Below are 72089 nucleotides of genomic sequence, written 5' to 3' on the forward strand. Positions count from 1 at the left end.
AGTAAGAGCTATATTATACTACAAATCTACTTTGCTGAAATCTGCTCTGATAAGCATCTTAAAGAAGGTTACCTTAGTTGAAACACATAAAATAGTACCATGCCCTGCAATTGCTCAGAATTTTATTTCTGATCCAACCCACCCCTCCGCAAGAGATGGAGATTTGGGACAAAATGGGCTTGGAAAGCATAATGCATCATTAAAATGAATTCTGATGTTTTGACACTGGTTTGAAGAGCCTGATCCATTAGAGTCAATGGAAAAACTTCTACTGAATTCTTTAGGTGTCAGTTCAGGTCTTAAAAGAAGACAGACATGGTGTCACTAATGAAACTGCTAGATATATATGTGCTTTCACACTGGTAAGTGGTATGGAAGGGAAGGACACATAAGAGAAGATTTTAGTTATATGAAATAAATTGGAAGTTGCCTTAGACCAATTTCTCTATGGACAAGCATCACAACATTAAGAGGAATTAGTATCCTTGGCAACCATCTCACAAAGAAATTATATTGCATTTCCTGATATGACACATCTTCTAGAATATTATTGCCAAATTACTCATCCATATTGAATTGTTTCTCCCTACCTTGGAGATAAGATGCTAAGGTACTGCTGTCTGACAGAACTTGCACATGGTGGTGTTGTAGTATCTCTAACCAATCTAGATCTACACTGAAAAAACTTTTGTTGCAAATGGAAAAGTATTTGGATTGTTTTCTACTACCTTGCCTGTGAAAATTAATAGAGTATTGCAAGATTCATTCATGTCTCTCCAATAGTAGCCCGGAAAAGGATGTAGGACTATATGTTGGAATATAGGACTCCTTTGTTGAACCACCTTTAGTTCAGATGTTAAAAGATAAAGATGTAGTGTAATTTCCACTGAGTTATGCTAGTAGCTGTAGCTTGTTAGCTTCAACCAGGATATAAAATAAGATGAAGTATCGCTACAAAGAAATAGAAACTAGGAGGGAAAACAGAGGAAGTCCTGAAGAGAAAAATTCATTGAGTTACTCCTGATTTGTACAAATATATGTAAATTCAGAAATAGGCCCATAAAGTATATATGGCATATACCTTCTAATTTATAAGAAAATAAGCTTAGCAGAATCTCTTTGTATGGACTAATGAATGCTAAAAAGGCAAGTTAAAACATGATATCCACTGGGTTCTTCACAGAAATCCACAGATATTTAATGTATAAAATAATTGTTTTTAATATTTCTAATGGCACCCAAAGGTCTGCCAGATTTTTCCTAAAATAGGAAGACAATGTGATCCCTGCCCCAATAAATTTATAACTAATATTAGAAATGATATAATAATGTTATAATAAGATGAGGGAGGAGAAAGGGTAACTTGAATAAGCTTATGTGCTTACGCAGGAAGGGCTAATACAAGCATAATAGGCAGAATGTGGTTCTAGATTCAGACTAAAAAGTTTAGCAATGTTCCACAGTTAGCAATGGCTATTTTATTTCACAAGGATATTTTTGATATTTTATATTGGTGAGCTCATTTGCAATTTCACAATATCAGTGGTAAATTAGTATATAGCACCTATGCCAGATTCTATACTTCCTATGTTTCCTAGATCCTTTAGTTATGAATTACCTTTTTGCATGCATCTGGAATAAAAGTTTAATTAATTTACTGTAAAAAGGCACAAGTAATGAATCCTTTAATTAAAGAGATTCATTAGAATTCACAATCTTTGAACCTGAGATTTAAAATGTTGTAAATGTTACTTTTACTTTCTATTCATCACTTTAATAAAGTTTAAGAGGAATGATGCAGTGTTAAATTTTAAATGACAGAAATGCAATTCCAATATCTCTTTTATGTGAACATAGTATTTTAGCTCTTCACTTATATTTCCCGAGGGATATCTTATTAAAGATTAATAGCATTAATAAAAACATACAATATTTACCACTGGATTTTTAAAGACAATCTTTTATTGTACAAATCAGGAAACCAAACAAACAAACAAATTTAAGAAAAAATTGGGGGGAAAAAAGAAAAGAAAGAAAATTTCAGCAGCATACCAATCTGAAGTTACACAAGTTCAGATGTAGATATTCAAACTGATCATAAATCCAAATGTGCATTTCATCTATTATTATGAATAGCTCAGATACAGAAGTACGCATCCTGTCCACTTTTGCTTTAGTGCTGCAAAAATAGTTAAAGAGCGACTGAATATTCCCCTTATGTAATGGAGTCCCAAGTTAATGTGGAAACTAACATAGCTGGCTCTACATCACCCACTCCGAGTGCCCCTTCTGCCCCAGTAAATGGGGTGTGTCAGGGCAATACAGAGACATGGCTAGCATTAGCTGCAATCCAGCAATACTAGTGGAAAGCCAAAATTCTCCATGTTTTTGCTATTGACTGGTAAGGAGAGATTTGATATCCAGGAGATCATTATTTTACTACTGGGAGAAAAACAAATGGATGAAAACAAACCTCTTCTTTTGTAGATGTCTGGGGTTTTGGTGGTTTTTTTTTTAATAAGTTGTGCATAGTATTATTGCTGTTTTGTGTATGGTAAACAAATGACTAGGTATTCGGGGGAGACAGTTGGGAGATGCTCATGTAATCATCATGCCTGATTCTAAAATTGAGCAAGAGGAAAATCAAGTAAGAGAGGATAGAGCAATGGAGAAACGAGCAACAGAGGGTAGGAAAATGGACATTGAGAGGAAAGATAGTGCCAATACCAATGACACTAACAGTCAAGTAGGCGAAACTGGCAGTAGAATGACTGTACCTAATCAGGCAAGTAATCTAGGTGAAGCCAAGCAGAAACAACTAATGTGTGTTCGCCAATGCGAGGAGCCTGGGTAACAAAATGGAGGAACTAGGACTACTAGTGCAGGAAGTGAAACCAGATATTATAGAGATAACAGAAACATGGTGGGATAGTAGTCATGACTGGAGCACAGGTTTTGAAGGGTATGCATTGTAGAGTAGCATAGTGTGTTAATGATGAGGCACACTGTAAAGAAATTAGAAGTGATGGGTTAAATAAAACAGAATCTGTTTGTATCAGAATCATGCTGGGAAAGAAAGGTAACAGAGGATCTCCTGGAATAGGGCTTGGGGTCTGGTACAGATCCCCAGGATGCAAACTGGGCCTGGATAGAGACATCTTTAAAATTTTAATGAAATAAATAATACTGGGAATTATGTGATTATGTGAGACTTTAATTTCCCACATATAGACACATGCTACTAATAATGGTGGACCCCAAACATTCCTGGATGTGACAGCTGACAGATTTTTTCACCAAATAGTCACCAAACCAACCAGAAGTGATGCCATTTTAGATTTATTATTGGTAAGTAGTGAGGACCTCACAGAAGAACTGGTTCTAGAGGGCAACCTTGGTTTGAGTGCTCATGAGCTATTCAGTTTTAACTAAATGGAAGGATAAACAAAAATAGGTCTGTAATGAGGGTCCTTGATTTCAAAAGGGCAAACTTAAAAAAATTAAGGGAATTAGTTAGAGAAGTGTCAGAGTTGCAGAAACTATTTGAAACCTGCATCCCAAGCATGGCGCGGGGGGAATTCATAGGGAAGGGCTGCACACCAAACTGGATAAGCAAGCGTCTCAAAGAGGTGATTAAAAGAAAGCCTACAAGGAATGGAAGATGGGATGCATCATCAAGGAAAGCTACTTCGTGGAGGTCAGAAAGTGTAGGGATAAACAAAGAACTGCCAAAAGTCAAGCAGAGTTGGACCTTGCAAAGGAAATTAAAACTTATAGTAAAAGGTTTTATAGCCATATAAATAAAAAGAAAACAAAGAAAGAATAAGTGGGATTATAAAACGTTGAGAATGGGGTAGAGATTAAAGATAATCTAGGCATGACACAACACATAAATTAATACTTTACCTCAGTTTTTGATAAGGGTAATGAGGAGCTTAGGGATAGTGGCAGGGTGGCTAATGGAAATGAGAATATGGAAGCAGAAATTACCACATCCAAGGTGGAAGTCAAACTCAAACAACTTAATGGGACCAAATCGGGGGACCCAGATAATCTACATTATAGAATGTTAAAGTGACTGGCATATGAAGTTGCAAGCCCAATAACAAGGATTTTTAATAAATTTGTTAACTCAGGGGGTTGTACCCTATGACTGGAGAATTGCTAGTATAGTACCTATTTTTAAGAAAGGAAAAAAAGTGATCCTGGAAACTACAGGCTCGTTAGTTTGACCTAAATTGCATGCAAAGCATTGGAACAAATTTTGAAAGAAAAATTTAAGGACATAGAGGTAAACTGTAATTGGGATATAATACAACATGGTTTTACAAACAGTAGATCATGTCAGACCAACTTAGCCCTTTCTTTGAGAAGATAACTGATTTTTTAGATAAAGGAAATGTAGTACATCTAATCATCTAGATTTCAGTAAAGCCTTAGATACAGTTCCATACTGTTAAATTGGTTAAATTGGAGATGGGGATTAATATGAGAATTGAAAGGTGAATAAGGAACTGGATAAAGGGGACACTACAATGGGTCATGCTGAAAGGTGGAAATGTCAGGCTAGAGGGCGGTAACTAATAGAGTTGCTCAGGGATAAGTCTTGGGACTCATCTTATTTAATATTTTTGTTCATGACCTTGGCATAAAAAGTGGGAATGTGCTAATAAAATTGGTGGATGACACAAAGTTGGGAGGTATTGCCAATATGAAGGAGGACTGGAATATCATACAAGAAGTTCTGGAGGATCTTGAAAACTGGAGAAATAGAAATGGGATGAAATTTAATAGTGCTAAGTGCAAGGCCATGCACTTAGGGGCTAACAACAAGAATTTTTGCTATAAGCTGGGGATGTATCAGCTGGAAGCAACAGAGGAGGAGAAATACCTGAGTGTATTGTTCAATCATAGCATGGCTATAAGCTGCCAATATAATGAGGCCCTGAAAAAGGCTAATGCAATCCTAGGCTGCATCAGGTGAAGTATTTACAGTAGAGACAGGGAAGTGTTAGTACCATTACACAAGGCACTGGCGAGATCTCATCTGGAATACTGTGTGCAATTCTGGTCTCCCATGTTTAAGAAAGATTAATTCAAACAGGAACAGGTGCAGAGATGGGCTACGAGGATGATCAGAGGAATAGAAAACCTACCTTACAACAGGAGATACAAGGAGCTTGGCTTGCTTAGACTAACCAAATAAAGGCTAAGGGGAGATATGATTGCTCTCTATACATACATCTGAGGGATAAACACTAGAGAGGGAGAGGAGTTATTTAAGTTAAGTGCCAGTGTTGACACAAGAATAAATGGATATAAACTGGCCATCGATAAATGTTGGTTTGAAATTAGACTAAGGTTTCTAATCATCAGCAGAATGAAGTTCTGGAACAGTCTTCCAAAGGGAAAAATGGGGGCCAAAAACCTAACTGTCTTTAAGACTGATCTTGATAAATTTATGGAAGGGATGGTAGGATGTGATTAACTACTCTGGTATGTGGCTCATCTGCAACTGCTAGTACCAAAAATCCTCAATGGTCAGAAATGGGGAGTGCTCTGAGTTACTGCAGAGAATTTTTTTTGCAGGTGTATGGCTCACGGGTCTTGCCAACGTGCTCAGGGTTCAACTGAGCTCCATATTTGAAATCAGGGAAGAATTTTCACCCAGGTCAGATTGACAGAGGGCCTAGGTTTTTGTCAGCTTCCTCTGCAGGAATAGGTCACTAGCTCATTTAAACTAGAGTAAATGGTGGATTCTCTGTAACTTGAAGTCTTTAAATCATGATTTCAGGTCTTCTGTAACTCAACCAGAGGTTCTGCGTCTATTATAAGAAAGGATGGATGAGTTTCTGTGGCCTGTGATGTGCAGAAGGTCAGACTAGGTGATCATGATGGTCCTTTCTGGCCTAAAAGTCTATGAGCTATGACACTAAAAGAGAAGAAATTCTGACAACTTGCAGAACTTTAGCAAGCAGCTGTGTTTAGACCTTCAGGCTTGTCACCATTTCTCTTAAACAAACTTTTCACAACTTCTATGACTGTGGGTCTTAACTCATTCCAAACACATTACAAATCCTACTCTGAAGAGTTACTCAGTAAAAACATCAGCATGAGTTCATGGTCATTGTCTCCCAATGATTTCCATATTAGATGTGCTCATTTTCCAATAAAAATATGTTTTCCTACATGCCAGCCCAACAAACTCAGCCTAGAGCCTAAGAATCAAGCTGAATTAATGTTTCTCTTACATCATCATACAATAATAAAAGTTCTGGAGGCCATATGATACCATCATTGACACCCATGCAACCCCATTGCCTTCAACTCATTAACTTAGTGTAACTGACTGGGACTTAGTAAACAATTTTGTTGATGTTGCACAATAATAAATAGAATCCAGGTCACTCTGTTACTCTCCTGCAGTTGAGCTGGCACTGCAGGGCTAACAATGAGAGAGAGAGAGAAATCATAGAAATGTAGGACTGGAAGGGACCCTGATATGCTCTCTAGTCCCGTTTTCTGCACAGAGACAGGACTAAGTAATGTCTAGGTCATCCCTGACAGGTGTTTGTCTATCCTGTTCTTAAAAACCTTCAGTGATGACCATTCCACAATCTCCCTAGGTATGTTTGTGTATGTATGTATGTATATATATATATACACACACACCCATACATACATACACACACACGTAGGCTAAAATAATGACTCTGTGTACACAAAAAGAACAGACCATTGGAGAGGACCATTAGAGCAGAACACAGCGTTGGTTCTATCAGTAGAGTAAATCAGGTCTAGCACTCAAATGTCTACTGTAAACACTTCAATGTGTCCAGAGTTTCACAGGTACAAGCATTATTTTCACTTTCATACCTATAAAACACCTTAATATGCCTGGCTTTCAAATCTACTCATATGTCTCTGCTCCCACTGAAGTCAAGTTTGTTAATTTCCACCGAGATTGTTAGGATACCAAAAAAGCATCTATAATGGCTGTAAGTTTATCCCTCATGCTGAATATAACTTGCAGCAATAAAATTATGTTCCAACTGTTGTACTTTTACAACTAGTAGCTGAAAGCCTGTGCTGTCATACAGGTGCAATTTGCAGTCATGTGGGTAAACAAGCTGAAAATGTGAGCTCCTGTTTCCCTGAGCTGAGCTGCAGCTTCCTAAGTAAGAACTGGCAAATTTTACTCTGAAACATTTACTCTCAGGATAAAGAGGCTGAGTGGGGGTGTCAGGAATAGCTCAGTTTACTGTCTGGGCACTTTAGAAGAGCAAGAGGATTTTATCAAATAATAATTCTGAAATTATTATTTCAGAAATATAATTAAGAATTAATAATTCTTTCAGAAAAATAATTTTAAAAAGAAGTAAATTCAAAATTGTGGGGAGTGGGGGGAAAGACTACTCCATTTGTAAGCGGCAATGTGGAATGATTTGGTAAACTAAAAGACCTCCTGGAATAATGAGTGCCTATCACTTGTGGGATTTGGTATGCTTGGCATATTAAAATTGAGTCTGAAAAGTCAAAAAGTTACCATTTTGTATGACAATGTTACTAAATTATACACCCTGAATGAGGCTTTATGAATGATCACTACACACCAACATAAAATAAAATAACTAACCCTATTCATGACTGAAATCTATTTAATAACCAGCTTGGGTAATATTCTCCTCACAACACATGTCTAAATTAGCACTCAGTGGTCTGGATCCAGTAAAGTACTTAAGCAAGTGCTTAATTTCAAGCATCTTAAGAAGTCACAGGACTACTCCTGTGCCTAAAGTTAAGCACACACTTATGTGCTTTTCTGGATCAAGGCCCGCGGCAGAGACATTTTATTGAAAACTTGATACTACAGTCCTCAAACACAGCTAATATAAACCTCTTGCCAGTTTTGTCTGCATGGAAATGGCAGGAAAAGACCTTTTGTTTGCATTGAACTTGTACACAAATTATAATAAAAGACAAACTTTAGGAGAGTAGAAAATGAAGTACCAAATTTCTGGGTTTTTAAAATTAGCATTATAACCTCAGAAATTCAGCCAAATAATTCCCCTTCAAGTATTATGTAATGTCCATAACTTCACAGTCCATTTCAAATTGCATTTTTCTACAAAGAGATCTGTATCTCAATGAGTTTCATAGGTTGCCAGGCTATTTGTTTGGATTGATGGCAAAGAAGACATTCATGTATAATCAGGGTAACTTGCTAGTACATTGCTGCTTCTGAAGATCATTTGTAATTTATGCAATTTGTTCCCTCTCTTTTAATGGCAACATTTTTCATTCAAAGTTGTGCTTCCCTCAGCTGCAAAACTGAGAGTCATTCATTTAATGTATGTAGATGGAAAACAGAAAGAAGGTTAGATGAATTGCAAAGCAGTATACTGTTCAAGGAAAAATATATATTACACATTTTCTGGGCAAAATACTCTTGGACCATATGAAAAGATACTTTAAAAATATTATTTGGGTCTACCATTATGGCAAAAACAAACAAACAACCCCTTAAAAATATTCCTCTGGTGTATGTACTATACTAACTTGAGGAAAAAATGCCATTGCTTTTCAAATAATTACATGGTCCAATACCCAGACCATTTCTTTTAGCAATAATTTTTGTCTGGTAACAGCAACCAAACAACTGTTATGCCATACAAAAATACATTAAGGTTGCACAAATAAAGCACTCAAAACTCATGCAGTGCATATGCAATCTTAAAGCTCTGATTTTGTATGCATGCGTTTGTATGGAAGTTATTGTGAGAGGGAGCCAAATAGTCACTGCAGAAGCCAGCAGCAGAACATGCTGCCAAGTAGGATTAAGATTTAAACACCCTTTATCTAAATAATACAAATAGTCAACAAACAGCCAACAGTCTGCAATGCACAGATTCCAGATATGTAACTAGAATCCCTTCCCGCCTGTAGTCCATTCCTAGGCTTTCCCTTTCCCTCAGATTGACTTGGAAAAAAATCATTTTAATCTTATCTGGGACAATCGCTAAAATGCATTAAAAATAACAACACTGCATGATATCAATACCAATATTAGGCTTTTTACTAAATTGTTAACAATTTAATAGCATGGGGTGGATTACCTATCCTCTCCATGAAAAAAACTTGTGAGTGGAGGTGATGGCGGCTGCTTGGGTGCCTGACTATGCATTGCTATACCTCAACATTAGGGATATACAGAGGATGGAAATCACACTTCACAAAGGATTTCAGGATTTGGTTTCATTTCAAATCAGAAAGAAAACTGAAAAATTTTAAATAGTCCATGAAAGAAGTACCCCTTTTTTTGTTCCACTTTTCCAAAATTCTCTTCAATTGGTAAATACTTTACTGATAATGAGCAGCAAAATCAGTGTAGTATCATAGGGGCAGACTTATCCATGAATACAAGCTAGAGAAAGAAAACTTAGAACATTTTTTTCCAAGTACAGGTGAACAAATTTTTAATTATTCTTAGCAGAAAATTTCAGCTCTCAATGGCCCCAGGAACAGGACAAAACTTCAGCTACATAAAGTTAAGAAAGCATTTTAGGAAACATTTCTTCAACACCAAGCATGTGAGTCTTCTATTTTCACCCCTTTTAAAATGGAATAAACTAAATACTTATTGAAGATGATACAGGGGAAATCTCTCTCTCCATTTAGAACTGAGTTCACCTGTGTGCCTGAAATGATTTCACATTGTAGTGATGCAGAACAGGCAGGATGTTGTTACAAACCTAGGTCTGTCATTTTTTCCCCATGGATTGACTTTCAGGAATGCAGTGCCCTGACAATGATTAGTGACCTTTTGAAAGAAAGGTATACAAGTTCCTTCTTTGGGAATTGGGGTGGGGTGGAGTGGGGGTTTAGGGAGGAGGCATGGTTCTCTCTTGTTGGCACATGCAGTTAAATCCCAGAGTGACTAGGAAAATGTAAAGGCATAAAAACTGTCAAAAAGAAAACATCATGCTTCAACTATTGAAGCTTACACACTAAACTATTTAGAAGAGTTTTCTGTAATAGTTTAAATTTGTAAACTATGAGAAAGTAAAATCTTGAACTAATGCTAAAATACAATTTAAAAGCTCATGCAATGAGTGAAAAGCCTCTAAATTAAAACTTAGTAAATCTATTAGTCTCTGTTTGCAGATTAGCTGTGCATAGTGTCTATTTTTGTCCCAGAAGATTTCGATTTCATCATTTTCAATTTTTGCTTGTTTGTTTTGTTTTTAATATGCATGACTTTTGACATTTTGTGATCGTGGCATTTGCATGTATGCTGAATATGATGGTAAACAAACTTCATTAAAGGCCAAAAGTTAAAACCTGGATTTAACTGGAGTCTACAAAGCTGGTACTCAGCAACATCTTTGCAGTCATGAAGCAAGTGACCAAACTGGTGTATTCTTCCTGGGAGTTTTAATTCACTAGCATGTTATGAGGTTACTCCTCAATCAGACCCTGCTTCTGGCACTGTTTCTCCTTCCACCTCACCCCTGAAGAAGAATCTGAGCTGAACTGCAAAAGGAAACTGGTTCCTCAAAGTGTTGGAGAGAAAGCAAAGGACAGGGAAAGTCTATAACTGGGGACCAACTGCACTCGAGGGTGTTATCTCCTTCTGGCACCTGAGACAGTCACACTTATATTTCAATAGCAAAAACCACAAGGAGTCCTTGTAGCACCTTAAAGACTAACACATTTATTTAAGCATAAGCTTTCATGAGCTAAAACCCACTTCATCGGATGAAGTGGGTTGGGGTTTTAGCAGAATAACACGGCTACCCCTCTGAAACCTGTCACCATTCCAATAGCAGTTAATGTTACCTGAATAAGCAATAACTCTTGCAGATCACCTTCTGTGGCTGCTGTTGCTGGAAACCCAAGCAATAAAGGTACAGAAGATGTAAGACTGAAGCACAAACAGTGGAGGGCATGCAACTTCTCTATGTCTGGGGTTCCCTACCCCACTGATCTCTAAGATCCATAGAGTTGGAAACCATGCTTCCTCCCAAATCTGTATCCTCCAAAATGATCCTACTTGCAATTAGCATGACCAGAAACTCCACAAAGTGCCTTCTATCTCACATCTTGTTCCATGGGGAAGGTAGGCAGTATTTGAGTACTTTGATTTATTAAAGTATCTATCTATCTTAGCATTTTCTAGAACACCATAGTACATAAATGTTTCTCGGGGGTATTCAATCTGCGTAGCAAGGTCCCTAGAGGATAGGATGGAGTTTTCTTTGTTTTTCTCTTCCTTGCTCTGCTTGGTTTTTTTTAATCTATACCTCCCTATAGTTTACATATTAGTTTGATTATGGTGGGAGAGTTTTAATCAAAGAAAAAGGTGTTGCAGCTTTCCCTAAAGTTGGTTAGACTGGATTAGTATATTCTTCTTGGATGCTTGTTCCACAGCAAAACTCCCTCAAGCTGAAAATGTTTTAGCTGAATTGTCAAGATGGATGCCAAAATCACTAAGAATGATGTGGATCCTAGCAGCAGACCAATTAATCCTTTAAAAACGTTTTCAGTTTCCTCATCACGAGGTCTATAGACAATTAGGGCTTTTAGGTTACCTCTGTCCTTCACTTTACAAACCATATGAATACACACAAAGAGCTTGGTTTTTGGGGTGACATGCCCTTTGCATTCAAGGTTGGAAGTAAGCAACATGTTGTTCTGTCTCTTCTTCTCATGTATTTGACTTGTTCTTGGATCCTCACTGCTTTCTATTACATTTAACAACGTGTGGGGATTAGCTGGGCTAGAAGAAAGTCATTACATTAAACTCGGTGTTGTTGATGCAGGCAAGGTCAAGTGTCTCATTCAAAATTAGAACATTGAAGATACTGGTTTTCTTGATGGCTAACCTAGTATTCATCCACAGAGTCTGAAGTTGGTATTCCCTGACACCCTGTTTGTTGGTGACCTGGAAGTGATATTGGATAGGCTTTGCGTGCCTGATCAGATAGCTATAATTGTGGTGTGGTCTTTTTAGGAGGCATCTTTTCTCTTACAACTGGGATTTTGCGGACAGAGGGGGTGTTGTATTTAGAATCCAGGACCAAAGAGGTTGCTGAATTTCCTATTCTCCAAATTCCCAGGGCCCAGAATTGGTTTTCTTTGTATTCAGCAGTGAGTTGACAGGGTGCTCTGTGAGAGGGTGGATCTGCTATAGAAGAGCACAACTCCTTTTTTGAAGAAGTAGTTGAATTGATAATGTACAGGAGCATGTACAGGTAGGTGGCATGACAGAGCAGAGCTTAGAGCTCTTTCAATTAAGGGGAAGAAGAGCAGAGTCTGCTGTAATTGTGCTGTTGGAGATTTTGTAGCTAAAATGCCTTTAATTAAATTCAACAAATAACTGATAGCATGCACCGAAATTACCAACATTGATCAAGTTTCATTGACTGATGTTTGGAGCCACTGATTGAGATCAATGTTTGATTAAATATTTATGATGTTAGCTGTAGGCTGTATTGAGCATCTTAACAGTAAAATCGATTCATTAACTATATTAATGAGGCCACACAATTATTAACAGTCTGAATACCATTAATCTGAAAACAGAATAAAGCAGCAAAATATTTAACTAACCTTTAAAATAGCAATTAAGGGATTGGTTCTTTAAAAAGAAGCATGCCGAATTTACTAGCGGATTTCATTCACATGATCTTTAGTTGAGTATACTTTTGAATAAAAGTACATTCTCTTGTAATTGATTAATTTTATTTTCCTAGATCCATTGATTTTTAGGGACTACCTGAGACATGCCTTCCAACCCTCTCAAAGTGCAAATTCGCATTCAGTTGTTGTTTGTGGGTACATCTACACTAAATAGAAAAACTGGTAGGACTGTCTCTCTACAATAAATAGAAAAACTGACTGTGGGGCTAAAAATAGTAGTGTAAACATTCCTGCTCAGGCTGAAGCACAGGCTCTGGGACTCGGAGCTGTGGATTTTTCGTGGTAGTGTAGACATACCCAAAGTGCAATTCTCTAAGAAGATGTGCAATAATCTCTATAAAACATGCTTTCTTATTCATTATTTTATGAGACCACCCATATAGCCTCTCCACTTCCTCAATATGGTGTTGTATTGTGGGGACTAAAATTCAACATGTTTTCCCCCGCTCTCTCTCTCTCTGATAGGTGTGATTAAATTTGAGTAATTAATGAAAAAGAAAATAACTTGGCACTCCAAATAATTTAGTAAGGTTTTGCTTATGTACGTAATTCAAGCATTATACACTTCAGATCAGCGCCACATTAGAAGCAGCAGCCCCAGATTTCATCTCAGATGGCCAGATCTATACTACAAAGTTTTATCGGCATAGCTATGTCAGTCACAGGTGTAACAAAACCCACACATGCTAGCCGACATAGATATGCCCGCAAACCCCCTGACAGTCGGTGCAACTATACCAACAGAAGAATGCTTTAGAAAAACTCCTTCTGTCAGCATACATTGCATCTACACTCGGGGATTCTGCTGGTATAGCTATACCAGCAAAGCTATACCAGACATGGCCTAAGGAGTTCATGGTACAGCTCAAGCAAGTGAGTGCAAATATCACAGAGTCATTTATTGCATCAGGCCTGTTCCCCAAGGTATATTAAAAAATTGGGCTGTCAAGTGATTAAAAAAAATGTGATTAATCATGCAATCAAAAATATAATTGTGATTAATTGCGCTGTTAAACAATAATAGAATATCATTTAAAAATATTTGTGGATGCTTTCTACATTTTCAAATATGTTGATTTCCATTACAACACAGAATACAAAGTGTACAGTGCTCACTTTATATTTATTTTTTATTATAAATATTTGCACTGTAAAAACAAAATAAATAGTATTTTTCAATTCACCTAATACAAGTTCTGTAGTGCAATATCTTTATCATAAATGTTCACCTTTCAAATGTAGAATTATGTACAAAAAATAACCTGCATTCAAAAATGAAATAATGTAAAACTTTAGAGCCTACAAGTCCTATCAGTCCTACTTGTCCAGCAAATCGCCCAGGCAAGCAAGTTTGTTTACATCTGCAGAAGATAATGTTGCCTGCTTCTTGTTTACGATGTCACCTGAAAGTGAAAACAGGTGTTTGCATGGCACTATTGTAGCCGGCATCGCACAATATTTACATGACAAATGCGTTAAATATTCATATGTACCTTGATGCTTCAAACACCATTCCAGAGGACATGCGTCCATGCTGATGATGGGTTCTTCTTGATAATGGTCCAAAGCAGTGCAGACCGATGCATGTTCATTTTCATCATCTGAGTCAGATGCCACAAGCAGAAGTTTGATTTTCTTTTTTGGTGGTTTCGGTTCTGTAGTTTCTGTATCAGAGTGTTGCTCTTTTAGGACTTCCGAAAGCATGCTCCACAGCTCATCCCTCTCAGATTTTGGAAGGCACTTCAGATTCTTAAATCTTGGGTCGAGTGCTGTAGCTATCTTTAGAAATTTCACATTGGTATCGTCTTTGCATTTTGTCAAATCTGCAGTGAAAGTGTTCTTAAAACCAACATGTGGTGGGTCATCATCCGAGACTGATATAATATGAAATATATGGCAAAATGTGGGTAAAACAGAGCAGGAGACATACAATTCTCCCCCAAGGAGTTCAATTTTAATTAATGCAGTATTTTTTTGAATGAGCATCATCGACATGGAAGCATTTCCTCTGGAATGATGTCCGAAGCATGAAGAGGTGTATAAATCTTTAGCGTATCTGGCATGTAAATATCTTGTAATGCCAGCTATAACAGTGCCATGTGAATGCCTGTTCTCACTTTCAGGTGACACTGTAATTAAGAAGAGGGCAGCATTATCTCCTGTAAATGTAAACAAACTTGTTTCTCGTAGCGATTGGCTGAACAAGAAGTAGGACTGAGTGGACTTGTAGGGTCTCAGATTATTCATGCCACCAAAATATGCCTCTTCCCCTCACTCCCCTTTGTGAGTTGTTTGCAAACCAATTCCAATTTCTACTGTGCTAAATATGAACAAGTGTAAATCTATGGGTTGATTACAAATTGTTTAACTTCTACTAGTTATGGGTTTGATTGGTTGCTTACCTCACATTTTTACTCCTTCATTAGATGACAATATTTTTTAAAACAAACTATGAATGAAAAATAATAAATGCAGATTTTCAGACAAGAATTGTCATTTGTGCTAAAATGTGTTAACTTTCAAGATTTATGAACATTTTCATATCATCCTACTACTCACACAACAAGTAATATGACGACACAAATGTCACTGAATTGACTCGCAGCATTTATTTGCAAATTGCTCATGGAGTTACTTAACCGGTACTACCCAAGTTCCTGAGGTTCTGAAAACACTTATACCCAGGCTTAACATTGCACCCGGAGTTATCCCATTGATTCCCATGGGATTACTCACAGTGTGTAGAACTTAGCATGGGTGTAAGTCTTTGCAGAATCAAAGCCAAAAAGCTGTCATCCTCCAGTTAAGTTTTCTCCTAGTTTCTGAGATTATTTTGGTTTCTCAGAAATATTAACATGCTTTTTCCATGACATTTATACAGCTCAGCGTCAGAGAAGAAAGATTTGCAATATCCATCAGCCACAAAACTCTGAGGTCCTTTCTCCCATATTTGGAAAATGAACAGGCATGCCAATATACAATCTAAATCAACATAATTTATTATAATTCCTTTTGAACTGCATGTCTGTCTACTTCATTTTCATGGTTAGGTGCCCCTTTCTAGTTGCAAATATGGGGTTTGTGAGTATAAATGTGATGGAGGTAGAATCTGCCTGCACATATTTAGAGGATGGATTGAGGCCAGCTGAAAATTTGGCCCCATGGACTAGTTTTCATAAATATAAATGACTTTTTAAAAAAGCTTCTTTTCTGCAATGAATAAGAATATAATCAACAATAGAGACAAAAAACACATATTTGGCAATATGGAAGATAAATACCCAGGATATTATCTGAAGAAAAATATAATCTTTGTCTAGAAACCTTGTTGTATGAAGTGGTGTATCAAGGAAAAGAGAAAATAAGGAGAAGGGAATGCAAGTAATCCAGGTTGCTGAAAATAATAAAATTTAAAAAAATCTTAAATCACCTTGTAACAGTGACCAGAACAGGTCAGCATATAATTGAATTTTAGTATTTTCTTCCTAAAAAAAGTCTACTGTAAAAATGAATCTAAAGTCCAGTGAGGATGGAGTCTCATATAAATTGACCTATATTACATTTTTGTAGAAGCAGCCCCACCCACTACTTCCCCCAGCATGAAGTATTTATTTAAAGCAATTCATTATCTTTCACCACCTAACACTGGGAGGGGGGCTTGTTTTGGTGGGGAAGGGGGGGTTAAGTCACTCCTCTGCACCAAGTCCCATACACTTAAAACCCAAACAAAAATCCCTTTGCCCATTATGTTTAGTGGGTGACTCTGGAAAGTTAATGGAGGACACAAAGGTCAGATCCTTGTAGAGATGGACCAGTGAATGAGGAGTTCAAGGGGGAGAAAAATGGAAGTTTGTACCATCCCTTTCCCAAGAAAATTTTGTGGTCCTTTCAATCACTTTTAACTCCCTTTCTAGTAGAAAAGCTAAAGTGGGAACTGTGCTTTTTTCATTTCTGTTGCTTTCTGATTTTTAACAACAAAAAGTAACTTGAAAGTGACTGTTAGGCCTTAAACTACAGCTGAAAGAGTACCTGAGCTTCTGTGGGACAAGAAACAGAACTGAGCCGGTCAAAAAAAATGTGAAAAAAAACAAATTCATAAAATTTGAGACTTTGAAGTAATTTTCATTCACAAATGGAATGATTTTTCATTATTTAAAAATGATTTTGTAATTTTTTTAACTAAGAAAATTTAAGATTCCCTGACTCTTCTCCCACCACCAATTACCTTTTTGTTCTTTCAGTTAAAATTAATGATATGCACATGTGCAGGTTTTGGGAGGGGTGGATCCTTCATTTTCTGATTTTTCCTCATGCTTCTTTGTAACTTTTCAAAAGTTGAGGAAAATAACAAAAGGAAAAATGGAAGGAAAAAATGAAAGAATGTGATTCCCCCCAAAAAACTTGCACATATGGTAATTCCTTTTGCATTTAGTGGTAAAAACAGAAAAAAAATAGTGAAGGGCAAAAATAACTGAAAACTAAACCAACATTTCTGATTCCAGAAATTAAAACTAGACTTGGAAAAAAAGGTTTCTGAAAAGTTTGCCAGTTTAAAAAAAAAAAGGGCCACTTTTCCATCAGAAAAAAAAGAATTTTGAACAAAAAATTTTAACCATTTGTAAAGAAAAATTTTAACACAAGAGAGAAAGGATTAAAAAAAAACCCTTATTTTTAGTTGAGAAAAGATATTTAAAACCCTTAAAATCAAACAAACTAGCAATGGCTTTTAAATGAACTACAATGACTAATTGGATCAGAACGAGAACAGCAAGAAAAAAAATTAACAATGAAAATAATAAGAGCACTGTGAGTGGATTCTTTGTTTACAAGTCCTAACTCATTCTTGAGTTTGATCTCAAACAAACTCTAGCCGCTACTACCTTTAACTAACAAGACTCTTGATCTCTGCCACAACCAATGTTCGAGTTTGCACATTTTCTATAGCTCCATATACCACAATAACCTTTTCCCTACTCTTATTCTTTTAGCAGGAACTAGTTTTCCAACTGAAAGAATATATGAATAAACCACCATGAAGGTGAAGAACTTAATGCAGAATTAAAGACCAAAGGTGAAATTTGTATAGTCCAGAGAAGAGGGGATTGTGGCAGCTTTATACCACATTTTGTGCCCTCACAATCCTAGGTGGCTCTAGAGGCTAACTTTAACAGCCCTGAGGGCCCATCCAAGTTATAGCAGCCTCCCTGGCCTGCCCTATAAGCCTCAACACTGCATCATACAGCCCCGCCTCCCAATAGCAGCACTGCCCCTAGTAAGGCAGCCTGGCTGCTATCTTCTGCAATTCCAGCTCTGTGGGAATCCTACCCTGACTAGATAGGGCTGTGTTAGGGCCTGTTTTATGTGATGAAAAAGCAGAGGGGAGGATTTCACTCCAACAGTCTAAAAACAGTCAGCCTAGACAGAATGTACCTGAAGCATACTCCAGTACCCTACTAAAGTACACCCTGTGATGCTTATTAAAGCAATGGTTAAGTAATGTTCTATCACAAGTCTGAGTGATCTGTGTAAATATACTGAAAAATTGCTGGGTGAAAAAATGACACTCCTCTCTCTCATCCTCTGCTACCTTGGCAGATTAAGGATTTACCTGACATTTGTTTAAAATGGCTATATTAGTCCAGTAAAATTACAATGGTAGCAAACAGAAAGGATCCTTTTCAGCACAGTGGGCCTCAACTACTGTCAATCAGCACAGCACCATTCATTTCATATCAAATCAGCATAGCTCAGCATGCGTAGAATTAAGTAACCAGCTCCTATTGCTGATGGAGTAAGACAAATAACTCCTCATTCACTGCAATAAAATTTTGCCTTAGCGTGTCCCCATTAACTCCTTGAAACAGCCTTTGGTTTGATTCTGCTGTCAGAGATATTATTTGACCTACAGAAGAGTGCTCCGGCCCCTTGGACTAAATCTCTCTTGTTCCTAATAGGTGACATCAACTGCATTGCTCAACAATTTAAAGGTATTTACTCCTGTGAACATAATCCTATTGTTCAGTTGACTAGAAGGAAATAGATTTTTTGTGATTCTTTTCCCCCAGTATATAACTGTTTAGGTAGCCTAGCAAGAAAACAACTCACCTGGAAAATAAATAGAGCACAGTAATTTCAGAGACATCTTAGTTTTCGTTTGGCTTTAAAGTTACCTTACAACATGTAGCATAATACTCTACTGAATTGATTCTCTCTCTCTCTCTCTCTCTCTCTCACACACACACACGTTATTTAAAGGTTAAAAAAAACCATGAAAAACAAACAAGCAAGCAAATCCAAACGAATCATACATGTGGTTGGAAAATTCATATAATAAAATATAAAATACAGGTGGTAAACTGCAGAACCTTGTGAGAAATTGCACCTTACCTCACCTGCCCTCTTCCCACTAATCCAACTCACTTCTTTTTTTCTAACATGGCATCCCCATAAGCAGCTTCAAACATCTGCCATTAAAACAAAAATATCAACTTGCCACAGAAATATGTCCTTCTTTCCTACAAATATGGAACTGTCCTCTACATAATATATAAGCACAAGGCTTAGGATTGGCTATGTTTAGTCCTGGATCAACAACAGGTTGACATTCTATGATACTGCAGAGACGGGAACAGGAAAGTTATACCATTGGAATGGTGCAGCTTCCTGTCTTTCCAATGAGATGGACAACACTTGCTTATAATTTCTCTTCCTCTTAGCCTTGTACATTTTTAGTAATGGTATTAATAAGCCTGTATTTTTAAGCAGAAATAAAATCTTCTAATATATATAAAGTGTGTCCCATGAAGAATAACCTACAAAACTCATTTGTGCATTTGCCTCCCATGAGAAATGTAGATATCTAAAACTCATGCCAATGAAACATTTATACCACACCAAGTCATCTTTAATTTTTTTAACTGCTAATATATAACTTTGCAAACTGGGTTGCTGAAGAATTTTTGTATGTTATTCTACTGCTAATGTGCTTTCATTCATATTTCACATCTTAATTATATATATAAATATAACAATTGGTATGTTATATGTTCTCTTACAGAATATTGCATTCTCTAAAAGAATGTTGCATTCTTTTAGCCATAGCAAGAGGATTATTATTATGGTCTATATTACAGCCTACTCCTTGATTAAGAGGTTTGGCAGAATTTGATTTTTTGTGTGTACACACTTTTAATGATGAATATCAATGTTTATTTTTAATTATTTTTATTTTTACATATGCAGAAAATTAGGGGGGCAAGATTGGGATTTGGGTTGGGGCAGCATTGATAGCAGGACTGTAGGGGATCCAGCAATGACAGTGGGGCTGCACGGGCTCTCTGTGTGGCCAAAGGGCCCAAGATACCCGGGCACAAAGTGCAGGGGAAGCTGCAGTCCTGGCTTGGTGGAGCACAGGACTACAAGGAGGAGAATGAGCCCCCAGCTGCAGGGTGCTGCAGAACAGTCCCTTCTTGGGGACAGTTCCCACACTCCTGGCTGGTGAGAGAGTGAATCTGAACCATGGCAGTGGAGCTGCAGATGGCTTCCTGCATGGCCATGGGGCTGCTGACCCCCAGTACCTGCAGGAGCAAAGTTCAGGAAAGGCTGTGGTCCTGGTTGGGCAGAGTAGAGACCCTTAGGCCAGGACTGCAAAGAGGAGGAGGACAAGCCCCTGGCTGTGGGGGAAGCTATCCCACTGCTGAAAGGCTCTGTCCCCAGATAGGAGCCACTGAAGCAGCAGGTGGCTGTGGCTGGAGCCTTGTCCTCTTCCTCCCTGTGGCCCTGGGATGGGGGTTTCTACACTGCCCCTGCCAGGACAGCAGCCTTCACCATACCACTTCCCTGCAGATATTGGCTGTCAGTGGCCTTATGGTCATGCAGGGAGCCCTCCGCAGCTTTGCTGTCACATTCCCACTCACTCTCTCCCATGACAGTGGGGCTGGAGATGGCTCTCTGAACTGCTGCAGGGCCAGCCATCCGATCCTCACAGGTGCAAGGTGCAAATGGGAGGCTGCACTTGTGCTGACTCTTACTAATGGATTTTTTTTTCTTATTGATTTCAGTATATCATCTGAAATCAACATTTACTGACATGTATCAATGTAAATTAAATCCTGCCAAGCCTAGAGGTACCAACAGTTGGCATATACCAGTGAACAAATTGTGGTTCCAAGAGGAACTGTGCTTATCCCTATGCTCCAGGAAAAAATTAATTTGCTAATGGACTGGACCGGTACCATTTATGTCCCCCCCTTCTTTGGTTCAGTTGCACTAGTGAGCTTTTAGGAGGATGGAGTCAATGGTATGTTCAATCACCTCCCCTGCTCACCTTCTCCCAACCCATCTGTGTGGGAGGGACAGTAGAGGTCCTACAGAGACTGTTCTCTCACCCATGCTGTGAGCCTCATGGTCTGTAGTGCACAAATAGGAGTAAACCAAGCTGCGATCTTGCCTTATATTTTTAAGTTTGTATATAATCACATAAAATTTGCAGATTAGTAAGTGAACAAACAAGCTAGGTCCCTGAGTCACAGAATGTGCTTTGTTCATTTGCTCAGTGTATATCAGTTTCAATTATTTATGTTACTTCATTGAATACTAGTAAATGTACTGAAATTCTGCAAAGTAATAAGGTCATAGCAATGAGATCTCACTACAGCACTGCCTTCTTTAATCTTTGATGAGAAGTGGAGAGATATTGTGTGTGTGAATTAGTCTGATTCTATTGCATTACTAACTGGTATTTTTAGATGAATATCATTCAACATAAAATCAGGCTGATAGTTATACACTTTGCACTTGTCCAAATATATAAAATCATAGCCTACATTCAGTTATTTTAAATCAAAGTACATTGGACATAACTTATGTATGTTTAGAACCATCCAAAAAACCTTTTCAACGTATTAGTTATTAAAACTTTCCTTACCGTTATATACAGAATTTCAGAATTGCTAACTGAAATAAATGCCCTTTTTTTCCCCAAAATGTGAGTAAAATTGCACAGAAAGGAAATCCATATTCTCATGTTTTTCATCTAAAGGAGCAGACGTATACAGAAACAATTTAAAGAGTCACTGAACCATGAATATTTTCCTATTTGCTCCACTTTCATCCATTGCAGTATATTTGGGTCAGATTCTTGGTATGCATATTATTGACAAGCTATAAAATATAGTAGTTGGGAAGAAACTGTGTCCTTTTAAATCTTTCTTGTATCAGTCACTTACTGCACTGCACACTGTCAAAGGTCCATAGACAGTGATGTATAATTGAATTTTCTGTGAACTGCTCACAACCTAACATTATTCTCTATCCACACATCTTTTAAAGTACTAATTCCCTTTACACCACAGCAAACTTCAAGCTGTACCTGTTCAGCATTTAAAGTTACGAATGCGCACTGTGAACACCTGTCAAAGTTAATACCCATCTGTTTTCTTGAGAAATCCAAATCTTAATAACAAAGAATGAACAGATGGAAAGCGTTGTGACCTGAACTCTAAACACGTATACTGTACTTTGAGAGTTACCATAAAAAGTGAAATTATACTGGATCATTCACATTTTCTGTTGTTCAGTGCCACCAGTCCAGACTGATGGGCCATCAGTGCTGGGTTCAGATGAGGATCTCTTAGGATATCATCCATGCTCAATGGATAGCTAACTATTCAGATTGCTACAGCAGAAAAATGAAAAAAAAGTACATAATTCTGGCCAACTTCCTATTTAACACAACTGTAAAGGGAGCTTGGGAGGAAGCAATATCTCTGGATGGGTGAACAAAAATTAACTAGCTCTTAAATTGTATGGCTACAGATTCTAAAATCTATTACCCACAGAATATAAATGGAAGTCCAAAAAGTAGAAACAATAAGAAAAAAGGACATTAAGCAGCTCAAATGGAAAAGTCTTGGTAGCTTTCCACAGTATTTCCAATTGAGTTCTCATCAATTCTGAGATCATCCTCAGAAAAATTACACAGGAAAGCCCTGGCAATACTGCAATGTGAGGTGAATTCTCTAAGAATCTTTGGAAGTCTGTAAGATACTTCCCTATTTCCTCTGTTGTTCCATGTGGTACTTAACTTTATACACTGCATAAAATGGGGATATGGTGTCTGATTGGGTGGGGAGGAGCACTGGTTGTTGGGGCTTGTCTCCTTTGTGCTGGGCACACAATAAATCTTAGCTTGCGATGGTCAAGGGGATACTTGCCAGGATTAGACCTTGTTGAGAGACGTTCACTGGTTGTAGTGCTTCTTAGTCTCAGTAGCCTGAACTGGGATCTCTTCTTCAGTGCTGAGGGTGTCAGCTGATAGATAGGGAACAAACTTCTATGCATACTATTTAATGCACATTCACTGGGTTATATTATGTGCTACACCTCAGGGAGGAGGGAAGCAAAAGAGGCTTGTCCTGATTTATCTTCTCTACATGCTGGTGCAGATTCTACCATATGTTAGAGAAGCCTCTGGGACTGAGCTAAATTATGACAGCCTCCCCCTAGCTGTCTAAAGCTGTTTCACAGCCTAGTACGGCCATATCACTCAGTACAATGGAAACTCTCCCTCTTGCCCTTGAGATGCCCCAGGACCCTTCATATTGGGGGCTGCAAGGAGAGCATACAACAATGGGCATTTGTGATAACTTTAGGTCCCTGTGGCATGCAGAGGGTGAAGCTAATTACATTGAGCTGAATTCCACAACCCCACTTAAATCAATGGTAGCACACAGAGTCAGTCAAGAATTTTCCCTTTTCTGTACATGACCAAGACCCAAAAGGATGACATTTAACCCTGTTCATTCCTGATGTTTTAATTAAATTCAGCACAGCTTGACAAAAGGCTGGGGAGCTAGTACATCTTTTCAAGTTGGATCTAGTCTCAGATGTTGGAGACCTCCACTCCAAAGCAGGATTAATTCACATGTGTTTTAGAAAGGGGTTATAAAATGGGATTCATGGTGGTAAACAGGACATCTGAAAAGTCTAATTCTCAGCATCTCTACTTGACATCATATTCCTCTGCACAGTGATGTTGGAGTCCCCAAGACTGTTCTCAGTTACTTTAGTGTCCATGAAGATTATAACTTTCTAGACAGCTCAAGATCTCATGGCCACCATAATAATCATATGACTATCCTATGCTACTGGTTCATTAGACATAGCTGTGCACACCCAGGTCCTGGGTTTTGGCCTGGACTTTGTATGGAGGTAATACTCTTATCACAGATGTTGAAGTATCTGTTTCTTTGATAAGCTAAGATGCAGTCACGACTGGGACATGGGCAGTCTTAACTAGTGGTCAGAGCAGGAGTCAGAGGTCGGCTGGGTCAGATACCAGAAGCTCAGAGTCTGAGACAGGCCAGAGGGCAAAAGGAGAGTGAGGCATCAAGAGGCAAGCAGGCTCAGGTTACCAGGAGATCAGAGTCAGGTGGTAGGAGTAGGTAATGTGAGAGAAACAGTCCTAATCAGGGGGAACACAGTTGCATGGACAACTTCCTGTTCCTGTGTCTGATTTAAATAGGACCTGGAAACCACTCAGGACCCTCAGTGTTCCACCAATCAGATCATAGGACTGGAGTCCTCTGTCAGTTCAGCTTGTATTCTGGCAGCTATCAGTAAATCACTGGGTGGCAGGTTTGGAACTGCCTAGCTCCTAAGCACACAGTGGACCAGTGTTCTAGACCCAGGCTCACTGATGGCTGCGTGTCTCCCCTTAGGGGAGAGGAACTATTTTTATTGGTCTGCCCTCAAAGACAAATAGGATTCTGCATCACTTATGATTCTGGTAACTTTCAGGAAGAATATGGTTCAGCCAATGTACCTCTCTCAGGAGTCTGGTGAGAATATTATAATTTTCTGATAATTTTCTTATAATTTTCTGATGTCTTCAGCTGTTGATAGAGTGGCATAAAAAGCTTCCTGTCTCTGCATCACCCCTTAGCTCATTATAGATTACAGATTCCATGGAAATTTTTCAACTTTGCTGAAATTTTACATTTGGAAAATAGAAACTATTTGTAATATATATACACACACACGCCCCTCTACCTCGATATAACGCTGTCCTTGGGAGCCAAAAAATCTTACCGCGTTATAGGTGAAACTGTGTTATATTGAACTTGCTTTGATCCACCGGAGTGTGCAGCCCTGCCACTGCTCCCCCCTCTTCCCCCATCCCGAGCACTGCTTTACCATGTTATATCCAAATTTGTGTTATATTGGGTGGCGTTATATCGAGGTAGCGGTGTATATGAGGCAAACCAAACATACATTTTTGTTTGTTGAACTGAATGGAAATGCTTCATTGTGAGTCCATTTGACATGATACTGCATCAGTGCCACAATGCCTCATGGGAGATCAAGTTTGGGTGCTTCATGCCCCCATTCTTGCCTATGAGCAGGACTCCTTGATTATCATATCTCCTGTGATGCACTGCAGTCTCCCCTTGTGTCATTAAATGCATCATGGGAGATACAGTCTGGCCAAAGAACCTGGCCCACAGGGAACAATGGGAGCATGAGGCACCTACAACTCGCATGAGATATTGCAGTGCTTTAAACAGGTGCCGTTTATCTTGAACTGACTCAATATGGAACATTTCAATTCAGTTCAGCAGATGAACCATTTTGAATAAGGAAATGTGGAAACATTTCATTTTGACATTTATGAACTTTTTGTTTTACAAAAAAAAATGACTTTTTGTCCCAATTTGAGATGAAAACAAACCTCTAAATATCAGAATTTCCCACAGAACAAATTCTGGTTTTCATTCAGCTCTCATTACAAGTCTGATGAGTCTGGTTCAGAGGAAGGAGGAGGAGGATTAAGAAGCAGGATTGCAGCTCCTCAATAAAATGGACAAGGAGAAGACAGCTGGCTAATAAGTCAAATCTCATTTATAAAATACTCCAAAGGGCTCTGAATGTCTTTCAGATAAAATTAGTGGTTCAGATAAAAAAAATTTAGATATTCATCTACCGTATAGCATCAGATGGTTTTCTAATGCATTGTATACATATTCTAAACAAACACACACATTTTCAGTGGTAAGTAATTTCTAAATTATCCATTTCAATTTTTTCAGTTTATATGCATACTGAATTCCACTGGTATGTACATTATCTATTGGACCTATGGTCTATACCTAGCCATTAACACCACTTAACAGTTGTTAAATAGTATAATTGGCTATTATCTTGATGTAGCTTCAGTTCCAATGTTAATTGCTCTCAACATGCTGCTCATAAACTCATCCCAATGCTAGGCACTGTATGCTCTCCTTGGAGGGAAGCTAAAGTGAAATGGACTGTGCTGCACCTCAGCAGAAAAATACAATTTAATGAAAAAGCTATATACACAGGAGAATTATGAATTGAATACTGATGTGCCCACATCATGGGTGGTGGGTATCATAGGCTGGGGGAGGCTGAACCTCCCAAAACACCCACGTGTGGGCCCGCTCACGTTCCTCCCCCAGTCCTTCTACTGCTTCTGGCTCTTCGGCTTTTCCCCTGTGGCATGGCCCCGGCTTGGACTGGGGCTGGGGCTGTGGCCGCACTGCCTGCCCTCCCGGCGCTCATTTTGTAACATTTTAAGAATCACAAGGCTGATTTTGGCTAACTGTTGAGAGGACAGTTCAGTTTCAAGTTAGTACTAAAATTGAACAGTCTGTTTTTCAGTGACCACATTGTCTGAATAGTTAAGCATCTCTATTCTTCACAGGCATAATACAAGACATTATCATATTCCAAATGAACCACACATGAACCACACATGAAATTAAATCTCAGAAGACAGATTATTGAATTCTGGAGCTTTTTGTTCCCTCACACAGACACAAAGCACTGGAATGAAAGAGGCTATGAAAACACTACAGACCTTATAGCGGCACAGCTGTGCCGCTGTAGCTGTGCCAGTGTAAGATATCCTGGGTAGCCGCTCTATGCTGATGGGAGAGAGTTCTCCCATTGGCATAATTAAACCACTCCCAAAGAACAGCGGTAGCTATGTCAGTGGAAGAGCATCTTCCACCGACACAGCGCTGTCCACATGGGTGCTTCTATCAGTGAAACTTAGGTTGGTCAGGGAGTGTTTTATCAACAAAAGTGCTAATATAGATATAGCCTAAGGCTATTAAAACTCATCTATTAGTAACATAACAATACCAAAATTAAAAGAGATATTCATAGTTAATCTTTAGAAAGAGAAGAGAATAAATACAAAGAAACCAAAAGAAAAGTAAGGATTTATAATACTTTAATCTCTCACTTTTCAATTGCTTTACACAAAGTGAGAAATAGGAAAAGAGACTCATCAAAGTCTGCTCCCAAGTGCATGGGGTTCATGGTTAGACCTCAATTTTCTAGAATAAGTAAAGCATTAAAATGTTATGCATGAGATTCTGGTTAGGTGGTATCTGGAGAATATCCATATATTTTGCTTACTATGAGCAGCCATCTTAGATGTACCATTCACTGAGAAGCCAAAATACTAAGGTGCCTTCATTTTTTCTCTGTGTGAGGATTCAAACCCAGACTTGTTTAAAAAAACAAAAAAACCACACACAGAGACTTTTTAAATCTATTAAAATTATGTGATCATCTGTAAATATCTGTAAATAGCTGCATTTACCAAACAAATACTAATTGGGTATCAATTGAAATAAATTTGTAGTGTCCAGATTAAATGCATACTATTCCAAGATTTAAAGTACCTATATATTGATTTTAGATAATTTAAAGCACTAGATAATTGCAAGCTTGGACTCCAAGTTGCCAATAATTGCTGAGTAATATAATTTAAAATGCTTGTAAAATCTAACTATCTAGTGTTTTTAGCTTTAGTTTTAGCCATTAAAGTAATAGTGAAAAACACATACTTCATTTTTATTGCTACATACTGTAGGAAGGTAGGAGAGTTTATTACTTTTCAAATTAGCATGTCAATATTTATTTAAAAGAGGTTCATAGTTCTCAAGAGAGTTCTTGAAGAAGTGGACAGAAACGTGGAAATTGGAGATCTTATTGAACAGTGAATGTCTTGTCAATCATTTTCCTGGCTTCCTGTAGAAGTTCCAGTTTCATGAAATGGAATGTTGTGATGAGGTAACGGTCTCCTGCTCCTAGAGATACTATGCAGAGGCAGAAGCATGGTAGGAAAGGGAATATGGTGGAAAAGTTTCTATGAGGGAGATAATTATCCTGTGACAATCTTCTGCAGTATGCCTTGATGTCTGTTATATCAATTTATATAAAACTCAATAAAGCAGAAGCAAAGCATCTCATTTTAAAAATTGAGGATAAGGCATAGGGAGTATGATTTCCTCTTGGCTTTGTGGTTCATTTAGCAGGTTTTTCTGTGTTTTAGCCAACAAGAAACTACACTGTAGATTAATAGGATTTAAAAAAATATTATATCATTTTTTGAATGAGCTGGTAATAGACTAGCTGAAATTCCTCTCCCTCCAACAGTTACAGATCATCCAGCAAAAACTGATTTTCTTGTTATAAAAGAAGACAACATTTTTATTCAGGCCTCTATTTGACATACCTGCATACACAAAGTTGCTGATGCAAATGTTTGTGCATGCACTTCACATATACAAAATATTCCACTACCTGTGGGTGCTAAGTATTAGAATGTGCACATGCAAAAATCTATTTGTCCAATCAGTTTTGTGGGTACATATGTATGCCTATTTGTATATACCTAGGACTAATACAGCCATTCATGTGCAAGCACCTGCAAAGTGCCAATGCAAGTCAGCGCACCTATAATTTTATATGCTTTCAATTTGGCTGGCCTTTGAAGGTGAAAGAAAGGATCGGTGATGTAGTGTACAAACCCCACACTGGGCAACAAGTGGTTAAGGGATTATTTTGGGGTCAGCTACCCCCGCCCCACCACACCCGCTGCAAATGCTCCATCTGCTGGAATAATTAAAAGGCAGGGAATTAGATCATTTGGGTGGAAGAGCTGGAGGTGAACAGAGCTGCAGCCTACAGCTCGAGCAGGAGCAGGAGCAGAGTGAAGCCTAAGACTCTGACACAGTTGCCCAAGGGAGGGAAGGGAGGACCCACTCCAGAACAACCTGAGAGGGAAGTATCCTGTGGAACCTGGACTTCGGTAACCCCCTTTACTTACTGTGGTTTGGATTTAGGGTTGCCAACTTTCTAATTCCAGAAAACCAAACAGCCTTGCCCCTGCCCCTTCCTTGAGGCCCCACCCCTTCCCTAGCGTTCCCCTGCTCACTCCATCCCCCCAGCCCTCTGTCGCTTGCTCTCCCCCACCCTCTCTCATGTGCTCATTTTCACTGCAAGGCCCAAACAGGCATATGTATTGTTTTGACAGATGTAATATGCTAAGTTCAGGTTTTATTTGTTACAGGACGCTACAGAAGGCAGCAAAATAGTCAAAAAGGGTAATTTTTAAAAAAAATGAAATTTCACAAAGGTTTTCATGATTCTTTCCCTCCCCTGTTCCCCTTTTTCATAACCAGCTCCATGTTTTTTGTTCACTAAAGTAATTGTAATTTTATGTGTAGATTTCGGACCAGACATTATCACAGCTGCAATGGGTCCATTTAAGGCCCACTCCTGAAGCCCAAATGCAAATCCATAGAGCACAACCACAGAAATGCACCTGTCCAGATACCTATATAAATAAATCTGTAGAAACTGACTTCCACACCTACATGCAGATACAAACATGTATTCATGTGTATACATCTAGCATGCACTAACACATATACTTCCACATTATTTATTATTACAATTGTCGTTTAGTGTCTAGAGACCCCAACTAAGATCAGGACTCCAAAGTGGTAGGTGCTGGATGTACACATAAAAAGAGAGCGTCTGCAACAAAGAGTTTATAATGTAGCTAGACAAAGGTGGGGAGAAATGTATGATACATTGGCTCTTCTGCAATTAGTAGTCAACAACATTCACTTTTTAAGAAATAATACATTTCTTATAGAGTTCCCTTCTCTTTAAAAAAAATATTAAATGAATATACACATATTTTATGTCATCATTTTTGTGTGTGCAAGCAAGCAAAAGGAATAAAAGTCAAAGAGTTAGGCTGCAAATTTTATTCACACAGGTATACACACATGCGGCAATACACACACCTGCCTACACAAAGAGACAATCTCTTACACATATACACTGCATGCATGCACACACTTGTCTACACAGAGACACTTTTTCATACACTTTTCTACGGGCTGCCTAAATCACCCAGCTGGGAAGGGAGGAGGGTGAGCTGGAAGGGAAAAGATGGGGGCGTGGAGGAGAGAGGATGGGGAGGGAAAGAGGCCAAGGACGAGAGCAGGGTAGGGGTGAGAGGGGGCAGTGAAGGAGAGAGGAGGGGATGTGGGGGGGGTATGTGGGATAGATGGGGATGCAGAGGGAGGCAGAAGGCTACAGGTGCATGAGGATGTGGAGGGCACAGGGATGTATAGGGACATAATGGGAGTTCAGCAGTGTATGGAGGTGAATGGGGTGCAGGCCTGTAGGAGGTGAGGGACATGGGGGTGGTGGCTCTGGGAGGTGAAGAGGGTGGGTGGGAGAGCGCTGTAAGGGGTACAGGGCTGGGATGGGTAGGTGTGGGGGATAGGACAGGATGGGACGGGGAGGGATGCATTGAGGGGCATGGGGGGCAAGGGGTGAGATGAAGAGAGATGCAGTGAGGGGGATGGAGGTAAAGGGGGGTGGGATGGGGAGAGATGCCGTTACAGGAGGATGAGGGTGTGGGGGGTTGGGATGGGGAGGGATGCAGTGAGGGGGATGGGGGTGCAGCCCCTTTCCAACACTCAGAGATGGGGATACACATATCTCGAACTTCTGGGTGCCAACGATGGGGCGACAGAGCGAGACCGTGGTTGGCCACAGGGCATGTGCCGCAGCTTCAGCCCAGCCACACAAGGAGTGTGAGAAGAGGGCCAAGCAGCAGCGGGAGCGGCATGCGCCCCCTCAACAGCCACCTGCTAAGCACCCGTAAGTCGTGCTCACACTAGTTCCTCCCCTGCCCTGACCCAGCCAATGGGAGCTGCACCTGCAGGAAGGGAACGGGGCAGCATGTGGACCCACCCTTGCCACTCTAAGGCTAGGAGCTGGACATGCTGACTGCTTCCCGATCTGGGAGCCGCATGGCACAGTCACTAGCAGGGAGCCTGCCAGCCCCACTGCTGGACAGTCAACAGCCTACTTCACCATTTTCTGCACAAAAGGCAAGAAATCGGACATCGTGCAAGGTGATTAGAGGATTAAATTCATCCCCAACTCACAGACAATCTGAGACTACAGTGCAAATTCCCCACCACCATTACTCCAGCATATGGACTGGAATAGCAGCCACTGGCTTTTTTTGTACCTTATACGGCTTACCAGCCACTGACTATACATTGTCACAAGCGTTCACACTGCAGGGAGCCTTGGAAGGCCAAACCCTGTTATCATTACTTCTAGGGACTATCTCTATCTCATTTGTCCTATTGCTCTCTTAGTTCTCACTACTGTTTAATTTAAGGTAAACCACCTGACAGTCAGGATCCCCACCACAGGTACTGGAACTACGGGTGCTGCTTCAAGTGTTTTCCATTATATACAGGCTTTACAGTTTGACTCTGTGCTGCCACTATAAAAATTGTTCCAGCATCTCTGGTCCCCACCCTACTTTTTTCACATAATTTGAACACTGACAATTACTGTTCTAATGGCCCTTCACACCAGCCTGGAATAGGTCAGGAACACGGACCTCATCTCCATAGTTTGCAGAGATACCTTCCTGCATAGCCAGCAGTCTCTTAACCACTACACCAGGCCTGCACAACATACGGTCCACGGGCCGCATGCGGCCCGCGGAGCCTCACTGTGCGGCCCGCCGGGGGGATTCTAAATTCCCCCCACACGGCGCTCTGCGGGCAGCCCAGAGCCCTTTGAATCCCAGCCGCGGCCAGGAATCAAAGGGCTCTGGGCTGCCTGCAGGAGCAGGGAGCCAAAAGCCCTTTAAATCTCAGCCGGGGCCGGGATTCAAAGGGCTCTGCGCTGCCCGCTGCGGCGGGGAACCCAGAGCCCTTTAAATCCCAGCCGTGGCCGGGAATCAGAGGGCTCTGGGCTGCCTGCAGCCGCGGGGAGCCCAGAGCCCTTTAAATCCCAGCCGCGGCCGGGAATCAGAGGGCTCTGCACTGCCCGAAGGGGCAGGGAGTCCAGAGCCCTTTAAATCTCAGCCGGGGCCAGGGCTTGGATTTAAAGGGCTGAGGGCTCCCCGCGGCTGCCAGCAGCCCAGAGCCCTTTGAGTCTCGGCCGCTGATTGCCCCCTCCCCAGTCCCCTGCCCCAACTGCCCCTTGGGACCCCAGTCCCTATCTAAGCCTCCCTTCTCCTTGTCCCCAACTGCCCCCTCCTTAGACCCCACCCAACTTCCCCCCAGAACCCCACCCCCTACCTGTCCCCTGATAAACCTCCTGGACTCCCATGCCTATCCTACTGCTGCCTGTCCCCTGACTGCCCGTCCGAACCTCTGCCCCATCCAACCCGCCCTGCTCCCTGTCCCTGGACTGCCCCCCAGAACTCTCTACCCCTTCTCCAACCCCCAAACTGCTTACTGTGCCACTCAGACCAGCGTCTGGCTCCTGCAGCTCCAGACAGTTGCTGCCATGCTCCCCCATGGAGCCCACAGCCCTCTCCCACCCCCAGCACCTGCCTTCCAGATTTGAACACCTCAAAATTCAGGAGTTCTCAAGCTCGGTTTGGGCAGCTTTTACTTCATTTCTCCCAAATCAAATATACTGATCCACTGTAACTTGCTGTAGAAAAAGTAGGATAAAATTGAGCAAGAAATGGAATTGCTACTTTCAACAGCCATTGGCTTTTTGTTTGTTTGAAAGGAAGACAGTGATATTGCATTGGCAAATTCCCCATAGAAAGAAAGAGTGGAACAAAAGAATAATAAAGGCACCTCAACTTTTCCTCATTTATGGAGGACAGTCTTATAATATGCATCCAGATATCCTCCAATCACACAAGCTGAAAATTTTTCCACTTTACTGCAGCTCTGTAACCATATGGGAACCAATCCTGTCTGTGTTTTGTGCACATCCGAAATTCCTGCTGAATGACCTGCCCTGGGAGCGTTACCAGTGACCCAGGGCTGGGGCGGCAGGAGGTGTGTGGGGGCACTGGTGGGGGGGAGCCCAGGGCTGGGGCAGCAGCAGGGTGGAGGGAGGGCACTGTTGGGGAGGAAAGCGGGAAGCCCAGCACTGGGGCGGCAGGGGGTATGTGTGGTTGGGGGAAGAGCCCAGGATTGGGGCAGCAGGGGGGTACAGGAGGGAGCCCAGGGCTGGGATGGGGGGCAGCCAAATTTTTTTTTGCTTGGGGCAGCAAAAAACCTTGAGCCGGCCCTGCCGGGTTCCCCCAGCCACCGGAGCCCCGGGCCCTTTAATTTGACCCTGAGGGCTCCCAGCCACCTCTTCAGCTAGGAGCCCCCAGTTGATTTAAAATAAAGTATCACCTCCCCACCCCCAACCTTCCTTTTTGGCCCACAGCTGTTTTGGTGGGGCGGCACTGGGGAAGGAGGGTTTGTTTCTGCAGGGCTGGGCGGCCCTGGGGCGGGGTGTTTCCTCGGGCTGGGAGGTTTCGGCCCTCAGCTGTTTTCTTTGGAGGAATGTGGCCATCGCCGCTTTACGAGTTGTGCAGGCCTGCACTACACATACAGCACTTCTGGCTCTTTGCACCTGTGTGAATTCTCTCTGAGAAGACATGGCATGAATAGGGCCCTACCAAATTCACTCCCCCTGTGAAATCTGGTCTTTTTGTGTGCTTTTACCCTATTCTATATGGATTACATGGTGGGGCCCAACGTGTCTCAAATTGGGGACCCTGATCCAAAAGGGAGTTGCAGAGAGTCACAAAGGTTATGTTAGGGGTGTCACAGTGTTGCCACCCTTACTTCTGCACTTCCTTTAGAGCTGAATGGCTAGAGCAGGAGTAGGCAACCTATGGCATGCATGCCGAAGGCGGCACACGAGCTGATTTTAAGTGGCACTCACATTGCCCGCGTCCTGGCCACCGGTCCAGGGAGCTCTGCATTTTAATTTAATTTTAAATGAAGTTTCTTAAACATTTTAAAAACCTTATTTACTTTATAGTTTAGTTATATATTATAGACTTATAGAAAGAGGCCTTCTAAAAATGTTAAAATGTATTACTGGCACGCGAAACCTTAAATTAGAGTGAATAAATGAAGACTCGGCACACCACTTCTGAAAGGTTGCTGACTCCTGGGCTAGAGAGTGGCAGCTGCTGGCCGGGAGCCTAGCTCTGAAGGCAGAGCCGCCGCCAACAGCAGCACAGAATTAAGGATGGGATGGTATTGTACTCCCACCCTTACTTCTGTGCTGCTGCCTGCAGAGCTGGATGGCCAGACAGTGGTGGCTGCTGACTTGAGGGTCCAGGTTTGCAAGCAGCAGCACAGAAGTAAGGGTAGCAATACAATACCTTGCCATCCTTAGTTCTGTGCTGCTGTTGGTGGTGGCTCTGCCTTCAGAGCTAGGCTCCCAGCCAGCAGCAGCAGCACAGAAGTAAGGGTAGTGGTATCTTAACCCCCTGCTCTTACAATAACTGGCAACCCCCCTCCCAACTCCTTTTTGGGTCAGGACCCCTACAATTACAACACCATGAAATTTCAGATTTAAATAATGACATTTACGATTTTTAAAATCCTATGACTGTGAAGTTGACCAAAATTGACCAAAAGGGCCGTAGGCATGAACTATGATTAGGCTTACATGGGAACCAATTTATGATCATTATAACTAGAGCTCTGTAAAATGTCATGGTTTTGATTCATAAGCCTTTCTTATTATTAATAAATTATAGTCATAAGAGACTCTATGCCCATAAGAACTTACAGCTGAAACAGACAAGACAGATAGAAGGTGAGAGAAAGTATCATTATTATCCCCTTTTTACTGATGGAAAACTGAGTCCAAGAGAAATTAACTGACTTGCACAACACCAATCAAGAAGTTGATGGGAAAACTGAGAGCTGAACCCAGATCCCCTGAATGTCAGCCCAGAGCCTTTTCACATGAGGAAAGGATGGTCTCATGTTTCATTTTGTTTCCCACATGTCTTCACAATGCAAGTTATGCTTTCAGTTTTGAATTAATATGATGACTCTGTGGTTCCTTCACAGACTATTATTTAGACTCCCTATTATTTCCATTCAACTTCCCTTTGCTCTACAGAAAAAATCATGTTATACTACTGAAGTCTCCTTGTTCCTTTAGTCACCTTACTGCCTAACCCACATCTTCAAACAGGAAAAAATACATTGTTGCAAACAACTTTCTTAGCAGTTAATTTTTGTGAATGTTATAAATAGAGCACAATGATTTAAAAAAAAATGCATTCCCATGACATCCCTATACACACCTGTTTCCCCCCACATTCATTTTATTTCATTTTACAGTAAGTGGTGCTGTGACCCCATGCACTATGTCCCTGTGCCCAGAATGGGGAGTCCTGTCTTTCAGGACAGGAGCCACAGCTGAGAGTTACGGTTTTCATTTTCTTTCACATTTGTGAAAAACACAGGGTTCTAGTACTAGACCTTTGGGACAATACTAGAACATTTCCTGGTTTATTATATATATTGTTATCCTATAAGGACCAAAGCATACATTGGAATCCATAAAATAGCACACTAGGAGGGGAAAAAACAGAATGAGAAATATCTATTAGTGCATGACTTATCACAATACTGGGGTGGGGTTCAGGTCATCTGACTGGGTTTCTGTTTCCCCTTTGGCTCAACCAGGTACATTTGGGCAAGTGATGCATAAGTTTTCTATGCCTCAACTATCTGTAAAATAAGGGTGCTACCACTGGATCAGATCCTAAGGTGGTGTAACTGTGCATTGTTTCATTGAAGTCACACTTCTAATAATATAACATAGTTTCTCTCCCCACCTCCCTTGTTTTACAACATGGATTTTCCCTGCCCTGTCCCATCTGCTATTTCTCAGAGCCTGAATTGGCTTTTCTAGATGCAACAATTCTTATGTGTAAGCCATGTGAGTTGTCATTTCAGGTACAATTTTTTTTCTTATGTCTCTGTCTTCCTTTTCTGTGTACTATACCTATTATCTGCATTTGCTATTTTCTTCTTACCCCTTCCTTTAATATACTAATTGCATTTTTTTTTTGCAAATAGAAAAACAGCACATCTTAGTCAAGGTTCCACTTTACTAGAGATACTACTGAAAAAGTTTTAGTGCCAGCTACAAATAGTGAAAGTGTGCCCACTAATGGATGTCAAGCCGTTATGATTACATCATCCCTGAGAGAAAAGAGAATTATACACCGGTGGGGGAAAAAACAGAATCTGACATCTAACCCTAGAAAACAGAGTGGTCAAATTAGTTTAAAACAATGACAACAAAAAACTCTTCCAGTTTCCATTCCTAGTTTGTAGATATTTTTGAAAAAATATCATCAAGCTCAGTTCATTGTGAGTCATAGGGTATTATTATTTCTTCATGATATTCGTACAACCACTGGATAATCATGAACATGTCAGTGAATCCAAAACATTTCAAGAATTTTAGAATAAAATTGTTATAAAGTCCTAAAATTCCTATCAGTTATATATTATTTATTATTCTCCTATCTAAAATGTTGCAGTCATCCAGTTAAAAGGCAGAAATGAAACCATGGGATTTAGTTGATTAGCCACCCAGCATAAATAACAAATAGTTAACAGCCTACACGAATAATTTCCAACGAACTCACAATATGAAAATTATCAGTCCAAACTGTGTTTCACCTATATACAAATAACAGATATGTTTAAAAAACATACGGGACAATTTGCAGAATGATTTACTGACTGAAAAAAGAGCTAAATTCAAAATTAATATTATTTAACCATCTCTACCAGAAATACTTCTCACTTCCGAAAGTATCTTACATGTGAACAGCAAAACCAAAGTTGCCTGATGGAACAGTGTGCATGCTGTACATGGGGAATATAAACTGTGCAATACTGGCTCAGGATTGGGTTACCAGAACATAGCCCCACAATCTGAAATGATTCTTATTAAGAGAGAGTTGTGATGGTTTTCTTCCCTCCTTCATAAATTGGACCATAAAGGACCAACTCACCTCTCTTATTCAAAAAAACAGCATCATTTATAATAACCTACTTTAAAATTTTGTTCACACTGCTGTTTTGTACTATATTCTCCTCCCACCCATCCCCCAAGCCCACACACTTCACTCCTGTTTAAATGGAATTGTAATTCCAGTCTAAGGAGAGCAATTGAGTAGCACTGAATAAGCACTATGTGGACTTCACAGACTTGGGTGGCATTTTGTAACACCTTGTTTATGAGGCTGTTGAATGAAAATTACTTGATTTGAGCATTCTTGCGGTCATATTGTGAGAGCTTATCATTGATTTATTTTCGTATGTTACTGAACTATATTTTAGATGCATTTGATTCACTATGTTTTATTCATTATCACCTACAGTTTTTGATTAGACCATGCAGACGCATTGTTCGATAGGTAAATTGTAAACCCCAGGTCCCAAAACAACAATCTTTGTAAAGGTTTGCCAACCAGCCCTGAGTGAAAGACACACATACACAAGATGAGGCAGAGCTACTGTCAGACACTGACAGTGCAGAGAAATATAGACAGATGGATAACAGATTAGTAGGGTGCTAAGTACCCTACAATTTATTGAAGCAAATAGAGAGAGCTGAGTGGCAAATTACCTACACTGTTCACAAACCCAGCAGGCAGCCCTGTTTGCCAGCTATCCAAATTGTTTCTGGGTAATTTGACACAATTCTACTTGTTGTGCTATTTCTTATGGGATGACTTTGAGTTTTGATCAGTCCCTGTTGTGCAAGATCTGTCCAAACACAAGCAAAACTTCTGAAAGTGATATTCAGCAAAAACTGAATTGAAAAAAATCATTATCTGAATGACCAGTCATTTCAGGAGACATGAACAAAGGAAGAAAAAGATGTTCAGGTTTTTTTAGGGGAATTTAAAAGTAATATTAAATGCCAAGAGGAGGAGGGGGGAAAGGTAACTGCTGTTTCCTAATGAAAGTGAGCAGGGATAATTGACATAAACTTTTTTTATTTTTGAAAAATGGAGTTTGAGAACAAGGTAGGTGAGTTGATTCTATGAAGACCGTACTCATCTGAACAAGCACATGGTGTGTAGATGAGTTTGAAAGAACATAAAACATAGCTTCTTGTTTTAAATATTGCCTTTGTCTCTGAAAGCATAAATGTGCACACACCTTTCAAATCACAGCAAGAACACTGCTGCTCAGAATCTGTAGAATGCAGCAGAGGAAGTTGATGTGGAGTTCTCTTAGGTTGGACAAAATGATAATTTTGAATACAAGCATGGATTTTTGCTCAGATAAGTTTATGAAGCAGTTGCAAAAAGGAAATTATGGCACAATGCTGTGATAGAATACTTTCCAGGGATTAAATATATCAAAAATTCATTTTCCTTATATCTATGTACCGATAGATTATCCTATAATTTAACTCAGTGTTGCCAACTCTAGCAGTTTACTTTCAAGTCTGGAAATATTTGATGTTTTTCACAAAGCACCATCTCCTGAATTCATGTTATTAGGTTAGAATCTCAGCTTTCATTAAAAAAAAAAAGTTTCTTGCCTTCATGGTTGTAGAGAGAAGCTGAAAATGTGACCTGGATGCATCCTAAAGTCTCAGAAATCAGAAGACAAATAAAATGAACCTAAAATGTATTTTTTAAATAATCTCGTGAATTTTAAACCAGTGTCATTTTTGAATGCTTGAGGTTGACAGTACTGTTAACTGCAGTGAAATAATCCTTCGGAGAGGTCTCTGGAGTAATGTGAGGCCATGTCCCTTAACCCCAGACATGAACACAATGTTTCCTGCTGTATTCTGTAGAATTGCAAATTAACCACAGGGATATCCTGAACAAAATGTTTACCTAGTGTTATGCACAGAAAAGTGGCACCATGGAATCAGCAAGCTAGAAATCACCACCAGCCTACTCAGAAGCAGTTCTCTTTGGCTGCTCCATATTTCATCCAACCAATTAAGGAAGACAAACAATCCTCATCGGATAGTCAATACTCAGAAAAATCGAAAGAATGTTTTGCAAGGGACAGACAAATGGACAACAGGATAGTGTGCTGCATTCCTTGTGTTGCCATGACACGAGATGTCATGCTAAAATTGGGTAAGCTATTGAAGTCAATATAAAAGGATTCATTATTGATGATTCAGATCGGCACTAATGACTTCAGGGAACTTGGAAGTGTGCTGAAGAAGAATGTCCAAGCTTCTGGGGAGAGTGGGCTGTATAGTTTGGATGACTTCTACCTCAGTCTAAAAGGGACCAATCTTCTCAAGGACAGGCTGATTAGAATAGTCAGGAGGATGTAAAACTAAAAACAAAAGGGGGAGGGTAAAAAGAGGGAAGATATGAGCACTCTGCAAAAAATTGAGATGTAACAAACATAATTCATCAAGGAACCAAAGGATATGAAGAGCATCAATTATTTAATTACCTGTATGCCAATGCTAGGAGCCTTGGGACAAACAAGAGGAATTGTTCATTTACAAGCATAAATTTGATCAGTTGGTATTACGGAAGTGGTGGGACGATTCCCATGATTGGAATGTTAAAATCAATGGTTATAACCTATTTAGGAAGGATCAAGTGGGCAAAAGGGGAGGAGGAAGTGGCACTTTATGTAAAAAATGGCATTACTTGTTTCCAAGTCACTAACTTGAAAGAAAATAATCTTGAATGCTTATGGATCAATGTCCTAACAGATAAAGCACAAGATGAGGTATTAGTTGAGTCTGCTACAGGCCACCAAATCACACTAGGGAACAGGATGACTGGCTCCTTCCACACCTATCTATAATGCATAGGAAACAAAAGCTGTGTGATCACAGGGGATTTCAATTTGAGTGACATATGCTGGAGGTTGCCTGATGCTGCCAGTACTAAAACATCATTTGAATTTCTAAATGTTACAGATGACAGTTTCCTAACTTAAAAAAGTGTTGCATCCAACTCAGGAGAATTCTATATTAGACCTTGTCTTGACAGATAAAAAGGAACTGATCACAGAACTAAACATTACAGGTAACTTAGGTACAAGTGATCATGATTTGATCACATTTTAATGTGATAGCAGAATAAAGTCCAGGCCAGTGATATATATATATATACTTGGAATTTTAAAAGGGCCAGTTTCACAAAGCTTAAAATAATGATGAGCCAAATCAGCTGGAAGGAAGGAAGGAAGGAAGAACTTAATCAGAAAAACATAAATGATATTTGGGAATTGTTTAAAAACACTTTACTGGAAGGCCAAAAAGCCACAATCCCACATCTAAGGAAGAAGGCCATATGGTTTAAAAAATGACCTCACTACTCTACAATCAAACATGGAAATCATCACTGATAAAATTTACAGATGAGTGGGGAGTGGTAAATAATTAAAAAGACCTGTCAATGATTCAGAGTGATATGGATCTCGTGTTAAACTGGATGCAAGGAAATAATGTGTTCTGATGTGGCTAAATGTAAATGTATCCATCTAAGACCAAAGAATGCAGGCCATACTTACAGGATGAGGGACTCCATCCTGGAAAGCAATGGCTGAAAAAGATGTGGGGGTTCTGGTGGCTAATCAGCTGAACTGATGGCCAAAAGTACTAATGCGATCATTGGATGCATAAACAGGAGAATCTCGAGTAAGAATAGAGAGAATATATTACTTCTGTATTTCACACTGCAAATACTGCTAATATAACTGAGTCCAGTTCTGATGTCCACAATTTAAGAAGGATGTTGATAAATTGAAGAGGGTTCAGAGAAGAGCCATGAGAATGTTTAAAGGTTTAGGAAACATGCCTTACAGTGACACACTCAAGGAGTTCAGTTCATTTAGCGTAACAAAGAGAAGGTAAAGGGGTGACAATTACAGTCAGTAAGTACTGCCATGAGGAAAAAATATTTTAATAACAAGCTCTTCAATCTAGCAGAGATAAAAGTATAACATGACCCAAAGGCTGGAAGTTGATGCTAGACAAATTCAGATAGGAAATAAGGCATACATTTTTAAATAGTGAGAGCAATTAACCGTTGGAATAATTTACCAAGTTTTGTAGTGGATTCTTCATCACTGACAATTTTAACATCAAGATTGGATGTTTTTCTAAAAGAGAAGTTCTAAGAATTATTTTGTGAACTGTATTATACCGTTCCTGTATTATGCAGGAAGTCAGGCTAGATGATCACAATGGTCCTTTCTTGCCTTGGAATTTGTGATTCTATGGAAAAGCTCTCTCCCTTTCAGACTCAATATGTCATAGGTGCAACTATAGCATTATTTGCAACAAGCATCTTTTATCTGTACCCAAACAACAAGCACTTGATGTTCTGATTGAATGAGGGGTTTTCAACCTTTTTGAATCTTGCCCACCTTAACCTTTTCTTTTTAAACAATAGCAAGAAACATATTGCCAACTAGCATCTCTAATGTGTTTGTTTAGGAGATAGGCAGAAATTTTCTCAAAATGCAGATCAAATGGTATTATAAAAAGACCTTTTACCTGCATTAGTGCTGTCAGTGTCAGTCAGTAAGAGATTGTGAGACAGGGTCACAATCCCACTCAAATTTGGCCCTGATGGACAAGAAGTCAGACAGGCTAAATTTGAGGAAGTATCTTGTGACCTGCACTTGCTCTGCCATCTCATTTACTCTACTTTAATTACTGAATTATTAGAAGACTCACCATGTTTCCCTAGAGAGTTCAACATTCTCTTCCCACTTGAAAACGTCTAGATTAAACCACGTGTAAGACCTAGAGGTAGTTAAGCCTTCCATTCCTCAATTTACTCACTGTGAAGCACATATTTAATACCTTCACTACACTCCCAATACATGTGAATCCTGGGGACACAGTCGTGGTCTCCTAGATGGCAGCACAGAGATTTCTGCAGCACCAATAGAGGTGAAAGTAAACCGGTACGGTCCAGTATGGTGTACCAGCAAGAGCCGGTACACAGCCGACCATACCGGCAGCAGGCAGCTTCCCCAGGCTGGCAATTTAAAAGAGCCCTGGGCTCCCAGCAGTGGCCAGATCCCCTGGCCCTTTAAATCACTGTCAGAGCCCCACTGCCAGAGCCCTGGGGTAGCGATGACAGCCAGAAGTCCCGGGCCCTTTAAATCACCGCCAGAGCCTCGGGAGTCCTCGCTGCCACCGCAGCTACCGCTACCATGGGGCTCTGGCAGTGATTTAAAGGGCCTGGGGCTCCTGGCCACTGCTACCACAGCCGGAGCCCCGTGCCCTTTAAATTGCCGATGGAGCCACGAGATAGCGGCGGTGGCCAGGAGCCCCAGGGCTCCGGTGGCGATTTAAAGGGCACGGGGCTCCCAGCCGCCGCTACCGCAGCCGGAGCCCTGGGGAAGTGGTGGCGATTTAAAGAGCTCAGGGATTTAAAGGCCCCACCCCTTCTGCCTGAGGCCCCACCCCTTCTGGTTGAATGACCCCACCCCCCCTTGCTCAGGACCGGCCATGCCTACCAGTAAGTCCCTTAAGTTACTTTCACCCCTGAGCACCAGCTGATTTTTTCCACCCTTATTACTTTAATTCTTATCTCTGCAAAGTCTCCTACTACCTGATTAAGACCAAACTGTAATAATCTCTTATTTCTAAAACATTAACATTTATTCAACTCCTTTAAGACTCTTCCAGTCTGATCAGCAGCTGCAGTTATCCATTAGTACAGTAACTCCTCACTGAATGTTGTAGTTATGTTCCTGAAAAATGTGACTTTAAGCGAAATGATGTTAAGCGAATCCAATTTCACCATAAGAATTAATGTAAATGGGGGGGTTAGGATCCAGGGAATTTATTTTTTTGCCAGACAAAAGGCATTTTATATATATATATATTTAAACAAGCAATTTAATACAGGTATAAGTTTTAAACAATTTTAAAGAAACAATTTAATACTACAATTATCATTGCTGAGTACGAAGCAACGGGATGTGCTACTGCCTTACCCCCACACAGGCACAGCCCACTGGCACTGCAGACAATGAGGCAGGCAAGGAGGCTGAATGTGCTGTAGGCTAGGAAACACACGTTGCACAGCAGCAGCTGCAGGTTCCCCTACTGTGCAAGCATCAGAGCTGGGGGGCTCAACCCTCAGCCCCCCCACTCCACCCCTTCCCCCAAGCCCCAACCCTTAACCCGCCTTTTCTCCCCCTCTTTACTCTGCACGCCGCATCCTCGCTCCTCCCCTCTCCCTCCCCTGCCTCCTTCCCATGGCAATCAGCCAGTTTGTGGCATTCAGGAGGAAGGGGGAAGGAGCAAGGACTCAGTGCGCAGGCTTCCCCTCCCTCCTAGGGCCAGCTCTAGGCACCAGCCCTCCAAGCATGTGCTTGGGGCGGCACTTTCTAAGGGGCGGCAAACCCGCTCCCCCCCTTTTTTTTAGTGCTTGGAGTGGCAAAAAGCCACTCACCTTGTTAGCGCACAAGCCGGGATCCGCGCCCCCTGCCCAGCCCGGCGGCGCCCTGCACAGCCCACTCAGGCGGGGAAACGCCGTGCCGCCCTGGGGATACTCAGAGCGGCAGCGGCAGCAGAACCACTCCCCCCTCCCTGCATCCCAGGCCCCACTTCCCTCCCTCCCCGGATCCTCACACACTCCGGGAGCCCCTATTGCAGCCGCAGCCCGGGCTCGGCTCCAGGGCCCGGGCTGTGGCAGCGAGAGGGGCTCCCGGAGTGTGTGAGAAGCCGGGGAGGGAGGGAAGCGGGGCCTGGGTTGCAGGGAGGGGAGAGGGGTCCTGCTGCTGCTGCCGCTCTGAGTCTCCCCAGGGCAGCGCGGTGTTTCCCCACCCCAGAGGGCTGTGCAGGGCGCCGCTGGGCTGGGCAGCGGGCACGGATCCCAGCTCATGCACTGACAGGGCGAGGGAGGGAAGCGGGGTCCCCTGGAGCCGAGCCCGGGCTGCAGCGGCAAGAGGGGCTCCTGGAGTGTGTGAGGAGCCGGGGAGGGAGGGAAGCGGGGTCCCCTGGAGCCGAGCCTGGGCTGTGGCGGCGAGAGGGGATCCTGGAGTGTGTGAGGAGGTGAGTGGCCGGCTGGGCTCGTTGGTGCTGAGCAGGTAGCCCCGCAGCCGTAGATCCTCGCCTTACCACCCGACGGGGCTGGGCCTGAAGATCAGCAGGTCCGGGGGGCTCTCCAGGTCCTCGGCCGCCAGCATGTTGGGGGTGAGGGCGGTGAGCACGAACTGATCCACCTCGGCCACCAGCAGCACCACGAAGCCCAGGGAGGGGGCCGTGTTCTCCGTGCCGCCCCGCAGCTGCACTGCCACCTGGAAGTACTCCCGCTCCGTGCCGCCCAGCAGCTCCATCTGCATGGGGATGGAGCCGCGGCTGGGCCAGAGCTCAGCCGCCGTGTGCTGGTAGCGGATCCCACATTTGGGGGTGGGGAGCCTAGTGCTGGGGCAGCTGGGGTGTGGGTGGGGGAGGAGAGAGCCCAGTGCTGGGGTGGCGGGGGGGGGAGAGACAGCCAACAATTTTTTTGCTTGGGGCGGCAAAAAACCTAGAGTCGGCCCTGCTACCTCCCCTGCCTCCTGAACACCACAAGCTGGCTGATTACCGCAGGCAGGAGGCCGGGGGTGGAGGGTGGAGGGGGAAGGCGCTGATCTGTGGGGTCTGCCAGCGGGTGGGATGCGCTGGAAGGGGGTTGTAGCGGGAGCTGATAGGGGGCTGCCATCTGTGGACAAAGCAGGCAGCCAAACGACGTTATAGCAAAACATTGCACAACTTTAAACGACCATTTTCTGTAATGGAACATGGACGTAAGATCGAAACAATGTTAAGCGAGAGGACTTAAGTGGGGAGTTACTGTATTATAGAACCCAACCTCTACCCTCATTTAGTTATTTAAACTGCACTTTTTCCAGCTAGGTTTGTACATATATGTGTGTGTGTGTGTGTGTGTGTGTGTGTGTAGAGAGAGAGAGAGAAACTGTGGTGAATGGTAATAGGTGTCACACACCAGGATGTAGGCAGTATGACCTAGTGGTCAGAGCAGAATCAGAGGGCAGAACCAGAGTCATGGTCAGGAGGCAAGCCTATGATCAGAGCCAGGACTCAGGACAGGACCAAAGGGAAGAGCTATAATTAGGATCAGAAGACAAGTCAGAGGTCAGAACTGGGAGTTAGGTATCAGGAGTTCAGAGATAGGCAGCGACTAGGGCTGGAGCAAGGACTTGGCAGGAAGCAGGCATGGAAGGCTGGGAGGTCAGACTTCCCAGCCAGACTACGTCCCATGATGCACTACAGCCATGTGACTCCCATGGTGTACGGCAATGGGTCAGCAGAAGGGGAGATTATGATGCAGCACAACAGACCTAGCTTGGTCAGAGAGCCAATGAAGGCATGAGGCACCTGAACTACAACTCCTCTGAACTACTACTGCAGCAGCTCAGGCAAACACCATTTAAGGATAAAACTGACCTGAAATTAAATGGTTTGATTCAGTTTGGCAAACCAAAATATTTTCATCTGATTTTCCCAAGGGCAACTTTTGGTTTACAGCTGAAAGTTTCCAGTTGTTGAATTTTCTATGTAAAGTTCAAAGTTTCTGCAGAAAAATAAAACATTTTCCAGACAGTTCTCCTTAAAAGATCCCAGAAATGCCTTAATCCTCCCAGCCTCTGTCCTTGAGAGAATCAAGAAAAATAATTTACTACTGGCCTACACCAGCAGTAAGTTATTACATTTCACTTAGTTCTCTTTGCTGTGCTGGCTTTAAGCTGCTCTGGCCAGTGAGCAGGGAGGTAGAGGCAAGCCCCTGCCTATCTCTGTTCTTTCCTGCCCACCTGCTCCATGGAGGAAGCAAACAGGAAACTAGCCTCACTTGCTCCTATGGGCCTTAACCCAAGGTCCAGCAACCCACATAGGGGACTGAGTGGCCCTGGTACATCCTTTTGCTCACTTGCTTAGGCACATAGTAAGAATTAGAACCTAGCCCTTAATGTTTAGCTTCCCAATTGAAGCAGAGCATAAATGTTTTAGTAAGAACCCCTGCAATTTCAGATATTTCAGTGATTGGGGCGTATAGGTTTTTAGACAGATGATAAGATAGACCATAAACTTCCTTGAGATAGTGGTACCACCCACTACACTTAAACATTGATATTATTTGAAGGTCTTGCATTTATTCTGAAATCCTTACATTTTTAAGTTATTTGAAGATCAATATTTATATGTATTTACAGCAATCAACTATTTTTGGTGGTATTAGATTTACATTTTTGTTACTTACATTTCAAATACTTTCCATCTTTCAGATAACATGAATTTCAATGTATTCTTTCAGAAAATTATTTAAGATCAGACTGCTGTGTTTAGAGAAGGTTAAAGACTGATATTCACATTTTTTATTAGTGGCTCTTTTCATGCTGGCTAGCTTTTAACCTCTGTGACATTCTGACTTGGGAGGAAAAATTCTGCCCCAAGCATAAGAGATGTGACCCCTGTTCCTCTCAAAAATGAGAATATGGAAAGCAGATGATATCATCTACTGCAGAGAATCACACAGCTCTATAAAGGGGCACGCATTTAAACATTTCTAACAGGAAACTTTCATACTATTAAATGTTATGGTTGCTAATTTTAAGTGTTAAACAAATAGCTACATTTGTTGTTATATAGTGTCTTTCATGATGAAGGATTCCGAGTGCTCCACATAACATATACATAAAATACCACTAAAATGCTGCTGTCTTTTGGCATGTGGTTTGGGGCAGCAAACATGTGCAAAACACAGTGCACAACAGTAGAGTGAGAAGTTATTTTACTGTGTAATCCAGGACAAATCCTTTCTTTTATGAAGAATGATGTTGGATTTTTCATGGCCACACATGCAAAGAAAAATACACTTTTAGGTTCTCATCTAAAAAAGCCCAGGCCATGTCTACATGGAGACAGTCAGGAAAGTTAAGGTGACTGAACTAACGTTAATGCATCTAAGTTAAAGTGCATTAAACCTCTCCCTCCATGGATGCTCTCATTCAGGAGTAAAGTAGCCTTAGTTTTCTGTAACTTCACAGGCATATACAATTTATGAATTTGGTGTGAGATGATATGTATCTGTGTCAGGCTGCAAACTCCATTTTGAATGAGAAGCCTTTATGGTCTGTTTGCTTCCATGTTGGGTTGAGATTCCAAAGGCTGGTTTCAAAAGAACAACAATAGAGACTAGCTCATCAAGTATCCAACTATTAGAAATCTACTCTCTCTAGAAAAAAGACTGGTCCCTGCCCAGAAAAACTGGTTTAAACAGTGGGGAGGTCACCTTGGCAGGGATCTGTTTACTAGGAGGAAGTGAACAGGGGTGTTAGCTGACACAGGGCTCTAAAGAGTTTAAGAGGGCAGAAGCTGGTCTGCTCAGGAGGTGACTGTAGCATTTTTCTCCAGTCCATAAGGAAGAAGCAATCCAGCATGTGGTAGCCCATGAACCATGCACTGAAATAGAAGTATTCTGGCCTCTGACCACAGGTGAAAGAATGCCCTGGAGCTGTGAAGAAACTGAAGTAGGGAAATGCATTTAGTGTTTATTATTTTGTCTGATCTCTACCGTCTTGTGCTTTATGTGATTAAGTGTAAAAGAGCACTAATGTATTAGACTCTGTGCAAAGTGCATCATATGTGCACGTGCATATGTTAACTGCTTCACAACTTCTGCATGCTCCTGAGAGCGTTAAACTGTAAAACAGAAGTTTCTCACCTTCGGGGTAGAGTTCTGGGACCGGGTGCATTTAAGCACAAGAGAATTTGAGGGGTCACTGCTGCAGCAGAGGCCTTAGGCAGCTGGGTTCCAGCTCTCACATGGGAGTGTCAGACAGATGGTCTGCACACTGGACTCTGTTCAGGTTTCAGGAGCCTAAAATATCTGGGAATCCAGAGTAACAGAGACTTGGATTCCCTTCATGGAAGTCTTAGTGAGTGGCTGGAAGGGGGTGCTCACTAGGGTCTAGGGACAGCATTGACTTTACACCTTTAGTTGATTCACCTGAACTTTTCTGAGTGTCCCTCATTAGACAAGCCTTCATATACCATCAAAATCAATGTGTCTGCTTCAGAAAGAGAAAAGTCAAGTGAATGGAAATCAATGCAAGAATAGCAGAAGCAAGCCAGGAATCAAACCTACCAGAATTCAAATGTGTGATTTCAGATAGTCTAAGGATTTTGAACCTGATGCTTAGAAATTCAAAACTGTTATTTCTACTGATATGCATTAATCGGGAAAAAAATGAAAGAAAATGGTTATGATTAGATTGGCAGGGGACAGCATGGAGATGTCCACATTCATATCTGGATTCTACTGTTGATATGAAGTATGCAAGAAATATGGATCTACATAATCTTAAATTGAAGTGAGAAACCATGTGCAGTTTTATTTTCAGCATGTTCATATTTTTGTCATAACTGGTGAACAGCAATGCCATTCAGCTGAAATGAGTATGAAGTTTTCCCATATTCCCTAGCTTAATTATAACTATTTTCTTTCATTTATTTCTTAGGCTGCTTTCTCAAGGACAATTTTGACTGCATTCTTGCATGTTAAACCTAAACTTACATGACTGAACATCAATTTGCTTAGCTTTATTGCACCTAGGTTGATATTTATACCCAGACCATTCTCACAGTCCTCACTATAACTGCACACTTAACTGTGTTTTAAGAGTTCATTACAGTTTGTTTCTCTCAGTCCGCCGTTGAAAGATTATCCTCCACTGCTCTCAGTGATATAATCTGGGGTGCAGGAGACATGGGGACACTGAAAAACCTAGTCTGTAGCTAAACCACTAGATGTGGTTGGAAGTCAGTAAAATACACTGATCGGCGAGTAATTTCCATTGGAGAATATACTGATGTTCTCTCCCTCTCTCACTCACCATCTTTACAGTCTTTTCTACCCACAACAACTGATTTAGAAGCAGTATACACCGGTCTGCTTCTAGTGTTCCCTTCCCCCACGGCCTCCTTTGTATCACAAATACATGAAGAATTCTCAGTAAGTCTAAAATCAATCCAGCTTACACAGAAAAAATGCAGCAAAATCTACCAGCTATGCCTAATCAATAGAAACATCAGAAGATAGTTTTAGATTACCATTTATGCAGGGGGCACAAGTTCCCTCAAAGGACAGTCAAGCATCACCCCTCAAAACAAAATGCCTCCTATTTTGAGTTTTCTAGCAGAATAAGGCATTGGAGCCTTTGCCATCAATACAGTCTTATCTATTGTAACAACACCTATAATATGTTTTTAAATGATTCATACCATAATCATAGAATCATAGGACTGGAAGGGAACTTGAGAGCTCATCCAGTCCAGTCCCCTGAACTCATGGCAGGACTAAGTATTATCTAGACCAGGGGTCGGCAACCTCTAGCACGCGGCTCACCAGGGTAAACACCCTGGCGTGCTGGGCCAGTTTGTTTACTTGTGGCATCAGCAGGTTCGGCCGATTACGGCTCCCACTGGCCGCGGTTCGCCCATGGGGGTGGTGAGAAGCCGTGACCAGCACATCCCTCAGCCCGCGCTGCTTCCCGCCGCCCCCATTGTCCTGGGACGGTGAACCACGGCCAGTGGGAGCCGTAATCAGCCGAACCTGCCAATGCAGCAAGTAAACAAACTGGCCCAGCACGCCAGGGTGCTTACCCTGGTGAGCCGCATGCCAGAGGTTGCCGACCCCTGATCTAGACCATCCCTGACAGGTGTTTGTCTAACCTGCTCCTAAAAATCTCCAATGATGGAGATTCCACAACCTCCTTTGGCAATTTATTCCAGTGCTTAACCACCCTGACAGTTAGGAAGTTTTTCCTAATGTCCAACCTAAACCTCCTTTGCTGCAGTTTAAGCCCATTGCTTCTTGTCCTATCCTCAATGGTTAAGAAGAACAATTTTTCTCCCTCCTCCTTGTAACAACCTTTTATGTACTTGAAAACTGTTATATCATATCTCAGTCTTCTTTTTCCCAGACTAAACAAACCCAATTTTTTTCAGTCTTCCCTCTGGTCATGTTTTCTAGACCTTTAATCATTTTTGTTGCTCTTCTCTGGATTTTCTCCAATTTGTGTAAATCTTTCCTGAAATGTGGCGCCCAGAACTGGACACAATACTCCAGTTGAGGCCTAATCAGAGTAGAGCGGAAGAATTACTTGTTGTGTCTTGCTTACAACACTCCTGCTAATAAATCCCAGAATGATGTTCACTTTTTTGCAACACTGTTACACTGCTGGCTCATATTTAGCTTATGGTCCACTATGACTCCCAGATCCCTTTCCACAGTACTCCTTCCTAGGTGGTCATTTCCCATTTTGTATGTGTGCAACTGATTGTTCCTTCCTAAATAGAGTATTTTGCAGTTGTCCTTATTGAATTTCATCCTATTTACTTCAGACCATTTCTCCAGTTTGTACAGTTTGGAAATGTGTTCTGTAATGCAAGCAAAATATAGCAGGAAAATAATATAGCTGGGACAACTTTCTAAATAAGTTGGTAGTTTAGGGGCTTTTAGAAGGCTGCATGTGAACTGCGGTCAATTTTAAATTATTTTAATGTCAGTCACTTATTCATTCAGAACTTCAAAAGATTTGGATAAACATGTAGAAATTTGGTGTTTACGTGAACATATGGAGAAGGCTCCTAAGTCTCATCCAAGGCTTGTGATCCTTTATCTCTAACAAAATAACCTGGTTGAAGGATGATAGCATCATTTGTATTTGTTTTCTTAAGGTAAAGCCTCATCCACATGCAAGGCAAATCTATTTCCCCAACATGGCACCTTAAAGGGAGGATTGCAGACACTTCGCTTTGCCACCTGACTGGTATCTAGTCCTAGCCAAATGGCACAGATGGCAAATATACAATGAAAATATGAAGTAAAGGTAGGAGCAAAAATAAATTTGACAATTAATAGAAATGTAGACACTTAGTCAATTGGATGGAGGGACATAGTAATAAAGGACAGAGCCCTTCACCTGAAGATTTCCAGTTTGAAAACAACTAACTTGATAGTGATTGAGTGTTTCTACCTTCTGGCAGCTATTTGGTGACCTACGGGAAATGAGTTAGTGAGCTGTGAAGAGATCACACAGCTACCATACCTAGTACCCTTGTTGGCAGTCTGAGCAAAAACACACAAAGAATAAATTCCCTTCTCGACTCCAGAAGTGGTCCCTGGAGGTCAATTTAATTCCCTGGGAAATTCCCCTCCAGATTCCTGCCCAAACCTTGGATCAACTAAAGATTTGCCAGGATTTACACTGAATATGATGATAAATTGGGAGCCTAATCACATGGTTTATAGCTTTTGGTTTGTCTTCATAGGAGTTCATTTATCAAAATTGGTAACTTAAAAAATATTAAATCACTTTAACAATTTAGTGGGGTAGATGAAACATTTATAAGCTATATTGCTACTTTTCCTATGGTTATTTCTGTTATAAGTTATTTCATTCTGGTGCTTGGCCTGGTACACCAGTTTAACTAACAGATCAAGCAAAACTGCCCAAAATATGTTTATTAAGTATTAGCATTAAGCGCTCTCTTCTGCAACTGCATGGTAGCATGCTCGTCTGCATTTTAAATTCTTTGCTTCATATAATTTTAAATGCCACAAAATCCTTGATTGACTACCACATTTCACAATCCTGTTGCAATGTCTGATGATTTTCACTTTATAGCACTCCTGGATACTATTATCCAGGTTTATATGATTCTATTAAATGGACTTGGTTACCATCTTGCTATACACTAATAGAGCTTCACTTATAGGAATATTTAATATGATTGTATTATGTTCACCTTTGAAAAAAATAATCCTAAAGGACTTATTTATCTAGAAAGTATTGTAAAGTACTGCAATGAAAGATTGACAGATATGAAATTTAGCACCTTAAAGTACTAGCAGGCTGGGGGAAGCAAAATAACCTAGTTCAGCTTTATTAGTAAAATCAATATGCCCTTTGTCTATTGCTTAAATAGAGCTCTTTATCACACCATATTAAAATAACTATTTTAAAAGCCCACTTTTACCAAGTGGCTTCTCACACAAGAAGAATGCATAGTAACAATATTTGTTTGGGAAAAAAATAATGTTTCTATGCAGTTATTTTTTATTGTGGGCTGATATTTGCAACATGGATTGATGCCAGTTAATTACATTTTTGTACATATACATTTTTAATATTTTAGTTTTGCTCATCTTGTGATTAATGGAGCAATTTGGCGGGGAGGAGTGAAATTCATGCAATTCATTTATGTCATGCCTGTAGTTGTTTTACTGTTTTATTTAGTCTTCTCTTTAAGTCATGAATCTGAAGTGACTCAAAATATCAGTTTAAAAAAAAGAGCAAACACATTATCTCAAAGAAAAATCTGCCAATGGGTGTGTGTGTGTGCGTGTGTCAGTGAGAGAGAGATGAGATGCGTGTATTCATTTATGAAAGTTGGATACCCTTAGATGTCTGGTAAAAATCACCTGTCATCTGATGTAAACCAGCATAATTGCATTAGAGCCATACACGGGTCTTGGGCTTCAGTCATTCCTCCCTTCATTAGTCAGAGATGGGTTGCGAGCTTCCATGAATTTTTGTTTATTTCCTGCAACTTGTCCGTGACTTTTACTAAAAATAACCGTGACAAAATCTTAAACTTAATTACAATGCATATGTTCAAAGAGGTCAAATTAAGGTTTCACTGGCCAATCTTACCTCTGAATTTCCTAATTTTTGAGTCCCTGCCTTAATCATGTTTTTTCAACATAGTTGTGTGTGTGTAATTTGATAAAATACTCCCTGACAAAAGGGCCATGGAACTTGGACTTGAGCGTTTGTGCATATTGAACTACCCTGGCTGCTGAACTGCCCAGCAGCTCACATGGACAATATGTATGGATTAGCATTTTTTTTGTACTGTTTGTTACTGTGATGATTTGGGGGAAACTAGCTATGTACAACTTACAAATTCTGCTTCATATTATGAACTCTGTGTGTATCCATATCAAACTGCAAACTCCATTTTTGTTCTCTGAGCACTCTTTTGATTATAAGGCTGTTCTGAGCCTTCACTTTGGCTCTGTAGCCTCTATTCTGGTGTAACACTGACAAACCCTGGTCGTTGTTGGGCAGGATTGAACCCAGCTTGCTTAGTGCATGAGCCTCTACAGCATGAGCTAAAAGCCAACTGCTTCTTAGCTAAGGCTGTAGAGCAGACTCATTTACCTCTCTGTTTTTAAGTGGTCTCAGTGCCACTAGATGGGACAGAACACCACACCCAGACGGCATGTGGGTTACACTTGCATCTAATAGAGAGGTAATAATGCAGGGTCATTTGATTGTGACCGAGCAACAGATCACCTGACTGGGGTTTTGAGGCTAACCAGGGCATCAACTGACAAAGGGGACTGGACGTCTGTTTTGGAGAGGCAGAAGAGAACAGAACCAGAGATAAAGCTGTGCAGTAGGAGAAGGGGGTAGGGAAGGATCCTGGAGTCTGGACTCTGACCAACTCCCAAAGAGTGCTCAAGAGTTATGAGGAAACTGGGGGAAAGAATAGCATACAGATGTTTCTTATTTTTCAGAGATCAGTACGTCTCTTGCGCTCTCTGGAGTTAATTATTGTTTAGAATCCCTTCTGCAAAGTCTGTGTCTATTGGCTTCAATTATCACATATCCCTGAAGGGGTAAATAACAAACCAGAGTGCCCACAATGATGAAGCTCTGCGAAAGACTGTGCTTGAACTACTGAAGAGTTTTAGGGGATCGGTACTAGCCCTGGGAGCAGCTGGGCCAAAGGGTCCTCTTCCAGGACAGGGGTACCAGACAGTTTGTACCCACTAAGTATGCCAGAGACAGTGCAGGAGCCTACCCAGTAACCAGAGGGAGCTTAAAAGCACATCGGCCTAGCATGTGGGTCTAAACACAGCAGCTGTGAGGGTCCAGCAACAAAAGCTTGACCAGGGCTATGACAGGTACATAAAACATAAGTGCCCAGGTTTGAGATTTTTTTTTCCAGTACAATATGTATTTTAGTTAAATCACTAATCTTGTTTGTTACTCATGGAGTAACTCTCTCTCTCCCTCATTGTGTAGTTCTAATTTCTGAGCTGCCCTTGAAACAGGAGGATGTTTCCTGCAATTTTATCCAAGAGTCAAAGTTTTAATAGATTAATTAAACTTGTCAAACAGTTTAAAAGCATTTTTTCCCCAAGGTAATGTATCACCTATGAAGTAATGAACTAAAGTGCAATAGCTAATTACCTACAGAACATGAAAAGTACAGAACACTTCACTGTAGGGTTATCCTTAGTCTGTGAATCTGAACCATAACCCATTAGAATGCTTAAGTCGCATTAAGGGGGAATGTGAAACTATGCTATATGTCCTTAAAAGTGAAAGCACTGGACATTTTGGGATTTGAATCATTTCCGTTTTTACCAAACTTATTAAATATTTTTATTTTATTTTTACGGGAAATTTTAGTGTTCATGAAAGGTGCTGGCTTGACAGCCATGGAATGGAATATGTATAACATTGCACACTTCCCTACCAATTTCCCTCAAGCTGTTCTGGTTGGGTACCACCTCTAAAAATCAGAAAACAGCTCAGCCTCCAAGCTCACTGGGTTTTTTGCCTTTCTATTCATGATAACCACAAGAGTGCCACTTGCAGCTTATTGTAGTGATAGTGGTTTTGTGATGTGAACATTTGATCACCAGAAACAAAAATAAAGGTACCCAACACCCATCAAATGGCCAAAATTTTTGAATGGTCTTGATCTATATTGGATTTTTTTTTTAAAATTACCTATACATGAAAAAGGACCATATCCTACTACCAATCCCCTGAGCCATCTAATACCTCTAGCTAAACACCATACCTTTAAGAGGCCAGTCTAGGAGTAGGATGCTATATAACTTTTGGGGCAAGGTAAAAGTATATATAAGAGTATAGTGACCTGGCAATGGAAGGTCATAATCCAGACTCATGTCAGAGCCTCTTTTTTCTCTCATCTATTTATTTACTAAATGTAATGTTGTAAAGTTTTCCTGCAGGGCTGATAAAACTAACAGATCTCACTGTGCATGATATTTTTGCATAGAGATGAATGGGCGATCAGAAGAGGCCCAACTTCTCTTTATACCTGTTATATTTCTTATTTTATTACTTCATTTTTAGTTTTAAAAACTGTTGGCAGAGGGAGCATTAATCTTGCCAAGAGGGCTATCCATTTTGTCAGTGATGTCTTGATGTTACGTGTGGCTCACACGTGTGGTTTTCTTTCAGAGAGAGGTACAGGATGGGGCAGGAGGGGGTGGGGAACCCAAACACACAACTTTGTTGCTTAATAGTCTGTTTTACTTTCCAATTTTCTTTGCATCTCTCTTCCTTCCAGCTTGGTAATAGTGATTGGATAACTATTTTGGTTGTTTACAGTCTCGTCTGCACTAAGGTATATGTTTGTGTATGAAACCTTTATTTCAAATATGTTTTTTTGGGTATCTTGTAAGACAATGGTAAGGTTAAAAGGGTAGGTACCTCATCCTACTCTCTTTGCCATTGCATCTATGTTCTTGCCTTGAGAGCTGCTAATGCTACTGGATCTGTTCTTTCCATTTATTACTTCTGTTGCATGCTTCACAACATAGCAGTTAATAACTTCCCACATTCTTTCACCCAAATACCTGTTTCTCTTGTAAAACAAACAAACAAACATATTCTGACTTACTTCGATGGCAGGCTACCGGTTTGTGGTTAGATGTCGACAGATGTTTGGCCGTGTGTATGTGTTCCCTCTGTGTGCCACCCCAGCCCTGCGCAGTCAGCAGTAACGGCAGACTCAAGCAAACCACCCAATGACAAGATCCGTTAAGGGACGAAGGCACCCAGCCAGGTTTATTGTCAACGAAGCAAGGTACTAGTATCCCACAGACTCTACTGGATCACTAATACATGTATGCCCGTAACAATGGACCCACTCAGTGAACGTTCCTCCCTATGCCAGACAAAGTTACTCCCTCTGAGATACATCTTTATGCCCCGATACAAACAAGTTAGTACTGCCCCTCTGACATAGTTAGTTATTGCCCCCTGACGCGGCTAGTTACCAACCATCACCTTGTACATGTTGGTTCGATCAAAACATCTCTATTACGTACTGTCATCCTGACCTTATCTTTTAGAAAGAGTCAGTGTGTTCCTGTTATCCTTAGGAAATGTTTGTGTACCATCCTTGATAGCAGGATTTGTTTGGTGTGTACTCTGAGACTACTTAGGAATGTGTATTTCTGCAATATCAGTCCTGTTCTTGCCAGATTCTGTGAGCAGGTTCTGCCCCAAACCAGGCATCTGATACAAGGGCTTATGTCTCAGGCTCTCTTCCCACTACACGGCTCTTCACTTGGCTGATGACAATGCTATCAAATGACTATGCATACACTGATATACTAGGTTCTAACTGCAAAATCTTTATTGTTGGTGATGCTTTGCTAGAGGGAGCCCAGCTTGACTTTCAGTTTCCAGGGTGAGCTGTGACACTGGCAGTTGGCAAAACTATCATTTGATATGGGAGCTACTGAAGGATGGACAAACAAACATGGAACCCCATAACACCATTTTTACTAAGACTTTTCAGAGTAGAGCCACACTTTATCTTTTTTAAGCAAAACTTCTGAGACTTACTAAAACCCAAAAAGTTCCTATAAAAATGGATGGTTCTGTGGTTAGTAGCACAAGCTTAGGATGTGGGAAAACCATGTTCAATTCCCTATTCTGCCACAGACTTCTTGTTCGAGCTTGGGCAACTCACTTCGTGAACTGAGGCATGAAGAGGTTAACTGTAAAAATGAGGATAAATCACATGGGTGTTGTGAAGCCAAATATAGTAAAGATTGGGAATGCTACAAAGAGCTAGGTATTTGAATTATTTCACATCTACACAACTTGTCATGTGAAAATCAGCTTGGGAAAAAAAGAAAAAACAAATAATTTTGCCCCACCTGTAGTTACTATTCACTTTCATATTTTTTATGACAAATTCTCTCTAGCCTATATATCAGTCACCTGACACAACTCCATGCTTGGCAAAACCTTTTGAGATGAGAACATTCTGGTCTGCTTGTTATTATCTAGACAGCAGGTAGTCCATGGTGAATGCATACATTCTTCATAAATACCTTGCATTTTCTCCTTTATCCCCCTTTCAGAGGACTTTGATAGTTATTGATCACCACCTTCAAAAGCTATCCTTGACTCTCTTCAGAATAGGTGTTGTCAGAGAACAATAAGATATCCTTGCTCCCTTACTTTGCAACTGGAAGCGAAGTGCCATATGCACAGCATTATAAGTACACGTGGGCTTAGGAAGAAAGAATGAGTACAGGATTTGGGTTCAGTACCATAGTTAGGTACCAAACAGGACATTACAAATTTATTTTTATTCTTACAATGAACTAGAATTAAAGATGAGAAGATGATCTTGGGAAGGCAAGAGAAAAAATATAGTGGAAGAGTGTACCCTTCTATTGAGTTAGTCAGTGTGCTTCCTAGACACTTGTTTTGTTATTAAAGTCAGGGGAATAAGCACTGGACAAAGGCTAGAACAAATTTAACTGAAATGTCAATGCATTGCTGATGGCATCTTTGCAAACTAAAAGACAGAATGGGGTATGTTTAAAGAAAGTATTAAAAGTTAAAAATACATTTAATGTATTTGCTGAGATATTGGAAATGTTGATTCAGACAAGAAGAACAAAGAGTGCCACAATCTATTCAAGGCTCTGACCCACTAAAGCTAAATTACACAAAATAAATACAAATTTAAACAAAAACATAATACATTTACAAAGCTGCATTAAAAGATTCTACCACTTGGTTTGGCCCCTTTTTCTGAAATTTCCTTATCTTCCCAGGAATAGGGAAGCCTATTGAATTATTTTTTTAATTTTATTTATTTTTATGATTTTGCTTCTTCAACAGGTAAGAGCCTTGAGAGGTGGTTGATTTGAGAGTGTAAATATTTGCTACCTTGATTAAAAGGTGAGATTTTTCCTTTTTTATTTTTTTAACCAAGTCTTTTGCCAGCAGAGAAAAATTGCCAATTTAGCTCTGACTGGAAAATACTTTGTATTCCAGAGATGTAAAAAATGGGTCATCTGAACCTGCCATTACAATGCATGAACCTGCCTGGGAAAGGCAAAGGAGACATGGAACACCTGTGTTTTTCCATACACGTCTGTACAGGCTTGCTCTGTCCTGGTGGTCAGATCTCTAGTGCACAGCTCTAATTTACTCTCATCCATTTCTTACTGACAGACAATCTAATTCAAAGCAGCTATAATAATTAAATGATTAAAACAAGCAAACAGAGGCTCCGGTGCATGGCTTGCTGCAGGAGCTCGTGCAGTCAGATGGTGAGCAGGGATAGCAGGAGGGGAACCTTCTTCCCCATTTCGGGACATAAAAACAGGCAAGAATTAGACGCAGTGGCAGGGGGGAGTGGGCACAGGTTACCTGCTCCACAGAACCCGTGGAAGCAGTCCGGATGATCAGCGGGGGCAGGAGGGGGGAACAACCCCTTCCCCCGGTTGCGGGGCATACAAACAGGCAGCAGTTTGGGGCACTGCAGCAGAGGGGAGCAAGCACTGGTTCCCTGCTCCATAGAACCCTCCACGTGGAATCAGTCCGGACGGTGAGCAGGAACAGTAAGAGGGGAGCAGCCCCTTCCCCATTTTGGGGCATAGAAACAGGGTGAAGTTGGAACAGGGTGGCAAGGGGGAGCAGAAATCCCATGTGTTCAACTCGGAGACCTGTTTAAAAAACAATACACTTCCCTTCTGCAACTGCAAGACAGCAGGGAGAGGGAGGGGGCACAAAATAGTGCTCAATCCACTTCCACATAGAGCCAGACAGGAGCCTCCTTCCCCCCCAGCCCCATCTATACAGGAGGGAGAAAGAGGGCACTGGAACCAATGCAATTTCACAGACAGCCCATACAGTGGGGCGGGGAGGGGGATAGAAATCTCCCGCTCTCCTCCGGCAGGTATGAGAGGACTCTGGGCAGCTCATTTCAGCCGCAAAAGGCAGGCCAGTCTGTTAAAGGGGGGGAGGGGGGAATCTCAGACTCAAGTGGGGTCCCCGTAGAGGGCCAGAAGAAAAAGAAAGAGGGGGAAAGAGAGAGGGGGCAAAAAAAAACCCAAAACAAAAATCAGACAAATAAACAAACAACCCACACACTTTCCAGTCTGGAAAAGCAGTGATTGGGCTGGACTGGGCGATAGGAAGTGGATAGGGGGCTACAAGCCATTCCTTGTTTCAGTCAAGGAGGCAGAAGGGGCAGGAGCTGGTAAGCAGTCTCAGCGTGGCTCCAGGGGGACACTAAAAGTGGAAAGGAAGGGGTGCACAAAAGGGAAGGCTTCATTCTCCTTTTCCTCTGGCACCAGTGGAACAGAGTAGCAATAGGAGAACAGATTCACAAAGGGAGGTACAGTTGATTAGAGGGGTATAGGTACAAGAAGGAAAAGGAGGAGTGAGCAGGCCCCTCCCATAGCAGTTGCAGTGTACATGAATGTTTAGGGAATAATGGTGCAGTTTTTCCCTGCTGTAGCCAGAACACAATGGAATTGGGGGAATTTGTCCCCCACCCCCGCCCCAGTTAATTAGCACAGGAACCCAGAAGCAATCAAATCACACACAGGATGGACCCAGTGCAGTTGCTTGGCCCCAGGGCAAGGCCGGGGCAGAGTCCATACAGCAAGGGCAAGTGGCTGGGGGCAGTTGGGGTAGTGCACCAGAGTATCAAAGTCAGCCTATCAGGCTCAGGGAAATGGAGGCACCAGGTGCAGCATTTTCTCACCCAAGTGCATTGGATTGTCACAGATGGCCTATCAGGCTTGGGGAAGCGGGGGCTCCAGGTGCAGCTCTTGCTCACCCAACTGAGCTAGTAATTTTACATCCTGGCATATTCTGTGAGGCACCGGAGTTATTTTGGGAGGATGGGATGCACCCGTCAAACTCAGGTGCTGCCATATTTTTGGCTGATATAAAAAAAAGGCCTTGGAAAATGTCTGGGAACCCAGCTGGGTGTGGGGAGGAGGCAGCCAAGCTAATGGCTAACACCTCCTTGTCGCGAATGTTCAGAGCAGGTACTCCATAAATTAAGGCACAAAAGAACAGATAAATGGCTTGGAAAAGGAAAAGTAATTGAGCGATTTGGGGACTCCTCTGATTGGTACAGCAGGGAGCCAACCCCCCATCATTGTAGTCCACCTTAACCCCTCCTACAAGCAGGGATGAACGGTAAGGTCCGAGCAAGGGAATTGCTGGAGGGACCTGGATGAAAAAGTGCGGGGGAGAGAACTGGTGGAACCCCCTTGCCTCCCACTCCAGAATTGGCTAGAATTGGAGGTTCCCGACAGTGGATCTGCTGGAAGGACATGAACGTAAATGTGGAGATGGGGAGCTGAAAAAAGCACTTACCCCCCCACCAGTAAATTGTGGGGGGTTTCACCTGCACTGCACATTTTATCTGCCAGGTTAGTCCCAGACATCTAATAATAAAGTTGCGGCTTGATTAAACCCATATCTAATGTCTCCTGTCATTCTTTCGGCATAGCCAGACAATCCAATTCAAAGCAGCTATAATAATTAAATTATTAAAACATTGTAACCTATTTTCTTTCTTGCCTTTTTCCTCACACATCAATTAGGTCAAGAATCTATGTTTTTGCATCTATTTTTGGGTTCTTCATTATGAACAAGGATCTCATTCTTAATATCTAACCAATTCTCTCTCGGACACGTTTATAGCAATTTTCTTTGGATTTGCTCTAGTCAGAGGCTGGCAGAACTAAACGGTGTGTGCACAAGCACTGCACAGTCTTCCTCAGTGTGGCTCTTTTTGTGCAACTGAGTCTTAACATGTCACACATCTGCTGCTTTTGAAGTGTCACTCTCTAAGCAGTGAATTCATAGAATTCTAGAACCATAGGTTTAGAAGGGACCACAAGGATCATATACTCTAACCCCCTACCAAGATGCGGGATTTGTTGTGTCTAAGTCACTCAAGAAAGGTGGCTATCCAGTCTCCTTTTGAAAACCTCTCAAGACAGTCTGTTCCATTGTCTTACTGTTCTTACAGTTAGGAAGTTTTTCTTGAGATTTAATCTAAATCTGCTATGCAGTATTTTGAACCCACTGCCTCTTGTCCCGCCCTCTGTGGCAAGAGAGAACAACTTTTCTCCATCTTATTTGTGGCAGCCTTTAATCTCCTTTAAACTCCTCCCTTCCAGATTAAACATACCCAGTTCCTTCATCTTTGCTCAGATGGCTGGCATTCCATCCCTTTGATCATCTTTATCACTTTCTTCTGGATTCTTTCCAGCTTCTCTACATCCTTTCTATACAGTGGTGATCAAAATTGGACAGAGTACTCCAGCTGAGGCCCAACCAGTGCCAAATAGAGTGGTATTATCATCTCCTGTGACTTGCATGCTATGCCTCTGTTAACATAACGTAAAATTGCTTTCTTCCTGTAGTTCATAAACTTATTTTAATTTTTTATCTAAGACAGTGGGTTTTTGATTGAAGTTTGGGAAATCTACTCAGGTTAAAAAAGCTAGTGCATATTCATACCCTTTGATGATATGACAAACTAATTAATGAGCTTACTCTGATCAAGGGGGTCTTGAGCAGCATAAGATGCACATTTCTGCAGTGCAAGACTGGGGCTGGGGAATTTGTGAGTGTCTACCTGCATACAGTTCATGAGCAGCTGAGAGAGCCTTCATGTAACTTTGGGTATACCTTCACATGCTAATGGCCATGTGAGAGCAAATCCTGAAGCAGCTGCTTTGCCACTAGCTGAGCAATGTGAGAGGTACCCTGGGCTACAGAGTTAAGAGGGCTCAACAATTCTACAGTCCAGGTTGCACACAGGGACATGTCACAAATAGGCTATTACTTTTTAATAGAATTCCTGGTGATTAAACCCTATATTAATTGATTAAATACAGAGGAAAGAAACCTTTTATGACTCCCAAATACTTGCACAGTTGCATCTTCAGTAGTGTTACCCACCACCGTTTATCAGTGAAATGCAACACTTTGTACCTGCTTTAAAAAGTATACGAAAATTGTCCGTTAAAACCAATTCAAAAAGTTAAGCACAATGGAATGTAAATCCATATCATAATAAGAGTGCTCTCTCTTAAACACTTCATTCTTGATGTTTAGTGAAATGTACGTATAGGACTTGAAGACAACTGTAATACATTACTTTCCTCACAATTCTTATGCTAATAAATATGGTGACTGTTATCCATCAATGAAGAAAAACAAACAATTAAAAGTGCACATAAAAAAAACCCACACACACACTGTGGTCGACTATAAGAAATCAGAGATAAGTTGCTCTGAAATAGAAAGGAATCCTCTCTGAGAATAGCTGGTGAATGGGGAAAGAGCTGTTTTCTATTAGCTCTAACAGCAGGGTTTGTTATCATTTAAATGCACGCTCTAATACATTTAGTGTTTTGTGCTACATTTAACAAGATTAAGTGATCACACACTGTTTCATCACAAATCTTCACTGGAAATCAGATGGCAAGCCTCATTTCTTGCCAAAACATTCTCCTGTAGTTTATGTTTGGCGCTAATTCCAGCTGAATAAGTAAATCTGTTTACACAGGTGTAATAAGCAAAGTAGTATTGTCAATTGGAAGAGCCCCTCAGGTACACCTTATTTTTACTGGACTTCTATCAGCTTTAAAAAAAGAAAACACAGGTGCCATTTTACACGAGAAGCTCAGATTATGAGGTGCTAAGGAATAGCTGAAGACCTTGATGTGTATTAAATTGGAAACTATTATCTTTATAGTCAGACACTGAAATCAAAATAATTTGTATCAAAAGCTCCCAAGTTTCACAAATGTTAATTAAGAAGGACTTCTAATTTTTAAATTTCTGAAGTATAGGCTAGTAGGCAAGAAGACTAACAATCTAACATGGTACCCAAAAGCAGAGAGCTTCAGAGTACAGTAGAAGGATATATGTACTAAACTTGAAAATAATATAAGCCTCCTGATATGTGGACACAGGCCAACTCTTAAATTATATCAAGTCAAGTCATAGATGGGAGTGAGACTTAGTTTTTCAGGTTCCCAGGCCAGTATCCCGCTGAAGAGAAATTCTGCAGTGCTGGCATCAGAAAAATGATTTATTGTTTATAGTGTATTTCCAGATAATATAACTACCTTTTTCGACTCAGAAAAGATGCTATAAAACTAATTTGGCTGTACATGTATCTATGTTGGTAAAGACAGATCTTGCGTTTCTATATAGATATATAGTTATAAAAATATTTCAGGCTAGTCTCTAGGAATGCATTGTGTTTTATTTACTGATTTCTATTTCAACATATATAAAAAGATAGTGGTTTCATGCTTTAGGTGTCCAGACAGATAATGAGAACAACAGTTAAAGCTGGTTGCAACTTTCCAAAATTTTAAATTTATGACAAAGAATGGATTTTATTTAAAAATGCCTCCCAGTCCTCCTCACCCCACCCCAGAGTAGCAAACCAGTTGGCCTCACTCATCACAAAAATAGCCTATCAACAACCAACTTCCCTCTTTAGGACCCACAAAACCTTGATCCCCCAAATCCCCAATTTGTTGTTCTAAATGGCCTGAGACCTTCCTACCTGAGAGACAAACTCTCTCCCCATGCAATACTGCTGTACATTGGTGACATCAGAGGCACTCAAGCTGGAGCTCCCTTGGTACATAAAGAGAAGGATCTGTTGGAAGACTGTTATTCATAAAGTCCCCTGACTTTGGAAAGCACTCACACTCCTCCTCCAAAAATAGTTTAAATCTGCTGATCAATCAGTTGGAGCTAGCTGAAATATTTTGAAGTGATCACAAAAATAACTTTTGTTGTACATTTTTCAACCATCTGCACATCCAGCAATGTCACAAAGCCTTTTGTATGACCCAGAATGCTGGGAAGACTGATATCATAGGCTGTAGAAAATGGATTACCCCCCAGCCTCTCACCCCCACTCCGTGTCTTCCTCCTCCTGTGTAGGTCTTGCCATGTCTAATGAAAATCTGTGTTTCACTTCTATCTGTCACAGCTCTTCATGAGAGACAGACAAGAAAGTAAACAACACAGTAGGCATATTTTAATGTCCACATGCTTCAGGTGGACAATTGCTAGATCTCTCACTCGTACATGGGACACGGATATTAGAACTCTGGTCTTTCAGCCCTTCCTCCGCCTCAAAAAAAATAATCTCCCACTTGATCTTGAAGGAAAAACATTTCAGCTGACAGCAGTAGCTGGTCCCTTATCATCACTGTGGTTCAGACTCTCATACATATACACACAGTTCTACAATATTTCCCTTTCTTTTTAGTTTTTCTGCATTCTGAATAGGGCTACTGCAGTTTTGGTAATAATCCTTTGCCACTACGTATCTCTATATGTAGCTCTATTTTCAGTTTTTAAGCCTAGAACTTCTCTGAGTACATTTCCAACAAACAATCTGAAGACTTCCTCTTTCAGAACATTTTTCTATGGCTCATTTTTGAAATTGAGTCATTTGTGTTTAATTAGAGCTGCAATATGCACCTCAAAGAATTTTATGCCCTCTTTAAATATCAAATTATGTTCTTCTCTTAGCAGTACCATTTCCTGTAGTCTCCTGGTCTTAATTTTAAGCCTGTTGAGTACTAGTTTGCTAAACAGAATTTTCAATCCAAGATCTCAAAGTCTGTCCCAAGAAACTAGTTCCAAGCTTCAGTCAATTTGCTGTTTTCCTATCAGGTCTACTTTTCTCTTCTGCCTAGTAGTAATGCTTTGACCACACATAGGGAGGTGTTTCATATCAAAACTTGCCTTCCTCTGTGCTATTTCTATTCTAAGACCTCGAAGGGCCTGATTCATAGCCCAGTGAACTGAACATGAGTCTTTCCATTGACATAGGGGAGCTTTGGATCAGGCCCCAAGACTCCAGCATGTTCCGTTGCCAGACTTCTCCCTCATAGAAATACTATACCTCTCCTCAGCCAACCCATCTGGAGTTCATTTTTAGAGAGATAAATCAAAATTGTTCTCCTTGTTCTTAAAGGCCATCTTGGACTTCCTTCAACCTACTTTCAACCTACTTGAAGTGCCCTGTCTGTCTCTACTCCTCCTTCCTGATTATATACTACCAGTCTCCTGGCTCTCCCTCCAAACAGTCTGACTACTGATAGCACAAAAGCTTCCTCCCTCTGCAGTTCCTGCATTTGTGACCACATTTCCCTACCTATCTATCCACCTGATTGACATTTGATCTCCATTCACATCTCATGTGTATTACTCATTTTTCTTTGCTTATACCTCTTAGTTTATCTCTCATTTTGCTATAAACCTTGTACTTATTTAATTCTATAAAGCATTTTGTATGGATAAGACTATACAAAATGAAGTTTGGCCAACTCTAAATACAACTTCCAAAATGAAACCCAAAACCCAAACCAAGTTCATTCAAAAGTTTGCAAACTGGATTTGGTGTCAAGTGAACATGGACCAGGTTGTGGGTTCACATAGACTCATAGACCTTAAGGTCAGAAGGGACTATTATGATCTTCTAATCTGACCTCCTGCACAATGCAGGCCACAGAATCTCAACCACCCACTCCTGTAACAAACCCCTGACCCAAGTCCTCAACTTGTGGTTTAAAGACTTCAAGGTGCAGAGAATCCTCCAGCAAGTGACCCGTGCCCCATGCTGCAGAGGAAGCCAAAAAGCCTCTGCCAATCTTCCCTGGAGGAAAATTCCTTCCCGAACCCAAATATGATGATCAGCTAAACCCTGAGTATGTGGGCAAGACTCACCAGCCAGACACCCAGGAGAGAATTCTCTGTAGTAACTCAGATCCCACCCTCTTTAGTGTCCCATCACAGGCCATTGGGCATATTTACCACTAATAGTCAAAGATCAATTACCGGTAATTGCCAAAATTAGGCTATACCATCCCTTCCATAAACTTATCAAGTTTAGTCTTAAAGCCAGATATGTCTTTTGCCTCCACTGCTCCCCTTGGAAGGCTGTTCCAGAACTTCACTCCTCTGATGGTTAGAAACCTTTGTCTAATTTCACGTAGGAAGCATGCAAAATTCAGCAGTCCTGGGTGCTTTAGATTCCAAAACAAGGAAATTCTGGTGTTTTTAGCTAGCTTCCCTTCGAGTTTTGGATTTGCTCAGGAAACTTAAGGGCTGAAACTACAAAACCAGAAATGGAAAAGAAGTTTAAAGAAATACAAATAAAAAACACTGCATTCCACACTCCTCCTGTTGTACTACATTTTATCCTATTTTTCTAATCTTATAGTCAAGCTGTTTGGATGTTTGAGTATATCTTATACCCCATCTTGTCTGGATATCAGTTACAACATAATCAGAGTCATCTTGAAAGTTTGAAGCTGAGGTTGCTTAATACTTTCCCTTTGTTTTAGAGTCCTAATTCTCTTACAACCTCTTAAAAGTACAAAAAGCAATCGCGATCAAAAATACAAGTTGCAGATGACAGGAACAACGGAACAACTCTGTCTAATAATTTTCTATGATGTCCACTGCTGCAATATTCAAGAACAGGAAAACCCTCTATCTTTAGTGGGATTGCAAGCATGTGCTGAAGGCAGAATTTAATCCCAGTTTTCTCTAACTAATTACACATTTCAAATAAACCATATTAAATGTAAAAACAGATGTAAAATAAAGAGAACAGAAATCCCCCCTCTTGAAAGCCAAATTTTCAGAATCAACTGAACACACTACACTGTTTTAATAACTGGCTTCTCCAGATGGAAAGGGACTTCATCAATTATCTTTCCCAAAAAATAATTGAATACATAAATATTATGTTTCTCTGTCCAACCAGATGGAATACCATTGAAAAGGAGAGATACCATAGAAATCACTTGTTCTTCCTTGTACAAAAGAAATAATCTAGAATGTTTAAAAACGTGAACAGATTTATCAAATTTAATTGAAAAATACCGGTATTTGATGCGGAGCTCTTTGTAGCCAATTACAGGACTTCCATTGACTTGAATTTGGCTTGGTGCCAAGCCCATAAATAAGTTTCAGTTATTTACTCTATCATGTATTTTGTAATGCTCCTCATAAACATTATTAGTCAATTTCTAATTAAAGCCTTTTCAAATTATGCTTCTCAAAAGGGTTCTTATACACAAATAAAATCTGGTAGAATGTGTGTGTCCTACAGCACTTAAGCCACAAGAGATAATTCCTCTTTCTGAGGCAACACAAGCCAGAAATCATCAAATTCTGATCTAATCTTCTGCACAATTTATTTTTTCCTCTTGTAATATGAAAACAATGACAAACAAAAAATGAGCACAGAATGCTTATCAGTTCAAGCTAGAATTTATTTTGTGCACCAGAGAAATATACTGTAGATTAGTTTCTCAAAGCAGCAGCCCAGAAGCAGGGCTACTGTAAGAGGTATGAAACACACAAAGACAGCAGCATCATAAAATGCGTCCGTAATCACCCTCTCTCCCTTTAATTGCAGGGTGAGAGCTAGTAACAAATATTTAGAATCTTACACCATGCCTGTTACCATTCAAAGTACCTAATCAATAATTTGATTGGATTTTTTCTGTTTGTGAACTACATGCAAACAAACTGATTTTTATGAATTTCTTCATTCTTCAACATACACTTTATGCAAACATATTCCAGCTGATAGACTCATAGACTTCAAGGTCAGAAGGGACCATTATGATCATCTAATTTGACCTCCTGCACAATACAGGCCACAGAATCTCACCCACCCACTCCTGTAACAAACCCCTAGCCTATGTCTGAGTTATTGAAGTCCTCAAATTGTGGTTTGAAGACCTCAAGCTGCAGAGAATCCTCCAGCAAGTGACCCATGTCCCATGCTGATGGGCTGTTCGAACTAGGTGTGTGTGTGGAGGGGTCCCTTTTAAATTAGGACTTTCTCAATCACTTTTCTGATACAGTAATTGATTTTCAAAAATATGTGGCAAGGTGGATTCCTATACTGAAACACACACAGTCCTGAAAGGATCATCATAGTTACAAATGAAATAAACCTTCACTTACACCCCTGTGCCAGAGCAGCATACCCTATGGACACATATCAGATATCAAACTTATACTGTGGTATAACACTTGATCTTAAACATTGTGCAACTATCCTTCATTCATTGATACAGATGTCCATGAATGTGTTTTACTGTTATTTCCATCCTATAGGACCCGTGCAAATATCACATTTAAAAAGAAAAAAATAATTGCAAGCTTGACACCACAAACCTTATTGAGGCAAGAGGAATCCATAAACCCCAGAGGTATGTGGCTGCTTAATTATCTTGCCTAGCTATTTAGAAACATAACGATGGCAGGAATATTTCAGACAGTAGTCAAACTCTTCACAAATATTTGCTATGCATACACTTACAGATGCACTGCCTCCTCCCCTGGAAGAATAGGTTTGTAAATCAACTTTCATTATATACTATATCTAGTTATTTTGGATGTCCATGCAGCTAGGACACTAAGTTTGCTAAAGGCTTCCCTAAAGTAAATTTTGAAATTGAAAACATGTTTACTATAGTACTGAAATAATGCCAACGGGGCTGAGGGTAAAGATTTATCTGTTCTTTCTTTAGGATGTAACCCTGAACTGCACTTTATTTATTTCACATCATTCACTTTGTATCACTTACTGTCTGGAAGGTAAGAGAAAGACACATAAGGTCTCAGCCCTCAAGTCCAAAGGTGATATTATCAACAAAGCATATCTAAATAACTGCTTGTATACCTATCCACCAACTAAATAGTTCCTTATGGGTCTTGCTTTGTTAAGTCTGGAAATAACTGAGGATTATTATTCTACAAGATAAGGGTTATTTTTAACTAGATAAAAATGACAGGTTTAGTGATCTATTTAATGTAGTTTTAGAGAATCATGCTAGGGAAAAAATGTTTCTGGTGTATTTCCAACAAACTCAAACTGAAGGACAGTGCCTATGGCCCAGCTTTGGTAATAGACCAGAGACAAGTCTGACTATGTGCAATGATGTCCCTGATCTTCTTAAAACTAGTTTACACATTGCAAAAGTAACTGTGATCATGTGCATAATTTTCTACTCTGTTCCTTTCTATATGCTGTACAAAAATGGCATTTATCAAAGATCATTTGGTGACAGAGGTCTGGCTGTAAGGTGTCATCATAGACAACTTAGATCTCTGTGTACTACTTAAATAAGATCTAATTTTCTACAAAGATAAAGATTACCTTTCTTTACCAAAATCAGTCCGTGCTTTTTAGCAAACTGTGCAAATATTTCCACTTTTGCAACTTCAAATATATGAACTTTTCAAGATAAGACTTTGCATGATTTTCTGAAAGTCTAGAAGTGACAGGCCCATTCCAGTTGCTGACAACTAATAAAAAGTGTACATACTCCAAATAGTCAGATGAATACAAAGTTTATATTCTAAATCACGGATTAGAATGTGACAGGATATTTTTTCTATTTTTAATAGACCCCTTTACTGAGCATATCTGCAATATGACAGCATATTATTTACCATTAACCAACACATGACAATAGAGAAGAACATTCCCCTTAGGGCTCCATCGGCCTGATGTTTTGCTCTGACTAGAGTTGGCCATCAATAATCTATATATACAAAATAGGACTCAGGACTCATTTTGGGGAATAATATATTTCAGTTTTTAATTTGCCAAGAAAAGAACGCCCCCTCCATGGGCAAGCCAACTCTTAAACGTGTGCTCTCGCATAAAAGCTTTCCACAGAAAGGCATACAGAAAAGATTTTAACTGATGTAACAATTGTTCCATTTTAAATTTTCTTTTTACTAACAAAATAGTCATAGCTAATAACTGTGATTATTTTGCTCATTTTAATCATAGTGTCCTCTAAGACACAGCAAAGAACTCCACGTGTCTACAGAGGGAATCACCTCCCTCAATTGGCATTTAGACAGTTATTAATATCTGGCCTATCATTCCTTATATTCTAGACTATAAATTGTTAGTAATTTGGGGATAAAATTAACTTGGCACTCAACCACAAAAAAAAATTAATTTTGATTTCATATTGGACATACTAATTTTCTCATGAACATCATGGAAGGATGGCTTATGGAACTATGTTGTATAAGGACATACCTTTGCTGAAATGGGAAATCAATATGCATGGAGATTTTGAAAAGCCAATTAGATTTCGGATAAACCCTGGGAAGAAATACAGAACTTAGTGTAACAAAAGGAATCACAACAGGAGCATCTATCTCTCTTCATTACAGAGAGGAGGTGGGGGATAGTGACAATAGTAGGATAGAGAAGTACATAGAAATATTTGGAATTTTTAACCATTCACATTTATTGTACTATCCACACCCTGTATTACTTAGGAAATCCATTTATGGTCTGTAAGGAGCTATTTATATGTTACAGATGGGATTCACAATTGGTCCCATGCTCTGTCACACTGACTGATACAATTTTGTCAGAAAACTGAGGAGAAAAAATATCAATACTGAAATGTGCAGGAGAGAATGAGGGTTCTACCGGTGTGTTCTGGTTTTGCCATTTAAAAGTGGATGTCACCTCTCCTATCATTTCCTGGTCAGGCTGCTTCTCCTTAATCAGACTTTAGTTTACCCTCACCACTATCAATAACAATTTTCTGCACAGTGGAGGTATCACTAGGCTTGTAATCGCTGCCAGATTCCTCTGGCCACAAAATCATTCTCAGACTCAGAAGCCAATAACATTACAAGGGCTATGACAGGTATGGCAGTGATATGTTGGCAAACCATTCTGAAATTAAAAGGATGGATATAAGCGTATACTAAAAGTCAACCTATTGGTTTTTTTTGGTTTTAAAAAGATGGCTATTCGATTTAAGAGGAACAAATCCCAGTACTGCTGAAATCAATTGGAGATTTGATATTGGCTTCTATGAGACCAGGAGTTGGCCCTAGAAGCAGAGAAAAGTAAAGTACAGGACTAGAACAGGGCACAAAATTTTGACTAAAACATTTTTTTTTGGTGAGAAAAGCAGCTTTGGCAAGACCAAAACATTTAGTGAATTCAGGTCTATTTTGCCAGATGGTTTTGGTAAAAGTAAAAAACCCTGACAAATACCAGGAAATTGAAATGTTTCATTTTGATATTTTTGAAACAAAATGGTTACTTTATTTTATTTGAAATCACTTCATTTGGACACATCCTTAAATTTTATATTTGTAAATGTTAAAATGCTTAGAATTGAAACAAAAGTTTCTACTTCAGGCCAAAGAAAACATTTCTTTGTACCCAAAATGATTTTCTTCTCCCCCAAAATTGCCAGCAAATCCCACCTCATGCAAAAACAAACAATCTGTTATTCATCCAGCTCTATATAGGAGTAAAAGGGATGGGCCAGGTTTGTTGGTTATAGGACCCTATGTAGGAATGCAGATCTCCAGTGCTGAGTGACCCTAAATTCAAGTGGCACTGTCTAGAGCAGGGGTCTCAAACATGCGGCCCGCGGAGCTCTTCCCTGCGGCCCGCGGAGCTCCCCCACCAGGGCCAGCTCTAGAGTGGGGAGCCCAGAGCCTTTTAACTCCCAGCCGCGACTGGGAATCAGAAGGCTCCGAGCTGCCCGCCGCGGCAGGGAGCCCAGAGCCTTTTAACTCCCAGCTGCGGCTGGGAATCAGAGGGCTCCGAGCTGCCCGCCGCGGCGGGGAGCCCAGAGCCTTTTAACTCCCAGCCGCGGCTGGGAATCAGAGGGCTCCGAGCTGCCCGCCGCGGCGGGGAGCCCAGAGCCTTTTAACTCCCAGCCGCGGCTGGGAATCAGAAGGCTCCGAGCTGCCCGCCGCGGCAGGGAGCCCAGAGCCTTTTAACTCCCAGCCGCGGCTGGGAATCAGAGGGCTCCGGGCTGCCCGCCGCGGCAGGGAGCCCAGAGCCTTTTAACTCCCAGCCGCGGCTGGGAATCAGAAGGCTCCGAGCTGCCCGCCGCGGCAGGGAGCCCAGAGCCTTTTAACTCCCAGCCGCGGCTGGGAATCAGAGGGGGCTCCGGGCTCCCAGCCGCGGCAGGGAGCCCAGAGCCTTTTAAATTCCAGCCGCGGCCGGGAATCAGAGGGGGCTCCGAGCTGCCCGCCGGGGCAGGGAGCCCAGAGCCTTTTAACTCC

This window comes from Mauremys mutica, chromosome 1 (genome assembly GCF_020497125.1).
Source record: "Mauremys mutica isolate MM-2020 ecotype Southern chromosome 1, ASM2049712v1, whole genome shotgun sequence".
NCBI classification, from domain to species: Eukaryota; Metazoa; Chordata; order Testudines; family Geoemydidae; genus Mauremys; species Mauremys mutica.